General features: G+C 42.3%; 2 protein-coding genes across 4 annotated transcripts in view; both read left to right on the top strand.

The window, feature by feature from the left end:
* Window positions 1-33,679: 33,679 nt before the first annotated feature.
* Window positions 33,680-69,862, top strand: phb2a (prohibitin 2a). 2 transcript variants are annotated; one of them, XM_020467144.2, is made up of 11 exons: window positions 33,682-33,775; window positions 34,828-34,957; window positions 46,509-46,593; window positions 46,894-46,973; window positions 47,802-47,986; window positions 48,330-48,459; window positions 62,756-62,859; window positions 64,137-64,214; window positions 66,869-66,954; window positions 67,751-68,082; window positions 68,289-69,862. In XM_020467144.2, exons 1-10 carry the CDS (start codon window positions 33,755-33,757, stop codon window positions 68,073-68,075), a joined length of 1,224 nt encoding a protein of 407 aa, XP_020322733.1. In that variant the 5' UTR covers window positions 33,682-33,754; the 3' UTR covers window positions 68,076-68,082; window positions 68,289-69,862. The 2 variants fall into 2 exon arrangements, with proteins under 2 accessions (XP_020322734.1, XP_020322733.1); XM_020467145.2 differs by lacking the exon at window positions 67,751-68,082 and having other exon boundaries at window positions 33,680-33,775; window positions 68,289-69,362.
* Window positions 69,863-71,612: 1,750 nt separating this feature from the next.
* ttc19 (tetratricopeptide repeat domain 19) overlaps window positions 71,613-72,089 on the top strand; it is a 25,375-nt gene continuing 24,898 nt past the window's right edge. For both annotated transcript variants that reach the window (XM_031809718.1, XM_020467476.2), the window contains exon 1: window positions 71,613-71,714. The gene's annotated coding sequence lies outside the window, so the exon portion shown is untranslated. The remainder of the gene's footprint in view (window positions 71,715-72,089) is intronic.

Below are 72,089 nucleotides of genomic sequence, written 5' to 3'. Positions count from 1 at the left end.
CTAACTGTCCGGCCCCCCCTAACTGTCCAGGGGGGACTCAGTACGTGCCGAGGGGGGTCCGGGATAAGCTGATCCGGTGGGCTCATACTCTCCCCTCCTCGGGTCATCCTGGCATCGAGAGGACAGTGCGGAGTCTTAGAGGGAGATACTGGTGGCCCACGCTGGCTAAGGACGTGAGATTTTATGTCTCCTCCTGCTCAGTGTGCGCTCAGAGCAAGGCTCCTCGGCACCTGCCTAGAGGGAAGTTACAACCCCTCCCCGTTCCACAACAGCCCGTGGACACACTTATCGGTGGACTCTCTTACTGACCTTCCCCCGTCCCAGGGAAGTACTACGATCCTGGTCGTTGTGGATCGGTTTTCTAAGTCCTGTCGTCTCATCCCCTGCAGACTGCGGAGGCCTTGTTTACCCATGTCTTCCGGCACTATGGGGTGCCTGAGAACATTGTTTCTGATCGGGGTCCCCAATTCACGTCCAGAGTGTGGAGGGCGTTTATGGAGAGACTGGGGGTCTCGGTCAGCTTAACCTCAGGTTTTCACCCCGAGAGTAATGGGCAGGTGGAGCGCGTAAACCAGGATGTGGGCAGGTTTCTGCGGTCCTATTGCCGGGACCGGCCTGGTGAGTAGGCACGGTATGTTCCTTGGGCTGAACTCGCTCAGAACTCCCTACGCCACTCCTCAACTAACTTGTCCCCTTTTGAGTGTGTGTTAGGTTACCAGCCGGTCCTGGCCCCATGGCATCAGAGCCAGACCGAGGTTCCTGCGGTTGAGGAATGGGTACAGCACTCCAAGGACACCTGGAAAGCCGTCCAGGACTCGCTAAAGTTAGCGGGAGAACGGCAGAAGAGGAGCGCTGACCAGCACCGCAGTGAGGCCCCCGTGTTTGCACCGGGGGACAGGTTCCTGTCAGAAGAACCCAGCTTCCAACAGGGAAGCCCCTGTGGGGCCGTTCAAAGTCCTGAGGAGAATAAACGAGGTGTGTTAAACGAGGTGTGTTACAGGTTATAACTTCCTAGGTATTACCGTATTAACCCCTCGTTTCATGTGTCTCTCCTCAGGCCGGTTGTGGCTGGTCCCCTGCAAGAAGGTGAGGTACCTGAGGTCCCTCCGCCCCCTCTGGACATCGAGGGTTCCCCGGCGTACACGGTTCGTGGCATTCTGGATTCGAGACGCCGGGTGGGGGGCCTACAGTACCTCGTGGACTGGGAGGGGTATGGTCCGGAGGAGAGATGCTGGGTTCCGGGGGGGGGGACATTTTGGACCCTTCTCTCCTGAGAGATTTCCACCGCCTCCACCCGAATCGCCCGGCGCCTCGTCCTCTGGGTCGTCCTCGAGGCCGGTGGCGGCGCGCTGCGGGAGCCGCGCGTCGGGGGGGTACTGTCACGATTTCCGCCGAAGTTGGCTCCCCTGCCTGTTCGGGCGGTGCTCGGCAGTCGTCGTCACCGTCCTACTATCCGCTACCGATCCCTTTTTCGTTTGTCTGTTTGTTTTGTCTTATTAGTGTCTCCTGTGTCAGTGTCTGTACCACACAGGACTGGTTTCGGATTTTCACATTTGTTTTTGTAGTTTGTTCATGTATAGTTTTCCTTATTAAAAAAACATTAACTTTAACCACGCTGCGTATTGGTCCGCCTCTCCTTCGACGGAAGAATCCCGTGACAACATATCTTTAAGATATTTTCTCATTTCTCTACCTCATGAATAGGGAGGGAGGATAATGAAAGTTCAAGAAGTAAAAAGGTCAAGTTAGACCTATCAATTATTAATAGTGTTTTTACTGATGTGAATTGTGTTTATGAATTATTAAGTGATTAAAACTCAGAATTCCTCGACCAAATCGGTAATGGAATTTCCCAAAAATTGGTAACAGAAGTTCTGCAATTGAATTGTCTACAATGGGAAATCATAGTAGTCACAAACCACAGTTGGATTCACAAGTTTAGACAGCAGAGTACAGCACAGCACAGTACAGTAAAGAAAAGTAGAGTATAGTTCAGTACAAAAGTAGAGTATAGTTCAGTAGAGCGCACTAGATTTTGAGTACCCTATAATCTACTGTACTGAACTATACTCTACTTTACTCAACTGTACTCTACTGTACTTTACTGAACTCTATTGTGCTGTACTTTTATGTCCAAACTTGTGAAACATACAGTAGATGTCTATGATTAGTTTAGATTTGGTGAGATCCGGACCAACCAAATTTGGTCTTGTTTGGGGGCAGAGCTCATTAAAATAATAGCCATTGTGTACAATAATACCCAAATTTGCATAGGATATTGCATATTTACACATTTGTGTACCTATTTAAGATACATCACCATGAAGAGAATGACAATCATATCCATAAGTATGCATTTCTGTGTAGTACAGATCAGGGACACATGATGAAATTCTGTTAAAGCTATGTCGTTCAATAACCAAAATAAATAGAGTTATTGAAAGTCAATGTGTCATGTCATTGCGGACACTCCATTCTTTCTGCAGTTACCAAACTTTGCATCTGCATAGTTCTCCCAGAAATGTATTTATTTATGTTGTTTACATTGTGCATAGAGTTGTATGGTTAGTTCCATTTTCAAAATCTGAACAGACACAATTTATCAAAGCTACCTCTAGCGGGGTACCAAGACACAACAAAATACCGGCCAACCTTGCAGTTCCCTTTCAGTCGGTCACTCGGTATAACATACTATGGGGGAGTCAATCACATCCAGCTGAAGAAAACTGAAATCAAACCAAAATGGCCCTCGGATGCCCCCGCCTTCCTGGCAATAAATTCTTCGCTCTTCAGCTCGCAACTTACAAACTTTTGAAGCACATGAAGACTACGAGATTTGACCCCGACTTAAGTGTAGGCTAGTGAAGCGAGAGTACTCGTCCCCCTAGATGCTGCGAGTTTTGGGTCTTGGTATCGGGTTTTGTGTTTGCTAAATGCTACTTGCTGCTTTGCTTGTGTAGCCAACGCTTCCTTGCTTGAGTAAGATGGCCAGTGGTAAGAGTACGTTCAAAAAGGCTAACCAGCCATGTCAGGATTGTGGGGATGATATACTAGTCCTGGTTGGCTCTGGAGGGTTTTCAGAGTGTGAACTGGCTTTGGATTCAACAGGGGGAGTGAACCATTGGTGGTTAATGCACCTTTGATATAGTTGTGTTGTAGGGTGGCATATCACCCGGGGGTGGATTAGCCGTCTTCTCCCCCAGCTGTGAAGCATTGTTTACTCTTGTTTGTGTCTCTGGTGCATAAGGTACTTGGGCGACTGCTGGAGCATGACCTGTATTGCAAGGCGGAGAAATGTGAGTTTTTCAAACAAACATGACAGTATCCCTGTCGTGCCTAAGGGACCCGCGACTGCTGTTGCAGGGGGTTCTCATGAGCCGGGTAGTGTCCCACAAGGTGATCACAACAGACGCATTATTACTAGGAGGGGAGCGCTGTATGTGGGCTACTCGAAAAGAGGGATTTGGTCAACAGCGTAAAGGGCACTACATATCATTAATCTAGAGCTACTGATTGTTTTGCTAGAGCACTGAGGCATTTCCTTCCGATGTTGGAGAGCCAGCATGTGTTGGTAAGGTTCGACAACAGGATGGCAGTAGAGTACATCAACAGGCGGGGGGACGTGGTCTCTCTCCAAAACCTGGCCGTTATCTGCTTGTATGGAGCAGTGCACATTTTCTGTTGCTCAGGGTGACGTATCGTCCCCGATCGCTCAACGTGGGTGCGGATCTACTTTCAAGAGGGCTCATATCTCTATGGGGTGGGGTTCGGCAGATTCAACATTGATCTTTACGCATCGCGCAAAAACGCACACTGTTGTCTGTACTTCTCTGCTCCTTTGAGAAAGGATGCTTTGGAATATCTGATTCAGGCCACCGTGGAGAAGGTCCGTCAGGATGGTCTGCTGTTGAGTCTGGCGACTCTTCGTTGGTTCCTGGATATCAACCGCTTGTCAGGCGGGGATCCGTGGAGGGTTCCGTGTCTTCTGGATCTATTGTCCCAGGCGCACAGGAGAGTTTGGCACCCACGACCACAGATATGGGATCTGTGGATTCGGCCCCTGAAAAGTTGAATTTGAGGGCTAGGGGTTTACCCTCGAACGTGATTACGACTATACAGTCGGCACGTGCTCTCTCTACAAGAGAGTTGTATACATACGTAGTTGTGCTGTTGTAGCAAAGGTGAGTTGGACTCTTCCGACTTATAAATCAGAGCTGGAGACCAGGGTTCAATCCCACCTGTGACACTGTATACATGTATATACAGTGCATTTGGAAAGTATTCAGACCCCTTACCTTTTTCCACATTTGTTCGTTACAGCCTTATTCCAAAATGGATTAAATACATTTTGTTCCTCAATCTGCACACAATACCCCATAATGACAGAGGGAACGTGCTTTTAGAAATGTTTGCAAATTCATCACAAATAGAAACAGAAAACTTATTTACATACATTTTCAGACCCTTTGCTATGAGACACGAAATTGAGCTTAAGTACAGTGCCTTGCGAAAGTATTCGGCCCCCTTAAACTTTGCGACCTTTTGCCACATTTCAGGCTTCAAACATAAAGATATAAAACTGTATTTTTTTGTGAAGAATCAACAACAAGTGGGACACAATCATGAAGTGGAACGACATTTATTGGATATTTCACTTTTTTTTAACAAATCAAAAACTGAAAAATTGGGCGTGCAAAATTGTTCAGCCCCTTTACTTTCAGTGCAGCGAACTCTCTCCAGAAGTTCAGTGAGGCTCTCTGAATGATCCAATGTTGACCTAAATGACTAATGATAAATACAATCCACCTGTGTGTAATCAAGTCTCCGTATAAATGCACCTGCACTGTGATAGTCTCAGAGGTCCGTTAAAAGCGCAGAGAGCATCATGAAGAACAAGGAACACACCAGGCAGGTCCGAGATACTGTTGTGAAGAAGTTTTAAGCCGGATTTGGATACAAAAAGATTTCCCAAGCTTTAAACATCCCAAGGAGCACTGTGCAAGCGATAATATTTAAATGGGAGTATCAGACCACTGCAAATCTACCAAGACCTGGCCGTCCCTCTAAACTTTCAGCTCATACAAGGAGAAGACTGATCAGAGATGCAGCCAAGAGGCCCATGATCACTCTGGATGAACTGCAGAGATCTACAGCTGAGGTGGGAGACTGTCCATAGGACAACAATCAGTCGTATATTGCACAAATCTGGCCTTTATGGAAAAGTGGCAAGAAGAAAGCCATTTCTTAAAGATATCCATAAAAAGTGTTGTTTAAAGTTTGCCACGAGCCACCTGGGAGACACACCAAACATGTGGAAGAAGGTGCTCTGGTCAGATGAAACCAAAATGGAACTTTTTGGCAACAATGCAAAACGTTATGTTTGGCGTAAAAGCAACACAGCTCATCACCCTGACCACACCATCCCCACTGTCAAACATGGTGGTGGCAGCATCATGGTTTGGGCCTGCATATCCAGGTGTTAGAATGGCCAAGTCAAAGTCCAGACCTGAATCCAATCGAGAATCTGTGGAAAGAACTGAAAACTGCTGTTCACAAATGCTCTCCATCCAACCTCACTGAGCTCGAGCTGTTTTGCAAGGAGGAATGGGAAAAAATGTCAGTCTCTCGATGTGCAAAACTGATAGAGACATACCCCAAGCGACTTACAGCTGTAATCGCAGCAAAAGGTGGCGCTACAAAGTATTAACTTTCAGTTTTTGATTTGTTAAAAAAGTTTGAAATATCCAATAAATGTCGTTCCACTTCATGATTGTGTCCCACTTGTTGTTGATTCTTCACAAAAAAATACAGTTTTATATCTTTATGTTTGAAGCCTGAAATGTGGCAAAAGGTCGCAAAGTTCAAGGGGGCCGAATACTTTCGCAAGGCACTGTACATCCTGTTTCCATTGATCATCCTGGAGATGTTTCTACAACTTGTTTGGAGTCCACCTATGGTCCACCTGTGGTAAATTCAATTGATTGGACATGATTTGGAAAGTCACACACCTGACTATTTAAGGTCCCACAGTTGACAGTGCATGTCAATACAAAAACCAGGTCATTAGGAGGAAGGAATTGTCCATAGAGATCCGAGAAAGGATTGTGCCGAGTCACAAATCTGGGGAAGGGTACTAAAAAGCATTGAAGGTCCCCAAGAACACAGTGGCCTCCATCATTCTTAAATGGAAGGAGTTTGGAACCACCAAGACCCTTCCTAGAGCTGACCGCTATGCCAAACTGAGCAATCGATTCAGGGAACAGTAGTTATATTCATAACTGTACGTTTTCCTAGCCTATGGGAAAATACCACTTACCCATCAGATTTCATGTGAGGATTCAACTTGAGTTTACTTTCTGCATTGACATGGAACATTTCATTTCATTCCATAGAGTAATTTCACATGCTGAAAGCCAACCATGTTCAACAAGCTGGATGTGTCAATCAAAGATTAAATCGTCTGCCTAGAACTATGCCAGTTTCATAAAAGCTTGTGCCATCTGTTAACTTTATGCTATAACCATGCACTGGGCGAAATGAGTCCATATCAGGGGACAACTTTACATGACACGTTTTTGATATTCTACAGAATTACAGGCCATTACCAATGCATATTTTCTGCTTTGTGGATATGCACCATATCCTGACCATTTCTGAATACAAATGTGTCTTTTAGACATATAGGATATTGGGATTACTCCGAATACCACATATGGACATTTTCTATGGCCGGATATGGACTCATTCAATATCCTGAGATATGTGACATCATATTTTCCCTCTTCATGTTGATTAAACTGTATATATCACATATCTGTGTTTTCGCAGTACATTCAAGATATGAAACTATATTGATTCCAGATATGCTTATTTTGGCTGAGGTCCATATCCAGATTTTGAAATGCTGAAAATAAGGATGATTTCTGAGTTTTCACCACATGCTCAATCATTTCACAAACATGATATCCATATTTTTCTTTCATGCACAAATACTTTTTTGATTCCCTCTGGATTATATCTCCTGAGATGTGGACATTTATTTTCTCTATATGATGCCAAATACTGACAGTAGGGCTACATAGTATATATCCTCAGCACATACAATGCATATTCTCCTATCAGGATAGGCTAAATAAGGACCATTTCTGATGCTTATTTGAGTTTTGAAGACATTCTCAATAATTTGACAAATATTAAATCAACATAATTCTTTCAGACACTAGCTATAACGTTTATATTCCTTATGGATATAAGGTAGAGTAACTACCTTGTGGTATGGTTATTTTGATTAATGATTTATGTATTGACAGTTTGGAGTGGATCACTGACCAACACTACCACCACGTTGGGTCTGGACTGCGAGGGACCGCAACTGATGACCCAATCTGAACCCATCGCATCCATCATCCATAACAAATAGGGCAAGCAGGGAGGGGTATTGAGGCTGTGCAACTTTTATTTTCTATTAAATAAATAAAATACATTTTTAGCAATGATTGGTCTACGTTTGCATCTTTACAGAAAACATGTGTTGTGATTGGAGCTCTGGATTTGCTGTACTGCATCTTTTTTTATACAGAAATAGCAGAGAGATGCTTTGGAAATAGCAATTTGGATTATATATGCCGATTTTTGCCTTTGTCTTGTGTAGCCTACTACAGGGTATGATGCAATTGTACGCTCAGATATGTCACCATGTGAAGAAGCACAATGGTTTTTGGCCCCTGAACAGGTAAAATGATTTGGTAATTTGACCTTCCTTTCATAAATTTGATTTAGCTCATTTTCCATCAGACATATTTGTATTTGTACTTATTATGGATCTCCATAAACTGATACCAAAGCAGCAGCTACTCTTCCTGGGGTCCAGTAAAATGAAGGCTGTTTATACCATTTTAAAACATTACAATACATTCACAGATTTCACAACACACTCGGGCCCCTTCTTCACCACTACCACATGTCTACAGTACTAAATCCATGTGTATGTATAGTGCGTATGTTATCGTGTGTGTGTATGCATATGTATGTGCCAATGTTTTTGTTGCTTCACAGTCCTCGCTGTTCCATAGGTGTTTTTTTTATCTGTTTAAAAAAAAAACTAATTTTACTGCTTGCGTCAGTTACTTCATGTGGAATAGAGTTCCATGTAGTCATGGCTCTATGTTGTAGTTTAGACAGACAGCTTGGTGCATTCCAACATGTCAATACCTCTCATAAATAAAAGTATTGGGGAAGTCAATCGCTCCTCCACTTTCAGCCAGCAGAGATTGACATACATATTATTAATATTAGCTCACTGTGTACATCCAAGAGCCAGCCGTGCTGCCCTATTCTGAACCAATTGCAAATTTCATAAATCCTTTTTTGTGGCACCTGACCACACAACAGAACAGTAGTCAAGATGTGACAAAACTATGGCCTGTGGGACCTGCCTTGTTGATAGTGTTAAGGCAGAGCATCACTTTATTATAGACAGACTTCTCCCCATCTCAGCTACTACTGCATCAATATGTTTTGACCACGGCAGTTTACAATCAGTTTACAATTTCGAGTTACTCCAAGCAGTGTAGTCATCTCAACTTGCTCAATTTCCACATTATTTATTACAAGATTTAGTTGAGGTTTAGGGTATGGTGAGTGTTTTGTTCCAAATACAATGTTTTTTGAGAGCCATATTGTCTACCAGTTCCCTTCCTTGCCTTTCAATTAGTGACTAGTCTCAGCACCCAGAACCAAATCAGCTACTTGTGTAGCATTACGGCTGTCATGACTCATGCCAGAAAGTTTAGTAACTGATCAAAACTCATAGAAAACAGATGTGATAACTCTCTTTATACACCAATCAATCGATCAGGAATAGTGGTCTTTTATGAAATGTTGATCACAAAAAGGTCTGTCCACTGCTGGACAGACCTTGGAATTTAGTGGGTCAGTAGATATGTAGGAACTTCATTTGATCACTAATCAGGAAATGCAAACTTGAAGTGTATTCAAGGGTTAAAAAGGCTTCTAAATTGTGGAATTTCCACTTTAAAATGTCAGACTTGATTTGCCCTAACGAGAAATGTATCAACCCATTCAAAAAATGACCATTAATTATAATTCACAAAATTCACATTTCCTGTTGCTGCAGGATGATTTTCCTGCTGTAGCAAGCAAACTCAAATTAAGATCCTACATCTGTATAGCCATAGTTGGTAGTACCAATCACCATTCACATTTTTGATGTGAATAGTCCTATCCACCATGTGCAAAAGCATCATACCATTGTTACGTCTGCTTTTTTGGTCTTCCTGAAAACTAAAATGTCTGTGAGCCGTATTTCGAGGTAAATACTCTGAGCTGACCCTCTGAGCTGGCTCTAATCTCTTGATGCCTTCGGATTTCAGAGTAATCAAATAATATTCAATCAGCTCAGTTGGCAGCATGCTATGGCCAGAGTGGGCGGCCGGCAAAGGTCGCGGGCAACGTCTGGAATCTGGCAACCCAAGCTGGTGCTGACGTCAGGGCAGGCCTCTGGTGGATTGCCAGGTGTCTGTGGCGATGGGGAGGATTCCGGGCCAATGTAGAGGTCAGTCTGTGTTGGACATGGAGCTTGACAAATAATACTCCCCCTCCTGTTCTCCCCACCCTTCCTCCTCTTTTTTCCCTATCTCTCTCTCTACCCCCCCCCCCCCCCCCCCCCCCCCCACTCCCCACCCCACCCCACCCCCTCTCACACTCTGTCAATGGCGATCCTCCCAGGGCCATCTGTCTCTCTGCAGACCTAAGCATAAATCTCTCTCAAGGTGGTGGGTAGCAGTCCATCTCTGAGGGGTAAGTACAACAAATGAAACTGGGTGGAAAGTCCTTTCACTAGGGAATGTCTAAAGGCCAAATTCAATCTGATCATGGTTGGTTCGCTATGCACGTTTTACTGCTTTCGCGAAGACCACATTCACGGTAAACGCTGCATATGTCGGCTCAATTGGAAATGACCTATAAATGTCAATTGCATTATAACGAGGATGTACAATATTCTCTGTCGTTCCGTGCCGTTTTGGGTGCTAAATCCTTCACCTGTTCTGTGGGTGAGTACATTTGCATATTCATACAGAACCTGCACAAACTTGTTGTACGCATCAGCACATTTTCCCCCTGGCGCACCTTTGCCTTTTGTTGTTTCCTAACCAATAATACATGTATATATGTGTGCGTTCATGCAACAGTAAGCACCTTATCATAATGCATATGTCCAAAACCAAAGTTATTTCAATCCCAATACCACAGACACAGGCAGGAGGCAGACTGTCAATGTTTACGGTTCTTTAATATCTCAATTTCTTTCTTAATATTAAAAGGGTTTATAGTATGAAAGCAACACAGAACTAAACACAAGGACAGGCCCAGGCATACTCACACCACATACACTTTAGAATCCATAGTTGTTTGGCATGGAACGTTAGTTGCTTCAGCATCGGCATCATGGGGTTCCGATGCGATCGTCGCGGCATCTGCAGTCGGGTCGTAGCAGGTCATGTCTGGAGAGGGTGGAGAAAGCTTCATCAGTCACGTCATCATATTGGAAACCATTGGTACGCCCTCACACGTCATTCGGCTCTTCATCCTGAGCAGGGTCACACTCAAATAGTCACTCAAACAAGTAAAGATAAATCAACCAATACAAAGCACACAATAGGATAAATATTTAAAGCACACAAGGGAATAAAGCAAAACGAACTAAATAGAACCACAGGCACACGTGACAAATATTTCCTTGTTGTATATTTCATTAAGTTTTCTACTTTAGCACACAAGTTAAACTCGTAGCCTACGTTCGCTAATTGATTTCAGTGGTGGCCTAATGCCCAATTGCGCATATGTATAGTGAATATGTAAATCATCATTAAGTGGAGACATTGATCACAGAACCCCTCTTCCTGAGGACCAACCTGTATAGTCTACCACACCCTCTCTCATTAGCACCACCAGTTGAAGAGAGTTTTCTCTCTAATTGTCTTTCCCGTGCCCTTTATGAACTTGTCTATTATCTTTTTGTGATTATTCTGATAAAGGCCATTGAAGGCTGAAACGTTCATCTTCTAACCTTGCTTAAATAAACAATGCATTTTTAATGGTGCGCCTTTTCAACAGTATACAGGGTTTTTGTTATAACCGCGGACATGTATTTTACCGCAAGGTATTTTTCATAACCTTTATTGCATCCTATTGTGTCCATGTGCTTATGTACATCCCTCCACTGGTTCTTTGTATGCAAATATGGAGATGGAGAATTGCTGGCTCCTATTGCTAATTCCACGTTCAAGACTAATCGGAACTTGGAAAACTCAGACATTTTCGACATGGGAAACTCGTAGAAAGATGAGCTCCGAGTTTCTCACTTGGAAGATATCATAATCAACCAATAGGAAGCTCTACACCCAAAAAAGTTTTCAGATTTCAGATTTTCCGAGTTGTCTTGAAAGTACCACATGACTGCCTCCTTCCTCGTCGTTTGAAGTTGCTGTCAGCTCCACGCTGAAAGCCATTTGGCCTGTTTAGTTATAGCTCTGCCCTGCCCCCTTGTGGAGCTTTCCAGTTATGGTTTCCCTATGTGAATCATTGACTCAATTATAACTGTCATTGTTAATGTGACATATTATTGCACTCTAGCAGTTATGTTACTTCATTGTAATATTGTACTATTGGTGATAACCCGATATTTTACAAAATCATCTTAATTCTGTACGACCAGAAACCAAATATCTTTGCTCATGAACAAATAATATGTAATTAAACATCATCACTGGAACTGGAGTTGCTGACATTCTTCTTACCGAGAGTTTAGACCAAAAAAATTGTAAGACTAAAGACATTAGTGAACGTACACTCCTTTACAGCAGATCTTCTGCAGTCTGGATTGAATCTAGGCTTAGGGTCATCATATGTAGGTTTGCCAAATGAAAGTTATTTCTTGTGATTGTGTCCTTGTACAGTCTTTCAAAATCTATTTTTTGTGACCGTGTCTGGAGAGAACAAGTGCAGCTCTCGCACATGAAGTAAAAACATCCTTTATTTAGGAGAGTAAATAAATATAGACATTTCAGACACCTTGGCCTACATCTGAATGAGAACACGTAGCAGACACAGAGCAAACATGTTGTAGACAATTAAGTAAAGTTGGTATCAGGTGTGTGTGTATGACTGGAGCTGTGAATCCTGATGTTCTGTCGGGACTGATGTTTTTTGTTTTTTTTAGCTAAGCCTAACCCAGCTAAGGACAGAAATTACTTCATGTAGCAGGTTAGGAGAACTAACGCAGCAGATTAGGAGAGTTAACGCAGCAGATTAAGAGAATTCATGTAGCAGGTTACAAGAATGAGGTTAAGGTTAGGAAAAGGGTTAGGCTTGGCTAAAATGCTACAGTTGTCACAGCCGTTAAACCCCTGACGCGACAACTAGATAGAGTTGTACTCCATTTATTTAACCTTTATTTGACTAGGTAAGTCAGTTAAGGACAGATTCTTATTTACAACGATGGCCTAGGCCAATTGTGCGCCGCCCTATGGGACTCCCAATAATGGGAGGTTGTGATACAGCCTGGAATCTAACCAGGGTCTGTAGTGATGCCTCTAGCACTGAGCTGCAGTGCCTTAGACCACTGCGCCACTCGGTAACCCAAATCTAGCCATAACCTTACTAACCATCAGTATCATAACCCCGTTCAGCATGAGTCCATGCATTGACATACAGCACCACTATGCTGAAATTGTTTGAGCCCCATAGAGACTGTGCAGCACTTGAGGACAGCGACATGGTGCTGAAATGGGACCACAGAGCACTAGACTGGGTGACCATGTCTAAATAAGGTGCACTCTTACCTGTAACATTGTTTAGAACGTTTTTAAAGAAAGGAATATTGCCATAAAGGGCAGGCAAATCAAGTGTTCTGTTCAGTATAGCTATGACTTCACTGTAAGGTAGAGAATTGGACCGCAACCATTGTCTGCCTACAGTGGTGTGCTGCCATGTCCTGTAGATGAGAAGTCAATACATATTGTCATATCAACATTTTCAGGGTGTAAAATCTAAATGCAAACCCAAAATGTTGTGTACTGTCAATTGTGTTCTACTAGTCATTCGTTGGAAAGATAGGAACATCCTGCCTGCCTTTTTCACCTTGTGCATGAATCTGCCTCTTATCTCTCACATTATTTTCCAGCAGTATGTATTTATTTTGCCTTTATTCAACCAGGTAAGTCATTCTCTAGACTAGACACCACATTGCCACAGTGTAAACTGCATTACATCAGCACTTTTCCAAATATCAGCACTTTTCATATGCAAATCTACATCATCCATAATTTAGCACATGCTCAAACTGCCTAGACCTGCAGCACTATGCTCGCCAAGGTCAAAACTGAGTTGAAGCACCTTCACGGGGCCTTTTCTTACACATTCTGTAACTAAGCACTGATGACAATAACCTATTACATTAACCTATTAATTATGCCTTGTTCACACTGCAGGCCTTAACCCTCATACTATCAACATACAGTATTTCACATACATGGATTACCAACTGGGGTCATTTTGACCCCAAGAAGAAACTATTTGAGAAAACAACAATCATAGCTAAATATAAACTCAATTATTATCAAAACATCATTAGACATGTAAATTATGTTATCTAAAAAAAACAGACTTAAGTCCAGTTAATTTACATATTCTGTAAAAAAAAATGTAAAAAATGTTTCCCTTAAATAATGTGCAGCTTTTTGCCAAAGTACAATCCACATAAGTATCCACATAAAAAAAGCTAACGCTAAAAAGTGATCCTATTTCTGTGGTAAAAATGACTGCAGTACACCAGAATTTGAAATACACTTAATTTATCCATTGATTCTGAGAGTCAATGACCAAACATATGACTCCTCCTCCTCCATTTCCCCCATTATCCCTTGTGTACCTGTGTTTTCTGTTTGTCTGTTGCCAGTTCGTCTTGTCTCGTCAAGCCTACCAGCGTCTTTCCCATACTCCTGTTTTTCTAGTTTTCCCGGTTTCGACCATTCTGTTTGCCCTGACCGTGAGCTTGCCTGCCGTTCTGTACCTTGTGACACTGCCCTGGATTTACTGACCTCAGCCTGCCCTGACCCTGAGCCTGCCTGCCGTTCTGTACCTTTCGGACTCTGCTCTGGATTACTGACCTCTGCCTGCTCTTGACCTGACGTTTGCCTGCCCCCTGTTTTTGTAATAAACTTTTGTTACTTCGAACTGTCTGCATCTGGGTCTTATCCTGAGGTCTGATAGTACGAACTGGCCATGACTGACCCAGCAGACTCGGACCAGCTCCACAACGCCATCTCCTCCCAAGGAGCCACGATTGGGAGACACGAGGAGATACACTGAGGTCTTATGAATGGATTCCAGGCCTTGGCAGAATGCCATGACTGTGCCTTGAATTCATTGCTGGAGTAATTCCGCTGATTATCTGTGAGGCCGCCGGCCACGACAGTAGCCTCCCAGCCCCCCAACAACACCACTGTCAGCAGTGCATCTCTCCAGGCCACCCCGGCTTCCTGAGAACCCTGCTTACCTCCTCCGGAACGCTTCGCTGGACAGGCAGGAACCTCTCAGGCGTTTCTCTCCCAGTGTTCCCTCATCTTCAAGCTGCAGCCCTCGTCCTTCCCCTTGGACTGCTCGAAGATAGCCTATCTCATAACGCTAATGTCCGAGAGTGCTCTCGCCTGGGCTACTGCAGTGTGGGAACAACAATCTGCCGTGTGTTTCAGCCTGGAGCAGTTTGTGGCTGAGGTGATAAAGGGTTTCGATTCTCCATTGTCCGGGAGAGAGGATGCACTGAAGTTACTCCAGCGTCGCCAAGACTGCCGCAGTGTGGCGGACTATGCAGTTGATTTCCGCACGTTGGCTGCCGAGAGTGCCTGGAACCCGGAATTCCTGTTCAACACATTCCTTCATAGATTATTTGAGCAGGTTAAGGACGAGATCGCAGCCCTGGAGCTGCCTATGGATCTCAATTCTCTTATCGCCTTGACCGTCCGGCTCGATGGGCGGTTACGGGAATGTAGGAGGGAGAGGAGGTGGGATTTCGGTCCCAATCATTTGCCCAAGGATCCCACATTGCCTCCAAGGAACTCCGGAAGTCCCTGGCATCTACGTCCCCGAGAGGATCTGAGCTTACCCGAGGTCCCCCCCCCGAGAGTCTCGGAGGTCTGCCGACTCACTTTTCTCAGAGGCTCCAGCCGAACGCTTATGCAGACTTAACACCCAGAGTTGTCTGTATTGCGGAACTGCCGGTCATTATGTGTCTACCTGTCCTTTAAAGAGACCGGGCTCATCAGTAGGTACGAATACTCTGGTGGGCCATAAGGATAGTTTTTCTTCTCCCCTTACACAAACCTCTCTCCATGCCATCCTGCTGTGAGGTGACCAGTCTAAATCTCTCCGGGTTCTCATTGACTCTGGGGCTGACAAGAGTTTCATGGACGCCACACTGGTGTCTGAGCTGGGCATCCCCACTCTGCCCCTCTCCAGTCCCCTGGACGTTAGAGCACTGGATGGGCACTCTATAGGCAGGGTTACCCACAAAACTACTCGTATCCACCTGCGTGTTCCCGGGAACCACAGTGAGTCTATACAGTTTATGCTCATCAAATCTCCTCAGGTTCCTGTTGTATCGGGGTTTACTTGGCTCCAGCTCCACAATCCCCTTATCAACTGGACTGCTGGTACTATCGTGGGCTGGAGCCCGTTGCCTGAAGTCGGCGCAGCCTGCCCCGGGACGTCTTCCTGTAGGCTTCGAAGAAGCCTCGGACCTCTCTGCCGTTCCTGCGGAGTACCAGGATCTCCGGGAGGTTTTCAGCAAGGCCGGGGTCACTTCGCTTCCTCCGCATCGACCTTATCACTGAGGGATTGACCTTCTCCTGGACACTACACCACCCCGGAGACCAAGGCTATGGAGACGTACATCGAGGACTCCCTGGCTGCAAGGGGTATCCATCCTTCTGTCTCCCCCGCCGGCGCAGGGTTCTAATTTTTGAAGAAGAAGGACAAAACTCTGCGCCTGTGCATGGACTACCGGGGCCTCAATGACATCACGGTTAGGAACCGCTACCCGCTACCACTCATCGCCTTGGCTTTCGAGTGGCTCCAGGGGGCCACTATCTTCTCTAAGTCAGACCTGCCGAATGCCTACCACCTGGTACGGATATGGGAAGGTGACAAGTGGAAGACAGACTTCAACACTGCTAGTGGACGCTCTGAATACCTGGTGATGCCATTCGGTTTGACCAATGCTCCTGCTGTGTTCCAGGCCCTGGTTAATGACGTTCTCTGGGATATGCTGAACCGGTTTGTGTTCTTCTTCCTCAACAACATCCTCATCTTTTCCCACTCGTCTCAAGAACACTTCCTCCACGACCGACAAGCCCTCCAGCGACTCCTGGCCGTTGTGCTACAATGCTTTTGGTTGCCCACCATGGTTCCGGACATCTCCGCGTTCATCGCCGCCTGCACTGTCTGTGCTCAGAACAAGACTCCTCGGCAAGCTCCGGCTGGCCTCCTTCAACCTCTTTCTGTCCCTCACCATCCCTGGTCACATATATCCCTGGACTTCGTCACTGGTCTCCCTCCACCTGATGGCAACACCACTATCCTCACAGTGGTGGACAGGTTTTCCAAAACAGCCCATTTCATCCCCCTCCCCAAGCTAACTTCAGCCAAGGAGACGACCCAGCTCATGGTGTAGAACGTCTTCCGGATCCATGGACTTTCGGTGGAGAGGAGGTAAACCCAGGCCCTGCATTTCCCCAGGCACCCTCATTTGTTGACTTCTGTGATCAAAAAAGCCTTGGTTTCATGCATGTCAACATCAGAAGCCTCCTCCCTAAGTTTGTTTTACTCACTGCTTTAGCACACTCTGCCAACCCTGATGTCCTTGCCGTGTCTGAATCCTGGCTTAGGAAGGCCACCAAAAATTCTGAGATTTCAATACCCAACTATAACATTTTTCGTCAAGATAGAAGTGCCAAAGGGGGCGGAGTTGCAGTCTACTGCAGAGATAGCCTGCAAAGTAATGTCATACTTTCCAGGTCCATACCCAAACAGTTCGAACTACTAATTTAAAAAATGACTCTCTCGAGAAATAAGTCTCTCACTGTTGCCGCCTGCTACCGACCCCCCTCAGCTCCCAGCTGTGCCCTGGACACCATTTGTGAATTGATCGCCCCCCATCTAGCTTCAGAGATTGTTCTGTTAGGTGACCTAAACTGGGATATGCTTAACACCCCGGCAGTCCTACAATCTAAGCTAGATGCCCTCAATCTCACACAAATCATGAAGGAACCTACCAGGTGCAACCCTAAATTTGTAAATAAGGGCACCCTCACAGACGTTATCCTGACCAACTGGCCCGCCAAATACACCTCCGCTGTCTTCAATCAGGATCTCAGTGATCACTGCCTCATTGCTTGTATCCGCAACGGGTCCGCAGTCAAACGACCACCCCTCATCACTGTCAAACGCTCCCTAAAACACTTCTGCGAGCAGGCCTTTCTAATCGACCTGCCCCGGGTATCCTGGGAGGATATTGACCTCATCCCGTCAGTTGAGGATGCCTGGTCATTCTTTAAAAGTAACTTCCTCACCATCTTAGATAAGCATGCTCTGTTCAAAAAATGCAGAACTAAGAACAGATATAGCCTTTGGTTCACTCCAGACCTGACTGGACTAAATCCATGATAATCGAAAACTTCAACAAGCATTTCTCAACGGATGGCCATGCCTTCCTCCGGGCTACTCCAACCTCGGCCAACAGCTCCGCCCCCACCGCAGCTACTCGCCCAAGCCTCCCCAGCTTCTCCTTTACCCAAATCCAGATAGCAGATGTTCTGAAAGAGCTGCAAAACCTGGACCTGTACAAATCAGCTGGTCTTGACAATCTGGATCCTTTATTTCTAAAACTATCCGCCGCCATTGTCGCAACCCCTATTACCAGCCTGTTCAACCTCTCTTTCATATCGTCTGAGGATTGGAAAGCTGCCGCAGTCATCCCCCTCTTCAAAGGGGGAGACATCCTGGACCCAAACTGTTACAGACCTATATCCATCCTGCCCTGCCTATCTAAGGTCTTCAAAGCCTAGTCAACAAACAGATCACTGACCATCTCGAATCCCACCGTACCTTCTCCGCTGTGCAATCTGGTTTCCGAGCCGGTCACGGGTGCACCTCAGCTACGCTCAAGGTACTAAACGATATCACAACCGTCATCGATAAAAGACAGTACTGTGCAGCCGTCTTCATCGACCTGGCCAAGGCTTTCGACTCTGTCAATCACCATTTTCTTATCGCCAGACTCAGTAGCCTCGGTTTTTCTAATGACTGGCTTGCCTGATTCACCAACTACTTTGCAGACAGAGTTCAGTGTGTCAAATTGGAGGGTATATTGTCCGGTCCTCTGGCAGTCTCTATGGGGGTGCCACAGGGTTCAATTCTCGGGCCGACTCTTTTCTCTGTATATATCAATGATGTTGCTCTTGCTGCGGGCGATTCCCTGATCCACCTCTACGCAGACGACACCATTCTGTATACTTCTGGCCCTTCCTTGGACACTGTGCTATCTAACCTCCAAACGAGCTTCAATGCCATACAACACTCCTTCCGTGGCCTCCAACTGCTCTTAAACGCTAGTAAAACCAAATGCATGCTTTTCAACCGTTCGCTGCCTGCACCCGCACGCCCGACTAGCATCACCACCCTGGATGGTTCCGACCTATAATATGTGGACATCTATAAGTACCTAGGTGTCTGGCTAGACTGTAAACTCTCCTTCCAGACGCATATCAAACATCTCCAATCTAAAATCAAATCTAGAGTCGGCTTTCTATTCCGCAACAAAGCCTCTTTCACTCACGCCGCCAAACATACCCTAGTAAAACTGACTATCCTACCGATCCTCGACTTCGGCAATGTCATCTACAAAATAGCTTCCAATACTCTACTCAGCAAACTGGATGCAGTTTATCACAGTGCCATCCGTTTTGTTACTAAAGCACCTTATACCACCCACCACTGCGACCTGTATGCTCTAGTCGGCTGGTCCCCGCTACATATTCGTCGCCAGACCCAATGGCTCCAGGTCATCTACAAGTCCATGCTAGGTAAAGCTCCACCTTATCTCAGTTCACTGGTCACGATGGCAACACCCACCCGTAGCACGCGCTCCAGCAGGTGTATCTCACTGATCATCCCTAAAGCCAACACCTCATTTGGCCGCCTTTCCTTCCAGTTCTCTGCCTGTGCCTGGAACGAATTGCAAAAATCGTTGAAGTTGGAGACTTTTATCTCCCTCACCAACTTTAAACATCTGCTATCTGAGCAGCTAACCGATCGCTGCAGCTATACATAGTCCATCGGTAAATAGCCCACCCAATTTACCTACCTCATCCCCATACTGTTTTTATTTATTTACTTTTCTGCTCTTTTGCACACCAGTATCTATACCTGCACATGACCATCTGATCATTTATCACTCCAGTGTTAATCTGCTAAATTTTTATTATTCGCCTACCTCCTCATGCCTTTTGCACACAATGTATATAGACTCTTTTTTTTTTTTTTTTCTACTGTGTTATTGACTTGTTTATTGTTTACTCCATGTGCAACTCTGTGTTGTTGTCTGTTCACACTGCTATGCTTTTATCTTGGCCAGGTGGCAGTTGTAAATGAGAACTTGTTCTCAACTACCCTACCTGGTTAAATAAAGGTGAAATTTAAAAAATTTAAAAATAAAACGTGGTTTCCGACCGTGGTCCTCAGTTCTCATCCCGGTTCTGGAAAGCCTGTCCCCTGGATTTCAACCCCAATCCAATGGCCAATCAGGATCATGCCAATCAGGACCTGGAGATGACTCTTCGGTGCCTTGTCTCGGCCAACCCCACCACCTGGAGCCGGCTGTCTACTCGGGATCTGCCCCTCCAGGTAGAGTCCCGTACTCTTTCCCCCCATTTTATCTGCCCTTTCCCCATTTCCAAGATCCTTAGCTCCTCTGCTGTTTGTCTTCTGTTGCCCCGCACTCTCTGTATACATCCCACGTTTCATGGATCAATGATCTGTCTCACAGCCCTCTGTCTCCCTGAGCCTGCCTGCCATTCTTTACCTTGTGACACTGCCCTGGATTACTGACCTCTGCCTGCCCTGACCCTGCCTGCCGATCTGTACCTTTCGGACTCTGCTCTGGATTTACTGACCTCTGCCTGCCCTTGACCTATAGTTTGCCTACCCCTGTTTTTGTAATACATTTTTGTTTCCACGAACTGTCTGCTTCTGGGTCTTATCCTGAGGTCTGATACCAATAGAGCACTATGTGTACATTTAGAGGGTTGCTGATTTCTTCAGTTCTTCATACCACTGATGTAATGATTTGCGCTGAGAGTCGGGAAACATGTTCAGGGAGTGAGTGTTTAAAAATAAAAATAAACATAATACAAAACAAGAAACACAAACAAAGAACAGACGGGAATCAGCCTGGGGAAGGAACCAAAGGGAGTGACATATATAGGGCAGATGTTTATGAACTGTTTTGACTGCAACTAAGCATAAATGAAAGGCAATTTAGATGTTGTACATGGTCATACCTAGTGATAACCAGGTATAAACATAGGTGAGTACATAAGGTGCTCCATCTCTGCAGGTGATCTGTCTATTAGGTCAAGATCCCTCCAACAGGTCCCCGTCCACCCTCTAAGGATATGCTTAACTTAATATTATGTCTCCAGGAAATCTGGATTCAAATGTTTTAAATTTTTATTTGCCCTAGAATAACTACTTTCGGAGAATACACACCAATACAGCTCTCTGCCTAGATTCAGAGCATATCGGAGTTCTGTATTGCAGTTCTATTAAGTATTTATACTGTTGACAGACATTGTGTTTTCTTTTGTGAACAACTTTTTATAATTTTGTACCTTTTTTTCAAGGGGTTCAAATCACTGACAGGCAATAACTTTCAAAAAGTACTTAGGTCCCCCTCCCGGTGACCAGAGAAAAACCCCTCCCCATACCACCCTTTCGATGTGGGCCTGAAATCAGAGAGTACAAAATATGAAAATAGGTATACAGTATACCTGTATATATAATATATGTATGAGTTGGGCTTTATACATGGTTTATTTATGTGTTTAGCTGAGATAATTTTTTACAGAGTCAAGTATATTTTTCCAGGCCTCAAATGTTCCATTAATTTTTGCTGTCGATAATTCTAATGCTATAACTTCTGAAAGTAACTGTATCCACTGGCGGATTGGGAGAGAGAGTGGGGTGATTGCCATCTAAAAGCCAACATATTGTTTGCGATGGTGCTGCCTGCCAGTAGTAATCATCTCTGATTGAGACATTCAAGGAGCTAAGTAACATAGCAGAAGCAACAACATTGAATATTTATATTCATGCACTTTGAAATAACTTTGTACCAGAAGCTTTTAACTGCAGGGCACTCCCACATCATATCAAGGAATGTGCCAACCTGATTTAGGGGACACAGGGAACAGTTGGGATTTGGGGCCAATTTCATCGTAAAACTTTTCCTTGGTGTTAAATACAGTCTGTGAACAAATTTAAAATGTATACATTTATGGTTCGCATTACGAGATGCCAAGGTCATATTTTTACATTTACAAAATTAGCTCCCTGGATACAATTTCTATAGCAGCTTCCACATGGTGTCAGCAGTCTATGTTCAAGGTTTCATGCTTGTAACTTCAAAAATGAATAAGAAATAACAGTTTTAGTTGAGGGACACTGTCTTGGAAATTCGTGTTTGGTTGCACCTTGAAGACATTATGCACCTGCTAAAATTAGTTTCCTATTGAACATACTTCTTTCTGAAATAAATATTATAGTTTGATAACATTTTAGGGTGTCTGAGGAGTAAGTAGAAATGTAGTTTTTCGGATTAGTTTCTCTGCAAGTTGATCGAGTGGATAACTCAAATCGATGGTGCCAACTAAACTGACTTTTTGGGATATAAAGAAGGATTTTATCTAACAAAATGACACTACATGTTATAGCTGGGACCCCTTGGATGACAAATCAGAGGACGATTTTCAAAAAGTAATTGAATATTTTATTGTTATATGTGAATGTATGAAACTTGAGCCGGTGGAAAAATATTTTGATGCGGGGCATCGTCCTCAAACAATCGCATGGCATGTTTTCGCTGTAATAGCTCATGTAAATCGGACAGTGCATTTAGATTAACAATAATGTAAGCTTTCATCCGATATAAGACACTTATATGTACATAAATGTTTAAAATCCATAATATGTATGATTATTTATTTGAATTCCGGGCCCTCCAGTTTCACCGGAATTTGTCCTGCTAGTGAAACACTGATCCTTAAGGTTGTTCAGATTCAGTTAGATCTGTGGACCATACTTTTTAATGGCTCAGAATATGAGCTTTCCAAAAGTTGCTTATACTGTATATTAAAGAGATCAGTCCTTTCGGGAGCCAAGATAATATATTTATAAATCACATCATTAGATGGTCCGGCAGTTGGGTTTCCCAAGGGATTCCATAGACCAGCATAGCTGACCTAAGTGGGCAAATGCAGAAAAAACAGAGTTGAACGGTAATGTGTATATGTTTTTCAAATTTTGGAATGTGCTCAAACAATTACTGTCCATGTTTTCGGCAAGGGTACAGATTACACATTTGGACAATTGGGGGAATGCAAAAAAGGCTGTCGTTCAGATCGCAAGGAATTATTGAAGCATTAGCATGCCATTTTGATACCCAGTTACATTGTTTTTAAATTTTGCATAAAACCAATTGTGTGAGCAATAATAGGGCCAAAGCGTAGTTGACATTGTTTATGGAATGTATCATGTCTAAACCTTTAGGATGGGATGAAATGCTAGTACCGGGAAATACAACTTAAAAGTTTGGTACGGATAGTCCTCCTGTAGTTGGATGGAAATGATCCAACCATTATGTAGAAATGATGATGAATATAATCATAAACTACATTTATTCGATCTGACTCCATTATTATGTGAATCAATGCAACAGGCTCTGTGAGTCTCTAGAGGATCTTGTGAAGGTAGCGAGCCTTGCGTCACCACTTAGTATGACTATAATGAACATGTGTCTAACTTGCACCATTATGCAATTATTAAGAGACTAGAATCAAATAACTAATCCTGGTGACCAATAATCTAGTATTAATTTGAGACAAGCAGATCTGCACTCTTTACTACTCTGTATACAGGTCATCTCTGTATACCCATCACAAGACCCACTGGTTGATGCTTATTTATAAAAACCCCTTAGGCCTCACTCCCCCTTATCTGAGATACCTACTGCAGTCCCCATCCTCCACATACAACACCCGTTCTGCCAGTCACAATCTGTTAAAGGTTCCCAAAGCACACACATCCCTGGGTCGCCTGCAAAAAACACTCCAACTGGACCGTTTTATCTCTTCATTCAAAGACTCAATCATGGACGCTCTTACTGACAGTTGTGGCTGCTTCGCGTGATGTATTGTTGTCTCTACCTTCTTGCCCTTTGTGCTGTTGTCTGTACCCAAAAATGTTTGTATCATGTTTTGTACTGCTACCATGCTGTGCTGCAGCCATGTTATGTTTCTACCATGTTGTTGTCATGTTGTGTTGCTACCATGCTGTGTTTTCTTTTGAAGCCAGAAGGAGGCTAGTATCAGCTACATTCATGCCTATACTAGACTAGGTGGATATTTTACATATGAATGCTTCCGGTCAGTGTTTGAGATCAATTGACACCATTTACCATGGAGCATTGAGATTTATTTTAAACTGCAAAACATTTACGCACCACTGCACTTTATTATATACCAGAGTTGGCTGGCCTTCTCTAATCATTCGTACGCTCAGTTACTGGTATACTTTTATTTACAAAGCCAAATTGTATTTGGGCATTTTTATTGTTCAGAAATGTGGTGGGTACTCTCTTCGTTCGCAAGACTTTATCCTGCTAACTGTTCCAAATGTCCGAACTGAATTTGGTAAAAGGGCATTTATGTACTTTTAAACTGGACGATCTTGTCCCGATTGGTGTTTTTAAAGCATTGATGAAGGGGTTTGAGGCTGATTCCCTGACCTGTCAATGTTTTTAATTTGTTGTTTTATGGTTTTATTATACTCTTGTGAATGTTATGTTTTTTTACTAGATTACCTGTAGTTTTTCATGTTGTCTGTCTGTAATTGTGTAATGACTTTGTGCTGCCTATCTTGGCCAGGGCGCTCTTGAAAATGTTATTTCAAATCTCAATGAGCCTTTCCTGGTTAAATAAGGATTAAATAAAATAAATACAAATAAATCATGTGTTGCTGCCATGCTATGTTGTTGTCTTAGGTCTCTCTTTATGTAGTGTTGTGGTGTCTTTCTTGTCGTGATGTGTGTTTTGTCCTATATTTTTATTTAATTTTTTGCCTTTTGGTAGGCTGTCCTTTTAAATAAGAATTTGTTCTTAACTGACTTGCCTAGTTAAATAAAGGCTTGATAACAAAAATAAACAAATAACAAACCAAAAAAAGATCAGGGATGTCAAGGTGGTACACAAGCATATGCTATGTGTATATAACAACTACCAATAGACCTACTAAATTATAAGCGTATAGTCAATCAAGTAATTACTCTGTAAAACGAGGAATGCATTTACTCAATTTAAGTAATATAATTTATTCGTCACAAATAATTAACTCTCAAACAATTACAGTCTACATGAAATACATGATACATTACAGACTACTCGGAGTAAACGACTATCACCAATAGGCTAAGACTTAATGTGGTTACTGATACACACAGGAGATTGCTAACAACTTCTCATAGTATGAAGAAATTCATTGTCCTTCTAACCAAATTCAAGCAGGAACTCAGCTCCAACCTGAATTAACAATTATTTGCACTGTGCTAGTAAAAACAATAGACAGGAACAACAGACCCAGATTCTAATCTAATCGACTCAATTTAAATGATTAGGAGCGCACCCACTGTGTCACTCCACTTTGAACTATCTGACATCCGCTGAACAAAATAACAGTTTCCCTGTAACAATAAATCCATAGCACTTACAGTACAGTAAAACATAACAAAATGTGTCGCTCTTTATGAACTCTGGAAACAACCCAAACATGACAATTTAACTCACATAGTAACATTCATTTTGACGATTTCAACTCCAATGGTGTCCCAAGGTTTTGTGGGAACATCCCTCCCACGAGAAAGCCACAGATAAGGTGTGTTTGACCAGTGTGATAGCCCACAGATGGTCTGCCATCCAAACAATGTCATTAATTGTGATTGAGTCATTACGCTGGGCCTAGGCGCTTGCAAGCTGCCAGTCGCAAGTATCATATTCTATCATTTTCCCACTACACTCCTGTGTCTTTCCCTCTTTGTAAGTTTGTTAATTTTATCCGGGCTTGCTTACCTTGGCCATATCAATTTTGAGATTGGCAGACTCTGTATACCATCAGAAGATTTTTATATGCACAAAAATAAGGTGATTTTGGTTTTGTAGATGGGGAGCTACAGTATATCTCTGTATATCCTGTAAGAATTACTGATACAGGTGCCCTTCCACCCTCTGGTGGTATGAATCACGTGTTATTATGTCTCCAGAGAAATCTAGATTAAAATAAAGGCAGAGTGGGCTAATAATGCTAATATAACCATTCTCCTACTTGTTTAATTAAAATGCCATTTGTACTGCTAATTCTAATTAAATGAACACCCTCACCTCTGTGTCAGTTGTGGTTTAAATTGTTGTGTTTTTCCATGTGGCTGCACTTGTAATCCTGGGACAGTCCTGTATCTCAGCCCCTTTTCAGGTGTCCCAACTTTTCTCTCCAAAAAAGGTCATTTTGTCAGCAAGATGCATCAATTAATTCAGGCTACAAGAGTGTAGACCCATAGACAATCACCAAATGTCATTTCACTTTTTTATGTTTTGTAATGGATGTGTCTTTCCATTCATCAAATGGCGCGAGTGCACACTGCACTGTTTGGATGCTGGAATTATTTGGAGTGGACAAACATCCGCAGGAAGCCTACTTTTTGAAGTGATTTGTTGGACAATAAGATGAAAACATCATGACTGGTTATGTTCATGCCAAATTTAAAGGTAATAATATTTAAAAATACCATTCAATTACATGTTTTTACTATTATGCCCAGAAAAACGTTATAAGGAGGTCCTATTAACATTTTAACAATTCGCACTCTGAATAAAGGTCATTTTTTATAAATATACGGAATTAGGTATGCAGAATCATACCTAATCATACCTAGTTGATTGACAGTCATGAAACATTTGAAGTATTGAATTACTTCTTTACGTTCTTCGTCGGGCGAAAGAGAGGAGGACCAATACGCAGCGATCACACAGCGACCAGTGTTCATATTTTAAATATTTTAATGAACACTGAAAACAAAACAATAAACAACCAACGAACAGTCCTGTAAGGTGCAACACAACACTGTCCAGAAAAGAAACACCCACAACTCAAAAGTGAAACCAGGCTACCTAAGTATGATTCTCAATCAGGGACAACGATTGACAGCTGCCTCTGATTGAGAACCATACTAGGCCGAACACAGAAATCCCAAATTATAGAAAAACGAACATAGACAACCCACCCAACTCACGACCTGACCATACTAAAACAAAGATATAATAACAGAACTAAGGTCAGAACGTGACAGTACCCCCCCAAAAGGTGCGGACTCCGACCGCAAAACCTGCACCTATAGGGGAGGGTTCTGGGTGGGTGTCTGTCCGCGGTGGCGGCTCTGGTGCGGGACGTAAACCCCACTTCACCATAGTCCTTGTCCGCCTCTTAGCCCGCCTCCGTGGCCTCTTTAGAGCGGCGACCCTCGCCGGCGACCTCAGACTGGGGACCCTAGCCATGGGTCCCGAATGGACGGAGATTCAAACAAACAAAAGATATCTCAGTTTCAAGGTCTCAGCTTAGAGAAGAGAAGACTCATGAGGTATTGGTCTTTCACATGTTATGAAACAGTATTGGTTGGTCACATGAATGAAACAAAACGGTAATGATTAATTAATTATGCTAAATTATGCAAATATAACTTGTCTGTGTATAGCCGTATATAAGACAACTGCTGGGTCTACCAAGGAAGAGCTCCTGATTGACATGTGTACTATGGTGCATTGAGTTGGTTGGAACCTCTCCTCTCCAGCGACAATAAACAATGATTCATATAAGATTGACTTTGGGTGTCCCTGTGTAAGAATTTCCACGACAACAGTTACAGCTGATTTCAGGATTGTATATTGATTCTCTCTCCTTAAATCATCTCTGAATTGTTTAACTTTTTTGCCACCAGCTCCTGATATGAGGGCATAAAATCTACAATCTGTGTCTGGAACTACCTTGTGCGCATGTGCGTGCAGCTATACTATGTCCCGAGCTTGTTTTCACCGGGGTTTTCCTGATTAAACTAGCTGGCTAGCTGAAGCTAGTTTTTGTCTTCTTTGCCAGAATTGATAAATACTGCAACCTCAACTCCTTTTCTAGTTATACAATCATGTAACTAGGAAATTTGCTTGAAAGAAACTTGAAAATTATTTATTGTTTTGTTGAATAGTCATGACTGGTTCAAGCTATCTGTCGTAAGACAACAGTGGCGAAGGATATCATTGCTACTTAACGCGGTCCAAGTTCAGTTTTGAGATCCATCAGCGTCATTGGCGTAGGGTTAGCTGGACATTTCTGACTAGTCTTGGAACTGTGACAACGGGCAACCTCTCCCCACTTGGCTCGATGGGCTATCTAGTGATTTTGCCAAGACAGCCAGATATGTACACAGTCTTGTACCCTTAACCTTTTTTAAACTGACTATTGTATTTGTTGATTACATCTGACTTTATTAGTATAATGAATAATCCAGGCACTGTACTGGACACTCCTACAGCCCCCGCAAGACGGGAGGGACCCACAAGCTCTGGGGGCCTATGCGCCTGTCATCAATGTCAATTTCTACAAAATATAATCAATCATTTTGACAGTAACTCTCCAAAAAGTCCGTCATAAACCTTTTTAATTTCCATATGTACTAGGAAGCTGAGTGCTTTTTTTTGAGCTTTAGGAAGGTGACTGAAAAAGTGCCTCGGGCATAGAAAAATAACTCATTTAACTGATTGAAAGTTAGGGGATATCGGAAAACAAATGTTGTAGTCAAGGCTACCATGGCGCCAATGCAATATAGTGGGGTTTACGCAGGTATTCATATTACATATTATATTATTATTATTATAGCACCGAATTCATTGACCTGGCCAAGGCTTTCGACTCTGTCAATCACCACATCCTTATCGGCAGACTCAACAGCCTTGGTTTCTCAAATGATTGCCTCGCCTGGTTTACCAACTACTTCTCTGACAGAGTTCAGTGTGTCAAATCTGAAGGCCTGTTGTCCGGGCCTCTGGCAGTCTCTATGCGGGTGCCACCGGGTTCAATTCTTGGGCCGACTCTTCTTGGGCCGACTCTATATCAATGATGTCGCTCTTACTGCTGGTGAGTCTCTGATCCACCTCTACGCAGACGACACCATTCTGTATAATGCTGGCCCTTCTTTGGACACTGTGTTAACAACCCTCCAGACGAGCTTCAATGGCATTCAACTCTCCTTCTGTTGCCTCCAACTGCTCTTAAATACAACTAAATGCATGCTCTTCAACCGATCACTGCCTGCACCTGCCCGCCCGTCCAGCATCACTACTCTGGACGGTTCTGATTAAGAATATGTGGACAACAACAAATACCTAGGTGTCTGGTTAGACTGTAAACTCTCTTTCCAGACTCACATAGAACATCTCCAATCCAAAGTAAAATCTAGAATTGGCTTCCTATTTCGCAACAAAGCATCCTTCACTCAAGCTGCCAAACATACCCTCGTAAAACTGACCATCTTACCGATCCTCGACTTTGCCGATGTCATTTACAAAATAGCCTCCAACACCCTACTCAACAAATTGGATGCAGTCTATCACAGTGCCATCCGTTTTGTCACCAAAGCCCCATTTACTACCCACCACTGTGACCTGTACGCTCTCGCTTCATACTCGTCGCCAAACCCACTGGCTCCAGGTCATCTACAAGACCCTGCTAGGTAAAGTCCAGCCTTATCTCTGCTCGCTGGTCACCATAGCTGCACCCACCCGTAGCACACGTTCCAGCAGGTATATCTCACTTGTCACTCCCAAAGCCAATTCCTCTTTGGCCGCCTCTCCTTCCAGTTCTCTGCTGCCAATGACTGGAACGAACTACAAAAATCTCTGAAACTGGAAACACTTATCTCCCTCACTAGCTTTAAGCACCAGCTGTCAGAGCAACTCACAGATCACTGCACCTGTACATAGCCCATCTATAAATAGCCAAACAACTACCTCTTCCCCTACTGTATTTGTTTATTTATTTTGCTCCTTTGCACCTCAGTATTTCTACTTTGCACACTCATCTACTGTCAAATCTACCATTCTAGTGTTTTAATTGGTATATTGTATTTACTTCGCCACCATGTTATATTTATTGCCTTTACCTCCCTTATCTCACCTCATTTGCTCACATTGTATATATACTTATATTTCTACGGTATTATTGACTGTATGTTTGTTTTACTCCATGTGTAACTCTGTGTTGTTATATGTGTCGAACTGCTTTGCTTTATCTTGGCCAGGTCGCAGTTGTAAATGAGAACTTGTTCTGAACTTGCCTACCTGGTTAAATAAAGGTGAAATAAATAAATACAATTAAAAGGTGTTCAGAAGCGCATATCAGACCGAGAGCTTCTTAGGTAGTTCTTTATGAGTTTTAGTTTAGAAAACGATCTCTCTGCAGAAGCGACAGTTACGGTAAAAACAGGTTGATTGCCGTAACAACATCAGGGAAACTGGGCAGTAGGGAGTAGTGCTTCAAATATAGCAGTTCTACAATATCTTTCATTTAGCCTCTCATTCTCCTTAATTTCTCCTCATAAACAGCACCTGAATAGCAGCTAAAAACGATAGGCTATATAGCTATAGATAGTAGGCTCCACTGCATAATGAAACAATCCCTAGTAAGCTAGTGTTTTGAGGGTGGACTGACTGTATTATTTGGAATTAATAGACTGGTTTTACGCACAACAACTCTATGCCTGCCATGGAAGTCTCCCAGTTGCTTTGAATGTTCAAAATCATAGTGTAAGAGCACTTTGAAAGCCTCAAAAGATAAGATGATCCAACTTTCAAAACCTTTTTGGCTAACAACAGCAAGCAACTAGCTAGCTGTTTAGCTTGCTAGCACATTCACTGATTTGTTTGCATACAATTAACAAGCGACCACATGTTCTTGTCAAACTATCAACAGAGTAGCTAGCAAGTAACAAGATATGTCAAATAAGTCTACAAACCACTTGAGGGCAAATAAATCAGATCTGACCATTCATACACAAGTCGCATGGCAGGAATCAGATTTGTATCTGATTTCAAACCACCATGGCTAAAATGGCAGTGACAGAGAGGGCTGCCTTGCTTCTAGCTCTTAGGGCGGGACCTCAGTGGAGAAGGTGTACAAATCACTGACAAACTAAAATGGTCCATCCAAACAGATAGTGGCTGAAGGCTGAAGAAATTTGGCTTGGCACCTAAAACCCTCACAAGCTTTTACAGATGCACAATTGAGAGCATCCTGTCGGGCTGTATCACCGCTAGGTGTGGCAACACTACCGCACGCAATCACAGGGCTCTCCAGATGGTGGTTCGGTCTGCATAACGCATCACAGGGGGCAAACTACCTACCCTCCAGGACACCTACAGCACCAAAGGTCACAGGAAGGCCAAAAAGATCAAGGACAACAACCACCTGAGCCACTGCCTGTTCACCCCACTATCATCCAGAAGGCGAGGTCAGTACAGGTGCATCAAAGCTGGGACCGAGGGACTGAAAAACAGCCAAGGCCACCAGACTGTTAAATAGCCATCACTAGCACATAGAGGCTGCTGCCTATATACACTACCGGTCAAAAGTTTTAGAACACCTACTCATTCAAGGGTTTTTCTTTATTTTTACTATTTTCTACATTGTAGAATAAAAGTGAAGACATCAAAACTATTGAAATAACACATATGGAATCATGTAGTAACTGTCACGTTCTGACCTTAGTTATTTTATTATGTCTTTGTTTTAGTATGGTCAGGGCGTGAGTTGGGTGGGTTGTCTATGTTCGTTTTTCTATGATTTGCTATTTCTATGTTTGACCTGGTATGGTTCTCAATCAGAGGCAGCTGTCTATCGTTGTCCCTGATTGAGAACCATATTTAGGTAGCCGGGTTTTCTATTGTGTTTCGTGGGTGATTATTTTCTGTTGTCTGTTGTGTGTCTGCACCAGCCAGAACGGTTTTTGGTCGTTTCTCTTTGTTATTTTGGTTATTTCCGCGTTCATTCTAATAAATATGGACACACACGACGCTGCACCTTGGTCCTCACCTTCTTCCACCAACAACGGCCGTTACAGTAACCAAAAAAGTGTTAAACAAATCAAAATATATTTTATATTTGAGATTCTTCAAATAGCCAACCTTAGCATTCTCTCAACCAGCTTCACCCGGAATGCTTTTCCAACAGTCTTTAATGAATTACCACATATGCTGAGCACTTATATGCTGCTTTTCCTTCACTCTGCGTTCCAACTCACCCCACACCATCTCAATTTGGTTGAGGTCAGGAGATTGTGGAGGTCAGGTCAATTGTTATAGCACTCCATCACTCTCCTTATTGTTCAAATTTTAATTTCGCTATACCCGCAATAACATCTGCTAAACATGTGTATGTGACCAATAAAATGTTATTTATTTGACCTACGAAGGTGGTTTGAAACACCAGCACACCTTCTCCTCCATGCTTCACGGTGGGAACCACACATGCAGAGATCATCCGTTCACCTACTCTGCATCTCACAAAGAGATGGCGGTTGGAACCAAAAATCTCAAATTTGGACTCATCAGACCAAAGGACAGATTTCTACCAGTATAATGTCCAATGCTCGTGTTCTTGGCCCAAGGAAGTCTCTTCTTCTTATTGGTGTCCTTTAGTAGGGGTTTCTTTGCAGCAATTCGACCATGAAGGTTTGATTCATACAGTCTCCTCTGAACAGTTGATGTTGATGTCAAATCAAAATCCAATTGTATTGGTCACCTACACACGGTTAGCAGATATTAATGCGAGTGTAACGAAATGCTTGTGATGTGTCTGTTACTTGAACCCTGAAGCATTTATTTTTAGGCTGCAATTTCTGAGGCTGGTAACTAATGCACTTATCCTCTGCAGCAAAATTAACTCTGGGTCTTCCTTTCCTGTGGCGGTCCTCATGAGAGGCAGTTTCATCATAGTGCTTGATGGTTTTTGCGACTGCACTTTCAAAGTTCTTGACATTTTCCAGATAGACTGACCTTCATGTCTTAAAGTAACGATTGACTGTTGTTTGTCTTTGCTTATTTGAGCTGTTCTTGTCATAATATGTAGTTGGTCTTTTACCAAATAGGGCCATCTTCTGTATACCACCGTTTGAGTCCATGACAACTGATTGGCTCAAAAGCAATAAGAAGGAAAGAAATTCCACAGGCACACCTGTTAATTGAAATGCATTCCAGGTGACGACCTCATGAAGCTGTTTGAGAGAATTCCAAGAGTGTGCAAAGCTGTCAAAGGCAAAGGGTGGCTACTTTAAAGAATCGGTTTAACACTTTTTTTCAATACTACATGATTCCATATGTGCTATTTCATAGTTTTGATGTCATCACTATTATTCTACAATGTAGAAAATAGTAAAAATAAAGAAAAAAACTTGAATGAGTAGGTGTTCTAAAACCTTTGACCGGTAGTGTACATAGACTTGAAATCACTGGCCACTTTAATAAATGGAACACTAGTCACTTTAATAATGTTTTCATATCTTGCATTACTAATCTCATATGTATATACTGTATTCTATACTATTCTACTGTATCTTAGTCTATGCCGCTCTGACATTGCTAGTCCATATGTTTATATATTCTTAATTCTATTCCTTTACTTAGATTTGTGTGAATTGGGTATATGTTGTGAAATTGTTAGATATTACTGCACTGTCAGAGCAAGAAACACAATTTCGCTACACCCGTAATAACATCTGCTAAACACGTGTTTGTGAGGAATAAAATTTGATTTGACCTATGAAGGTGGATTGAAATGTATTTAGAAATATGTGATTGCATGTGCTTTTTGGCTGTTCAGACTGCAGGAAAAAGATCAGATTCAATTCAGCTATATACGGAACACTTGAGTTACTTCAAACTGCCAGTGTGAACAAGGCTTTAGAGACTCATAAGGGGCCAATAGACCATGTAGGGACTGGATACATTTGAGTCACATTTATGTGCAATGTGTAAAATGTAATTGTCTACAGTGAATTCAACTTCTGTACATTTCAGAACGAGACCATTGCTTTACCTCCGTTTTGTAATAATTGTACAATTTCAGCATACTGAATTGCATCATACTGGAATCTGTGCATTTTGAGCTTCTGTTTGCAGCAGCAGGTGTGTTTAGCTCGCTGAAATAAATAAAGCCTACATTTTTCAATTATGCTCCACCCACAGGAAGTGCTACTTTCAACACACGTGACCTTCGATTCACTTCAAGTTACGCTTTCCAACAAGAACAAAGCATGGCGAATAAAGAGCCCGGTGTAAGTTGCAACCGTCATTTTTAAGCAGCTAGCGAATACAATAGCTACATTATTTGTGTAATTAACTTGGTCTTGTGCAATAATTAATATAAACGGAACGCCGTAGAAGCAACCATGTTCGCCAGCTATGCAACCTAACATTAGCTTTTGAATGAGAATGATAGCTGACTGATAGCTGACTTAACTAGCAAGATAGACAGCGGTTTGCGAGGTAGACCATTCATATAGATAGGAACTATATTATCCTGCCTGAGACCGATGGTGCTAGTATACTGCACGCTCGAGCTTATCAGTTTGAGAATCATTGCTAGTTAACGTTACCAACGTTAGTCCACACCCACTTGTTTTGTAATTGTCCATTATGAAAGGATGAAGTTGAAGGTTGCCACGAAGATCTCATGACACTAGTCTGATTAATCAGGCTGTAAAAAATCGTTACAGCCTGAGACGCAAATATATTACACGGTTGTCAAAACGTCACCCCAGGGTAATGCTTACATGAAACACAGCCATTTCTAAAATTCCCGTATGGTGAATTTGAACCATTTTCCTGTTTGCCATCAAGGTTTTATGGGTATTATGATTCAAACTGTGGTATTCTATATGGTTTTACCAAGGTAAAATTGGTTTTATATTCTGCCCTGATTCCGGATATACCACTTTCATTGTCAATAATTGAATATCAAAGATAACTTTACGTCTGTGCCTAACTCGGGTAAAGAATAACCTCTTGTGGATATGTTGTCAAATTTCGAGTAGCAAAAGGAAAAACCCCGCTAACGTTACCGGTATCGTAAGTTTAAATGTCATTCAGCATTGTGGCTTGTAAGGAAAAGTTTGCACACAAATTATTAATCAGACCATCATAACAATATCTACAGATTTTGCTAGTAGTAGATGTTACACAATTTATTTTGAAGTCTGCTCCATTATGTGATAACCACATGCTCTTAAAGTCCAGCTAGCTACCACTGTGACTGATGTAATCTCTGTCTGACTGTCCTGTAACTGCCATTGTTTGAGCTTTCTCTTTTCTCTCCCTCATTTTACAGGGTTTGCTAGGGCAGTTGAGGCAGATGGCTAGCAGAATGGGCTCTGGTCCAAGGGGTGCAGGTCTTGGGTTCAAGCTGCTTATAGGGGCAGGAGCACTTGCCTATGGAGTCAAGGAAGCCACATACACAGGTAAAGGACAAGACATACTATTAGAGCCTGACCAATTTATCGGTTAGCCTTTCACAGATGTCTATTTGTATCGATTATTCCACCGATCGTGCCGATAGAATGAACAAATACGCCTGCAACTTAAATGTGTTAATGTTCTAAAATGTTCAATGGTTGCCTGAAGAGGGTGCGCTACGTGAGCTGCTCATTGAATATCATTCAGTCCTGTGTTATAATGGGAGAAAGTATGGTGGTTCGATGTTGAGTGGCCTGCACTGCCAGAACATTTGAAATAATCAAAAGTACATTTCACCGAGCAAGCAGGCCTGTCCTTATCACGTCCTCACTTAGCTAGTTAACATTAACTGGCTAGTTAACCCTTGTAAATCTAGCCAACTAGCTAGCAATCCTTTGCTGATATGCTAACAGCTGTTAATATATGCGCCAGCCCAGCACTAGCTAACTCGTCTTTTGACTTAATACAAAAATAACACTTACTGTCTGGGCTTGTCGGTTTAGTTAGCTTTCCGAAATATGCAATCTACAAAAAGCAAGACAGTTGGTGCAGTTCCTTTAGTCCATGTGCTTGCCTTCATGATAAGGTTGTTGTAACTAGCCAGCTACTGTTGACGAACCCCATTCCGTACAGCTTCAATGAAAACAAATGGGACTGATGCCAACAGTTGCTACAATCTGGGGTGTGAACTACGTTTCTATTCTAGCGTTGATTGACATGGTAATAGCCCGATGAGTATTGGGGGAAAGTATAAAAATACTGACCACTCTGACGCTGTACGTTAAATTGTGACGTGTCATGACGTAACGTACAGCATGCATAATGCCACTTATTCTGTTGTACAGCCTTTTTCCACCAGGTGTAGCGCTTCTCTCGCAGATTAAAAACAAGAAGGGGATAGTGATCGGGTAACGGGGGATACCTAGTCAATTGTACAACTGAATGCATTCGTTTTTTGCATCGAGACATGACTCTCAAAAGCCGCACCACACGCTGTTTACTTCTGAAGATCACTTTAGCGCCACCCTAAAAACCTTATTCAAATTCAACTCAAACCTTTAAATGGGTATGTAATGACACATATAAACTCTTTAGTGTTTTATTTACATTTTAGAGGTGATCAGATCAGGTATAAAAAGCAGTTTGCCCACACAGCTTATCTCCCCCTAACACGCTGTAGGTTACGCTTACCCACCCGCCATTTTTAAAAAGACCAGATGGAGCTCATTTTCTTCAATCATGCAAAGACGAGCAGCATGAAGGTCTCGTCATTGATTTTGCTGGAAAGGGTAGAGATTGTGGTACTCAACTGTACTACAGTTGACCTGGAAGTATTAAGTATTATGGTCAATTGTACGTTACAACGCAATGTACAAAAGGGCGTCAGCTTTTCTTTAGCTTGCTAAATTAATATGCGTGTTATTAAAACCAGTGCAAGTGTTTGCCTGCATACATTTTTTATTTATTAATCAGTGCATGGAATTTGCAGTTGAGAGAGATATATAGCCAATACTTTTTGTATTGAGTAACAGTGTAATATTCATAGGGTTTGGATAAGTAATGAACCGCTAACTTATGAGAGCTCTTGTGGCTGTGCCATCAAGTGGAAACAAAGTCAAAATTGTCTATTGTAAAGTTGGCTTCACTTAAGTTTAGGCATAAGGTTAGCACTGTGGTTAGGGTTATGTTTAAAATGAAATTTTAAGAAGAGACATATTTTTAAGTGGGCCGGGATTATGACTTTGTTTGTAACTAGTGATGACAGTGATTGTTTGCATGACCTTTGACTGTAGTAAAGCACTGTAGTGAATGTTCTCAATACAAATAGTGACGCTTAGTGCTAACATTATGAACTGCATGTTACTGCAATACATATAGGTATATGGGGAATTTCTGAACAGCATGTGTCAGCACACCCCCGCTGCTTTTTTATTTGTGCTTTTGTTGCTTCAGGATGCTCACGTCTGCATAGCCCTTACTTATTCACTGTCCTAGACAAAGCGTGAACTCGTAGCTAAGAAGGTCAAATAAATAAGTGTTCTTTTTGTATTGTTCAATTAAAGAAAGAAATGCATAAACTACAATCAAAATGTAAAATAAAAACAAATGATAACCCTTAACAATAACATAGTGATACGAACAAGACTTGACAGACACCGGTTGGCTTGTGTATTTTGAAGGAATCAGTTTATACAGTGCATTCTGAAAGTATTCAGACCCCTTCCACATTTTGTAATGTTACATCCTTATTCTAAAATTGATTACATTTTGTTTTTTTCCATCAGTATGCACACTACCATAATGGCAAAGCGAAAACTGTAAAAAAAAAAAAAATGTTTTCAAATGTATTAAAGGTAAAAACGGATACCATTTACATAAATATTCAGACCCTTTGCTATGAGACTGGAAATTGAGATTAGGTGCATCCTGTTTCCATTGATCATCCTTGAGATATTTTTACATGATTGGAGTCCACCTGTGTTAAATTGAATTAATTGGACCTCATTTCAAAATGCACACAACTGTCTATGTAAGGTCCCACAGTTGACAGTGCATGTCAGAGCAAGAACCAAGCCGTGAGGTCGCAGGAATTGTTCGTAGAGCTCCGAGACAGGAATGTTGTCGAGGCACAGATCTGGGGAAGGACACAAAAAATGTCTGCAGCTTTGAAGGTCCCCAAGAACACAGTGGCTTCCATCATTCTTAAATGGAATAAGTTTGGAACCACCAAGACCTTTCCTAGAGCTGGCCGCCCGGCCAAACTGAGCAATCGGGGGAGAAGGTCCTTGGCCACGGAGGTGACCAAGAACCCAATGGTCACTCTGAAAGAGCTCCAGAGTTCCTCTTTAGAGATGGTCTCCCATCTCTGCAGCATTTCACCAATCAGGCCTTTATGGTAGTGGCCAGGTGGAAGTCACTCCTCAGTAAAAGGAAAGATGAACAGAGCAAAGTACAGCAAGATCCTTCATTTAAAATAAAATAAAAAGACCTGCTCCAAAGCGCTCAGGACCTCAGACTGGGGCGAAGGTTCACCTTCTAGCAGGACTACGATCCAAAGCACACAGCCAAGACAACGCAGGAGTGACTTCGGGACAAGTCTCTGAATGTCCTTGAGCGGCCCAGCCAGAGCCCGGGCTTGTACCTGATCGAACATCCAAACCGACAGAGCAGGAGAGAATCTGCAGAGAAGAATGGGAGAAACTCCTCATATACAGGTGTGTGAAGCTTATAGCGTCATACCCAAGACGATTTGAGGCTGTAATCACTGCCAAATGTGCTTCAACAAGGTACTGAGCAAAGGGTCTGAATACTTAGGTAAATGTGACATTAGACAATTTTATGTTCTTCCCAGACAGCTACCCGAGGTCCTTCGTCTGCTGAGCAATATCTTTCTAGCATTGTATTTTTTTGTGTGTGTTTAGAGTACCATTCAAAAGTTTGGATGAACCTACTCATTCAAGTGGTTTTCTATATTTTTACCATTTTCTACATGGTAGATTAATGGTGAAGACATCACAACTATGAAATAACACATGTAATCATGTAGTAACCAAAAAAGTGTTAAACAAATCAAAATATATTTTAGATTTGTCCAAGTAGCCACCCTTTGACAGCTTTGCACAGTCTTGGGATCCTCTCAACCAGCTTCACCTGGAATACTTTTCCAACAGTCTTGAAGGAGTTCCCACATGCTGGGCACTTGTTGGCTGCTTTTCCTTCACTCTGCTGTCCAACTCATCCCAAACCATCTCAATTTGGTTGGCGTCGGGGGATTGTGGAGACCAGGTCATCTGATGTAGTACTTCATCACTTTCCTTCTTGATCAAATAGCCCTTACACTGCCTGGGGGGGTGTTTGGTCATTGTCCTGTTGAAAAACAAATTTATAGTCCCACTAAGCGCAAACCAAATGCAGCCTTCAGAATGCTGTGGTAGGCATGCTGGTTAAGTGTGCCTTGAATTTTTAATAAATCACAGACCGTGTCACCAGCGACGCACCATCACAGCTCCTCCATGCTTCATGGTGGGAACCACACAGTCGGAGGTCACCCGTTCACCTACTCTGCAGCTCTCAAAGACATGGCAGTTGGAACCAAAAATCTCAAATTTGGACTCATCTGACCCAAGACATTTCCATTGCTTGTTTCTTCACCCAAGCAAGTCTCTTCTTATTATTGGTCTCCTTTAGTGGTTTCTTTGCAGCAATTCGACCATGACTGTTTCACGCAGTCTCCTCTGAACAGTTGGCATTAAGATGTCTTATTTGAACTCTGTAGCAATTTTTGACAGTAATCTGAGGCTGGTAACTCTAATGAACTTATCCTCTGCAGCAAAGGTAACTCTGGGTCTTCCTTTACTGTGGGGGTCCTCGTGAGGTCCAGTTTCATCATTGCGCTTGGTTTTTGCAAATGCACTTGACGAAACGTTATGTCTTGACATGTTCTGGATTGACTGACCTTTCTTAAAGTAATGGACTGTCATTTATCTTTGATTTTTTTGAGCTGTTCTTGCCATAATATGGACTTTGCCCTATTTGGTAAAAGACCGTCTTCTATATACCACCTTACCTTGTCACAACACAACTGATTGGCTCAAACGCATTAAGAAGGAAATAAATTCCACAAATTATCTTTTTAAAAGGCACACCTGTTAATTGAAATACATTCCAGTTGACTACCTCATGAAGCTGGTTGAGAGAAAGCGTAAAGCTGTCAAGGCAAAGGGTGGCTACTTTTTTTTTGTTTTAATTAGGGCCGATTTTCAAGTTTTCATAACCATCGGTAATCAGCCTTTATGGACGCCGATTTACATTACGAGGAGACCTGCTTGGCAGGCTGACAACCTGTTGTGGGTGCAGCATCAAAAGGACCTTCTGGCTGCAAGGAGCCAAAGTAAGTTTAATGGTAACTTATCTTAAACAATCTTCACATAACTAGTGGTTAACTACACGTGGTTGATATTACTAGGTTAACTAGCTTGTCCTGCATTGCATATAATCAATGCGGTGCCTACATCAACTTGATGATTTAACAAAAGCGCATTCTTTAAAAAAGCACCATCGTTGCAATGTACCTAACCATAAACATCAATGCGTTACCTAAAATCAATACAAGTTAATTTTTTAAAACCAGCATAAAAATGTCACTACACCAGCAATAATAGGTGCCGCACACTTGAGTAAATATGGATCCAGATTGTCAGCGCCTAATTTCTTATCTATTGCAGATAAGACATCTTCTGACTTTGTGAAAATGTAAAAAACGGCTTACTGCTTTCCACATCAGCTAAAGGCCGAGGGGCTAAAACAATATACCAGTCAGGATCATGTTGGTAATTTTTTCTTTCAAAAAGTTAACTGGCAGAAATAAAAATGCTCTTTAAAAACATCACAAATTTCAGCTCGGTCACTGAGCCCAGATTCCGATGTATTTTACTTCGGCAGGGAAGTCAGTTTCCTCGTTTTAAGTGAGTTGACAGTTTTCCAGAATTTATCGGGTTCACCAGCAGACTGTTATAGCATCAAGGAAATACCTAGATTTTGCCTTTTTTATTCCCCCGGTCCATTTATTTCTCAATTGCCAAAAAAGCAGCCAATCACCAGTTTTCCTCGCCAAGGCCCATGCTTGATTATTTGGCAGAAAAATGATTTTCAAATCACAGCTAAAACTGGGTCCATTATGCAGTTTACGGATAAAAGCTCTTGAGTAATAAAGGTCATGGATAAAGGCTTGCTCTGAGAAGTGTTTATAGTTTCTCTTAAGAATTATACGTGGGTCATTTTTTTTTTTTTTTTTTTTGCCTAGTATCTCTGATATATGCAATAGGGCAGTGGTCACTGATGTCATTAGCAAATAACCCACTAGCTATATATTTGTGCGGTGTATTTGTTAAGATAAGGTCTATTAATGTACATTTTTGGGGGTCTTTTGGATTAGGACTGGTAGGTATAGTTGAGTAAGATTTATTTAGTTACAAATGTCTTAATTTAAACGATGCTGGCATGAGCCAATCCAGATTGAGATCTCTTATAATCAATAATTCAGAGTTTACATAAGACATTAACTCAAACAATTTGCTTAGTGCAGATACCAGAGCTGAGGGTGGGCGATAAGCTCCCACTAGCGTTAATAGTGCATTATGACCAAGGACCACATTTAGAACTAAGCATTCATACTGTTTCAGAACAGAAGTTGAAATGGACTCCGGGACATCTAGATTGCATTTAACATATATGGAAATACCACCTCTACCCACTCTGTCTGCTCTGTAGATATTGTAACCATCTAACAGAACATCTGAGTCTAGAACAGACACAGAGCCAGGATTCAGATCTAATCATGTCAGCATGTGATTGTGAGACCAGTATTTCAATCAAATCTAGCTTTTGGATCAAGCTTCTAGCATTCAAATGAAAAAAATCAGAGGCCACTATTTCAAGAGCTCATATTAGATGAGCGACACTTCCTTGTGTAACTACTGACAGGCCTGAGTTGGATGGAAATAAGATTACTTCTAACAATACCCCTCTGCCTGTGTTAACCTGCACGCCACACACTAGTAGACAACAACAACCCTGTTGACAATACCCATTCCTTCCTACTCATTTTTAATATTGGGATTTAGTTTAATGTAAAAGGATGACCAATTATTTTAGGATCTTATAGGCCTACTCCAATAGAGAATCTAGGCACATTTTATTTAGCTCTATAATTCTTTATCCTAGCCCTACAATAGATCTCTACCTATAAAGTTTTCTTAAAGCTAATCGTCTCATTCACATCCGTGAACAAGTGCCGCACTACATAACAGCTTTTAAGTCATTAATATACCTGATCTCTACATTTAGCCATATGTCAAACAAAAAACTACCGTGGTATTGCTAATGTACTACCTGTGCAATCCTCTTCAAATTTAATAAACAGCCAAAGGATGAAGGTCAGCCGGCTGACGACACCGCTCGCGTGTCTGAGCATTGCAAAATAAATATAGAAATCTGTTATTCAATTCATGCTCTCGCATGCAAACGAGTGTGTTGCCAAGGGCTAAAATAGAAGTCAGTTCTATTTCTGACGCAGATCTCGCTGCAAGTCCTGCCTCTCCCATCTCATTGGTTTATAGAAGCAGGTACCCACGTGCCATCTCCTCATTGGTTATACCCACGTGGGTGACAAAGACGACCGATGTTAGTGGCGGTAATGCAACTAATTTATGAAAGTTGCCAATCGCATTATAAAGTCAGGAAGGAGGAGAGATGACTAGAAACAACTCGGTTGACCGTTTTATGTGTGGATTAATTGTCGTATTAGAGGACCTTGTGCATTTCAGGTAAAATAACTCCATGTTTATCCCAGGACAAATTTGCTAGCAACAGCAAGCTAGCTAAATGGGACAAATAAGCTACCAAGTGCAAGTTAAATTGCCATACATGCTTAATGCTTTTCAACCTGTCCCCAAATTAATATAACTGGTTCAGATTATGTTTTGATATTTTAACCTGCGTGTCGTGATCGCATTTGGTGTGGGGGGAACAAAATACATTTATGCACTCGCGCAGCCGGTTTGGGTTCCGTGTTACGGTCGCACATTTTGGGGATATTCAGAGGTGGAAACTTTCCATGGGAATTAACGGGAGTATTTGCAAATTAATACCATTTTAATGCTTGGATGTGCACTTTGCCAGACTGCCAAGAACCTTGCCGTGAGACGCGGTAGTGATGACACCATATGCCTTGTTGATCTCTGCACCAGACAGGATGCGCTTTCCAGTGTACTTGGGGTCCACAATGTATGCTGAGGCATGTATGGGCTTCAGGCAGAAGTCTTCATGCTTTTGATGCATTTCAGAACTGCCATTTCCTCTGCTTGGGGCAACAGTGAAGTGGGCAGGGCAGTACGGATTTCTTCTCTTACATCTGCAAGCAGAGTCTGAACATCAGATAGGATGGCATTCATTCCCTCAATCTCTGCAATGGCTACTGCTGTAGGTTTCAGGCTGCTTACCACACTCTCCTTAAATACATCATCCAGGAAGATCCTCTTGATGGGGCTGTCCATATCGGCAGACTGTGATATGGCCATTTCTTGGAGAGACTCCTTCCCCTCCAGGAGACTGTCAAACATGACAACACCACCCCAACAGGTGTTGCTGGGCAGCTTCAATGTAGTGCTCTTATTCTTCTCACTTTGCTTGGTGAGGTAGATTGCTGCTATAACTTGATGACCCTTCACATACCTAACCATTTCCTTGGCTCTCTTGTAGAGTGTATCCATTGTTTTACTCATGCAATAGCACCACAGCCAATGGGTGTGATGTGAGGGTTGTCCTCCAATTTAGACCAATCAGCCTTCATGTTCTCAGCATTTTCTGTCACCAGTGCAAATACCTTCTATGGTCAGCTCATCTGCAAAGTAGAGACCGGTGTGTCTTCTTCCTTGTGTCTGTGCTCTTGTAGAATACTGGTTGAGGGGTGGAGAGGTAGTGTAATTATTCCTTGCCCACAAACAAGCATTTGACCACCCATCAAAGATGATTACAATTCAGTCTGACCTTCAAGTGAAGGTCAAGCAACTCGGCATCCAGCAAATTAGTAGATAAAGCATATCTGGTTTGAGGTGTGTATGCTGGGCAAAGAACATTGAGTAATCTCTTCCAATACACATTGCCTGTGAGCATCAGGCGAACCAGTTGCATACACAGCTCGAGCAAGACATTCATCAGCATTTCTCTGACTACGTTCCTCCATTGTGTCAAACGTCTGATTCCAGGAGGACCATGAGCTGTTGCTATCGATAAGGTGTCTTCATAACTTTCACCTCAAGTAGAAGTAGAGGGACTTTTGTCAGAGGCTGCTTGTTGTGAGCGTTAAAAGACAGTCAATCAACGAAACAGCGGGCAAATCATTGGTACACAATGTCATGACTTGTTGTCTTCAAATCGGTTTCTTTCAGTCAATACGTCCTGCGAAATGGCCCATCAGGTTTGATTGTGTTAAAAACAAACCAGTTGATTGCAGTGAAACCAAAACATGACTGGAAAAGTCACGTTCTGTGTGGGTTATTTACCTGGAATGTGTTGTCAAATGGAATGTGACGGAATTCTCGACACAAGCAGTTCACAAAATGTTTTGTGTTGGGCTATAAAAACGGATTTGATCAAACAAAAGATCATTCATTGTGCAACAATGAGCATTGGAATTACAAACAGACGAAGATCGTCAAAGGTAACCAATTTATTTTAATGCAGTTTGATTATGTTACGCCTATGCTGGTTAAAATAGTTTTTTTATGGGGCCCTATGCTCAGATAATCGCATCGTATTCTTTCGCATTAAATCCTTTTTTAAATCTGACAACGCAGTTGGATTAGCAAGATTCTATGCTTTCGATACATGTGAGACACTTGCATGAAAATACATGTTTAATATGACTATTTATGTAGCGATCACCGTATGTTGTGGAATTTCAGCCCGCTAGCGGAGAGGTGCGCAGAGTTTAAGGGAACTTTATGCACTTGGCCAGATGATTCTGCATCTTTGTTGCATTCTTCACATATGATTTAGCACAGTATTTTTGCAAATGTACATAGCTTTTCCTTCTACATGCCACAGTACCCATGGCATTTTCCTATATATATATATTTTTTTTTAAGTACAATTCCATGTACAGATAAATATGTAAAATCTCTGACTGAGGCCGCTATGTAAGCTTATTAAGGCTGCAGGGGCAGTATTGCTGCCCCTGCCTGCTCAGTCCCAGTTGCTAATATATGCATATTAGTATTGGATAAAAAACACTGAAGTTTCTAAAACTATTTGAATTATGTCTGAGTATAACATAACTCATGGCAGGCAAAAACCTGAGAAGAAATCCAAACAGGAAGTGGGAAATCTGAGGATGGTTGATTTTCCACTCAACCAATATCCCACTGTGTATTCAATAGGGGTTATGTTACACTTCCTAAGGCTTCCACTAGATGTCAACTGTCTTTAGAAACTTGTTTGAGGATTCTACTGTGAAGGGGGAGAGAATGAGAGAAGATTGAGTCACAGGTCTGCCAGCAGTCATGCGCATTTCACATGAGAGCTAGCTGCGTTCCTTTGCTTTTCTGAAGACAAAGAAATTCTCAGGTTGGAATATTATTGAAGTTATGTTATAAACATCCTAAAGATTGATTCCATACATCGTTTTATCATACCGTAGTGTCTTTTAAGGGAGTCCACTGTAGTTTTCAAGCTTATTTTCCGCTCGTATTTCTTTCATTTTATTACTGTAATCCATTCCTGTTTAAGGCCTCAACCTCCCTCAGTAGCCAGGCATTAGATTCAGCTTTTTTTAACTGCTCACTTATGCTTGTAAGCAATGATTTATCTTCTGGGGACGCGGTTATGAAGACAGCGGCTTCCTTTCAGTTTCACTCGCAGAGCTCGAGGAAAGGTCTTGTTCTCTTCGATGTATCTGATTCTTTTTGAGCATATCAAAATGGTGATCAATAAATAAAGGTTCTCTATATTATCCAGAATGTTTGTTTCAGTTATCATCAAATCCTCAATTTTTATGATAATTCATGGAACAATCTGTGCCTGCCACGTCATCAACCCTCAATCGTCTTGAGACTTCTCCTTAGCAGCAGATTCATTTAAATAGTTGTAAAACGAGTTCTCTAAACTCAAATATTTGGTCACATGATTAATTTTGTGTATGGTTTCCTAGAAAAAAGGGTTGGCTCAACTTACCATACTCTCCCCAAATCAAAGTTATGTGACAATAGTTAAAACGTGATAGCTGCAAGACCAAGTTTAGCCTCTCACTTCAATGCTTGAAGTTGTTGCGTAAATCAACCGTATATTGCGTTTTTATTTAACTAGGCATGTCAGTTAAACACATTCTTATTTACAATGACTGCCTACACCGGCCAAACCTGGACGAAGCTGGGCCAATTGTGTGCTACCCTATGGGACTCGCGATCACAGCCGGTTGTGATACAGCCTGGAATCGAACCAAGGTGTCTGTAGTGATGCCTCAAGCACTGCGCTGCAGTGCCTTAAACTGCTGCGCCACTCGGGAGCCCGTGCTGACAATTTTTTTTAATGGTTAATGGACTACCTTTTAGCTGGGATAGCTTTGTAAATTAAAGGAGAATTGGGGGAGGTTGACCTTACTGCTTGACAGACTAGAGCCAACACTGCGCTACAAGGACCCAAGGGCTCTTTCTCAATTAGTCTCAACTCGATTCCTATCTCCTTTACTCACCCACCTCATACATTGGGGGGAAAGGTTCAAAAGTAGTTATTGGATGTTCTCACGTGCGACTTAGAAGTGATCGGACGAGAGTAGAGGAAAGCGCAGTGTTGTCTGTTTGTCAAACAGTACGGCCCCCTCCCCCTAATCAACCTTAATTCACACGGCTATCCCGGGGGGTTGTCAGACATTTTCTATTAACGCTATTGTATCGGTGGTCCTCATTACCATGGGATGCAAATGACCCCTGGATCATGTTTTGACGCGTCATTGCTAAACTGTACTGCAACTGGTTTTAAATGAGTTCCTTTTCTCCTCAGTGGAAGGTGGTCAGAGGGCCATCATCTTCAACAGGATTGGTGGGATGCAGATGGACACGGTACTCGCTGAGGGGCTCCATATTAGGTAGATGTCCTTCGTTATCACTCACCTTTTTGACCTTGACTGGCAGGGCAGTGCGTTGTCGTGTTCATTAGGCTCATAATGGAGGAAAACTGCAATAGGTAGGGACTACCTGCACATGTCCAATAAGAAACTCATGTTCGTTTTCCTTTTGCGAAATGTTTTGTTTTCGGTTGTGTGCCCTAATGAACACGAACGACCCTGAACTGTTTTCACAGCGGGGGATGAGGGTGATCCATGTCTTTGGTGGACTGTTTAAACAAGGCTATATTCATTGTCCTCACCCTACATTCTTGTTGACAGGATACCATGGTTCCAGTACCCTGTCATCTATGACATAAGGGCGAGACCAAGAAAGATATCGTCCCTAACCGGAAGCAAAGGTGATTGATTGGACACGTGTTTCTGAACATTTAATCCTGATCAAAATTATCCTTTGTCTTGGGATAAAATAAAACCTCTTGTTGCATATGAGATGCTTTTTAGTTTATGGAACACATCTAGGAACAAACTGTACTTTATTTTTGAAAAAATTAAATAAAATTGTGATTTGATTGACTCCACAACAGCACTTCAGTCAGTGGCCTGGGCCATTCTAAACTGTTGTATATTTGTGGAGAATGACATTCACCAAAACTAGATTCACATTTACTGAATTGTAACAAGGTCCATTATTCCTGCTGTTGCTATTGCAACACATTGATTCCATGGCAGGATGGATTTAATGGACTGATTTTTTTTTTTTATTATTGCTGTTCGTACAGAATGTATTCATAACATTATCCTGCCTCCTGGCTGCAGTGAGACGAGTGGAAAATATTGGATAAAGAACATTTTCATAGAGAAGGAAAGAAAGACTGGCAAACAGTGAATGGAGGCTATGTTAAAGGACCACTGATATTTACAGCCATTTTAGCCTAGTGGTTAAGAGCGTTTAACCAATTACCAAAAGGTTGATGGTTTGAATCCCTGAGCCGGCACGATGGACAATCTGCTGTTCTGCCTTAGAGCAATGCAGTTAACCCCCAAAAACAACTGCACCCCGGGTGCGGATGACATGGACGTTGATTAAGGCCATGCCTCTCTGATTCAGAGGGGTGGAGTTAAATGCAGACGACACATTTCGGTTTAATCCTTTCTCCTATTGAGTCTTGAATATCACCTAAAATGGCTCCGACTCTCTCTTCCTTATTGTCTCTGTCCCGGTACAGACCTGCAGATGGTGAACATCGCCCTGCGTGTGCTGTCCCGTCCTGTGGCCTCCAACCTGCCTGCCATGTACCAGCAGCTTGGCAAGGATTACGATGAGAAGGTGCTGCCATCCATCGTCAATGAGGTGTTGAAGAGTGTGGTGGCCAAGTTCAACGCCTCGCAGCTCATCACACAGAGAGCTCAGGTATACAGGAAGGGGTGCTTTTGGGAATGCTGTTTCTCTTAAAGTGCTATGGTAAAGTTGTAGTTGCTACATTAGACTTTTGTGTTATTGGTATGCACTTTATCACCTTTCATTTTGTTAAATCATTTTTTTTGTTAGATTTGAGTCAAGAACTTTTCTGCGTTATACAAACATTTACACTACATTTGTCCTGGCTCCATGCACCTGCAGCTTACTGAATGTACTTTAATGAATTGAGCTCAGTAATGGCCTTCTCAATTGGAACAGGTTTTTATAGTTTTCCAATCTAAATGCATTTTAGAATGATGGACCAATGGCAATAAAATGGTTCTTCTGTCGTTAGGTGTCCCTGATGATTCGGCGGGAGCTCTTTGAACGGGCCAAGGACTTCAACATCATCCTGGACGATGTGGCCATCACCGAGCTGAGCTTCAGCAGGGAGTACACTGCCGCGGTGGAAGCAAAGCAAGTCGGTGAGGAGGCTCATACCCTTGCTATTGCATATATAGTACACTACCTTTTTACCAGAACTCTATGGGATTTTTCAAATACTAAAAACTACATTCTGGTATTTGAAAAACTGAATTGGGCCCCCACTGTTTTTGTATACAGCCTATGAATGGGACTGGGGAAATGTAACCACTCAAATTCATAGACTGCACTCTAGAGTGGTGAAAAAAACATATCCGGAACAAAGAATAACTAAAAAATATTAACTTGCCGTTTCAAAGCTTATCTAATGCAATTCTGCCATGGAGTTGAAAGAAAATGTTGCAGTTTCAAGCCAGTTTCCTGAAATTCTATACATTCAAGCTACACGGCAAAAATGTATTTTTCAGGAAAGCTAATTTCCTACAATTGTAGGAAATGACCAAGAAGTTACTGGTTGGTACGAATTCTCCGCTGCGCTCTATCAGCACCATGGACAGCGCCCAACATACAAAAGCAAGATTTTGACCAACCAGCTAGATTGTTTCTTACCTTTTCAGAAGAGAACCATTTACGTGTCCTTTAAAAATAGCCTAGAACTAATTACTGAAACACTTCCTTGTTTGGATCTGTAGCGTATGCAAAACTTCAGCCTATTTTATTGGTTTTTACTTTCCTAAAACAATTCATTACAGGAATCATAAGGATAATGTACTTTACTGTTGAACCCCTCTGGGATATGTGGGACCCTAGAGTCCCACCTGGCCAAAAGCCAGGGAAAATGCAGAGCGCCAAATTCAAATAAATTACAAAAAAATATAACTTTCATTAAATCACACATGCAAGATAGCAAATTAAAGCTACACTTGTTGTGAATCCAGCCAACATGTCAGATTTCAAAAGGGCTTTTCGGCGAAAGCCAACAATGCTATTATCTGAGGATAGCACCTCTGTAAACAAAGAGAAACCATATTTCAAACCTGCAGGCGCGACACAAAACTGCGAGAAAAAAATATACTTCATGCCTTACCTTTGACAAGCTTATTTTGTTGGCACTCCAATATGTCCCATAAACATCACAAATGGTCCTTTTTGTTTGATTAATTCCGTCAAAATATATATCCAAAATGTCAATTTATTTGGCGAGTTTGATCCAGAAAAACACTGGTTCCAACTTGCTCAATGTGACCACAAAATATCTCAAAAGTTACCTATAAACTTTGCCAAAACATTTCAAACTACTTTTGTAATACAACTTTAGGTATTTGTAACGTAAATAATCTGTAAAATTGAAGATGGGATCTGTGTTCAATACAGGAAGAAAACAAACTCAAATCAAATTTTATTTGTCACATACACATGGTTAACAGATGTTAATGCGAGTGTAGCGAAATGCTTGTGCTTCTAGTTCCGACAATGCAGTAATAACCAACAAGTAATCTAACTAACAATTTCAAAACTACTGTCTTATACACAGTGTAAGGGGATAAAGAATATGTACATAAAGATATATGAATGAGTGATGGTACAGAGCAGCATAGGCAAGATACAGTAGATGGTATCGAGTACAGTATATACATATGAGATGAGTATGTAAACAAAGTGGCATAGTTAAAGTGGCTAGTGATACATGTATTACATAAGGATGCAGTAGATGATATAGAGTACAGTATATACGTATGCATATGAGATGAATAATGTAGGGTATGTAACATTATATTAGGTAGCATTGTTTAAAGTGGCTAGTGATATATTTTACATTTCCCATCAATTCCCATTATTAAAGTGGCTGGAGTTGAGTCAGTGTCAGTGTGTTGGCAGCAGCCACTCAATGTTAGTGGTGGCTGTTTAACAGTCTGATGGCCTTGAGATAGAAGCTGTTTTTCAGTCTCTCGGTCCCAGCTTTGATGCACCTGTACTGACCTCGCCTTCTGGATGATAGCGGGGTGAACAGGCAGTGGCTCGGGTGGTTGTTGTCCTTGATGATCTTTATGGCCTTCCTGTAACATGGGGTGGTGTAGGTGTCCTGGAGGGCAGGTAGTTTGCCCCCGGTGATGCGTTGTGCAGACCTCACTACCCTCTGGAGAGCCTTACGGTTGTGGGCGGAGCAGTTACCGTACCAGGCGGTGATGCAGCCCGCCAGGATTCTCTCGATTGTGCATCTGTAGAAGTTTGAGTGCTTTTGGTGACAAGCCAAATTTCTTCAGCCTCCTGAGGTTGAAGAGTCGCTGCTGCGCCTTCTTCACGATGCTGTCTGTGTGAGTGGACCAATTCAGTTTGTCTGTGATGTGTATGCCGAGGAACTTAACTTGCTACCCTCTCCACTACTGTTCCATCGATGTGGATAGGGGGGTGTTCCCTCTGCTGTTTCCTGAAGTCCACAATCATCTCCTTAGTTTTGTTGACGTTGAGTGTGAGGTTATTTTCCTGACACCACGCTCCGAGGGCCCTCACCTCCTACCTGTAGGCCGTCTCGTCGTTGTTGGTAATCAAGCCTACCACTGTTGTGTCGTCCGCAAACTTGATGATTGAGTTGGAGGCGTGCGTGGCCACGCAGTCGTGGGTGAACAGGGAGTACAGGAGAGGGCTCAGAACTCACCCTTGTGGGGCCCCAGTGTTGAGGATCAGCGGGGTGGAGATGTTGCCTACCCTCACCACCTGGGGGCGGCCCGTCAGGAAGTCCAGTACCCAGTTGCACAGGGCGGGGTCAAGACCCAGGGTCTCGAGCTTGATGACGAGGTTGGAGGGTACTATGGTGTTGAATGCCGAGCTGTAGTCGATGAACAGCATTCTCACATAGGTATTCCTCTTGTCCAGATGGGTTAGGGCAGTGTGGTTGAGATTGCATCGTCTGTGGACCTATTTGGGCGGTAAGCAAATTGGAGTGGGTCTAGGGTGTCAGGTAGGGTGGAGGTGATATGGTCCTTGACTAGTCTCTCAAAGCACTTCATGATGACGGAAGTGAGTGCTACGGGGCGGTAGTCGTTTAGCTCAGTTACCTTAGCTTTCTTGGGAACAGGAACAATGGTGGCCCTCTTGAAGCATGTGGGAACAGCAGACTGGTATAGGGATTGATTATGTCCGTAAACACACCGGCCAGCTGGTCTGCGCATGCTCTGAGGGCGCGGCTGGGGATGCCGTCTGGGCCTGCAGCCTTGCGAGGGTTAACACGTTTAAATGTCTTACTCACCTCGGCTGCAGTGAAGGAGAGTCCGCATGTTTTTGTTGCAGGCCGTGTCAGTGGCACTGTATTGTCCTCAAAGCGGGCAAAAAGTTATTTTGTCTGCCTGGGAGCAAGACATCCTGGTCCGTGATTGACTGTAGACCCTGCCACATACCTCTTGTGTCTGAGCCGTTGAATTGAGATTCTACTTTGTCTCTGTACTGGCGCTTAGCTTGTTTGATAGCCTTGCGGAGGGAATAGCTGCACTGTTTGTATTCGGTCATGTTACCAGTCACCTTGCCCTGATTTAAAAGCAGTGGTTCGCGTTTTCAGTTTCACACGAATGCTGCCATCAATCCACGGTTTCTGGTTAGGGAATGTTTTAATCGTTGCTATGGGAACGACATCTTCAACGCATGTTCTAATGAACTCGCGCACCGAATCAGCGTATTCGTCAATGTTGTTATCTGACGCAAAACGAAACATCTCCCAGTCCATGTGATGGAAGCAGTCTTGGAGTGTGGAGTCAGCTTGGTCAGACCAGCGTTGAACAGACCTCAGCGTGGGAGCTTCTTTTTTTAGTTTCTGTCTGTAGGCAGGGATCAACAAAATGGAGTCATGGTCAGCTTTTCCGAAAGGAGGGCGGGGCAGGGCCTTAAATTCGTCGCGGAAGTTAGAGTAACACTGATCCAAGGTTTTTCCAGCCCTGGTTGCGCAATCGATATGCTGCTGATAAAATTTAGGGAGTCTTGTTTTCAGATTAGCCTTGTTAAAATCCCCAGCTACAATGAATGCAGCCTCCGGATAAATGGATTCCAGTTTGCAAAGAGTCAAATAAAGTTTGTTCAGAGCCATGGATGTGTCTGCTTGGGGGGGATATATATGGCCGTGATTATAATCGAAGAGAATTCTCTTGGTAGATAATGTGGTCGACATTTGATTGTGAGGAATTCTAAATCAGGTGAACAGAAGGATTTGAGTTCCTGTATGTTTCTTTCATCACACCATGTCTCGTTAGCCATAAGGCATACGCCCCCGCCCCTCTTCTTACCAGAAAGATGTTTGTTTCTGTCGGCGCGATGCGTGGAGAAACTCGCTGGCTGCACTGCCTCCGATAGCGTCTCTCCAGTGATCCATGTTTCCGTGAAGCAGAGAACGTTAGTCTCTGATGTCCCTCTGGAATGCTACCCTTGCTCGGATTTCATCAACCTTGTTGTCAAGAGACTGGACATTGGCGAGAAGAATGCTAGGGAGTGGTGCACGATGTGCCCGTCTCCGGAGTCTGACCAGAAGACCGCCTCGTTTCCCTCTTTTACGGAGTAGTTTTTTTGGGTCGCCGCATAGGATCCATTCCGTTGTCCTGGTTGAAAGGCAGAACACAGGATCCGCTTCGTGAAAATCATATTCTTGGTCGTACTGATTGTGAGTTGACGCTGATCTTATATTCAGTAGTTCTTCTCGACTGTATGTAATGAAACCTAAGATGACCTGGGGTACTAATGTAAGAAATAACACATAAAAAAACTAAAAACTGCATAGTTTCCTAGGAACGCGAAGCGAGGCGGCCATCTCTGTCATGCTTTCTGGTCACGCGCCTCTATCTAACAGTACACTTCAAGTGACCCTCGTTCAAGATAGGCCATACTTCACTACACAAAGGAATAACCTCAACCAATTTCTAAAGACTGACATCCAGTGGAAGCGATAGGAACTGCAAGAAGGTCCCTTAGAAATCTGGATTCCCATTGAAAAGAGTGACCTCCAAAAGAAAAAAGAAAAACTCAATGGTTTGTCCTCGGGGTTTCGCCTGCTAAATAAGTTCTGTTATACTCACAGACATGATTCAAACCGTTTTAGAAACTTCAGTGTTTTCCATCCAAATCTACTAATAATATACATGTCTTATCTTCTGGGGATGAGTAGCAGGCAGGCGAATTTGGGCATGCATTTCATCAGGATGTGAAAATACTGCCCCTTGTCACCAAGAAGTTAACCAAATGGTTTTAGCCTCTTTTAGCCTCTCTTTTCTTTTTTGTGAGGTGAATGAATTTCCATCCTGCACCAATGCAACCAATAAAAGATCTACTCCCACAGCCATGTGTCAAAGGGTCGCAAAAATGCCTTATAGGCTTTTCACTATAGGCTTACACTAACTTTTTGTTTTACTTCAATGAAAAAGGCCTCCATATTCGCAAACAGTAGTAGCCTAGGCCAAGGCTCCTCTCGTTTTCGCTCTTCAGCAGCAGGGCTCCCTCAACTGAGGGGGCTAAGCCCCATTTTGCCCCCTCGTTGAACCGGGTATGAGGTTCTCCATAATTTCTATTTGGTTTAAATAGTTAAGTTTACACTGAAAGCCTTTTTTTATATATCTCTCCATCCAGAAAATGTATTCTCCCCCCCCCCCCCCCCCCAATGTCATTCCGCGACGTCCCGACCAACCGTTTGGGAACCACTGCTCTAGATGCAACGGATGACAGTCAATGATATCCAGTGGTGTAAAGTACTTAAGTAAATATATATATATATATATATATATACACACAACTTTTACTCTACTAAATTGCTAAAGAAAATACTTTTTACTCCATACATGTTCCCTGACACCCAAAAGTATTTGTTACATTTTGAATGCTTAGCGAGACATGAAAATGGTCCAATTTACGCACTTATCAAGAGGTCATCCCTATTGCCTCTGATCTGGTGGACTCACTAAACACAAATGCTTTGTTTGTAAATGATGTCTTAGCCAAGGGCACACTCCAACACTATCTGTAAATTAAACAAAAAAAGAGCATTGTGCCTTCATGTTAGATTAATATAAGAAATTAAATGATTAACTTCTCATACTTAAGTATATTAGCAATTTCTTGATAAATTATTTTCACTTTTACTTGAGTAATTGTCTACGGTGTCTTTACTTTTACTCAAGTATGATTATTGGCTACTTTTTTTCATCTCTGATATCCACAAGAAAGTTAACCATTTGGCGCAATGCACTGGTTCTTTACTTGTTTTCTATAAACAATTGAGTAATAAACCCTTGTTTTTTTGGTTATGATAAAGACTTGTGTTAAGCTCATGAGGCATTTATAGACCTATGTTCTTCAAGAATCAAAGTAAATATTAAAATAAAAAAATGTATAATGACCATTGAACTGTTTCCCAAACTTTAGACCGTAGCTTTCGACCAGGGCTGCCCAACCCTCTTCCTGGAGATCTACTGTCCTGTGTGTTTTCAGTCCAACCCTAATTTAACACATTCTACTAATTAGCTGCTCAACAAGACCTTAACTTCTTTGGGACTGGGGGCAGCAGTATTGAGTAGCTTGGATGATTAAGGTGCCCAGAGTAAACTGCCTGCTACTCAGGCCCAAAAGCTAGAATATGCATATAATTAGTAGATTTGGATAGAAAACACTCAAACTTCTAACTGTTTGAATTATGTCTTGAGTATATCAGAACTCATATGGCAGGCAAAAACCTGAGATGAAAATCCAGCCAGGAAGTGGGTAATCTGAGGTTTGTAGTTTAAGTCATTGCCTATCAAATAGTGTCTATGGGGTCATATTGCACTTCCCAAGGCTTCCACTAGATGTCAACAGTCTTTAGAACCTTGTTTCAGGCTTCTACTGTGAAGGAGGAGAGAATGAGAGCTGTTTCACCCAGAGGTCTGGCAGAGTGCCATGAGCTGATCATGCGCGCCCCTGTGAGTTAGCTGCTATCTGTCCCAGGATCCTGCCAGATTCCATTTAGGGGGAGAGACTGGAAAGCCCAGCTAGCCTAGCTGGCTCGGCGGTCTCAAATGGAGGTTGAGACCAGTGTTGCAGGAGCTGCGTTTACTTTACGTTGCTTTGTTCTGGGACAATATGGACCGTGCTGACTTTCAATATAGCAGCTGCTTCCTTGCGGAGGACTACAGGAGCGAAGTAGCTATTCTTAGCCAGCAAGTAGCAAACTTACATAAGCTACTGGGGTCCCCACTCCCATCTTCCACCCCAGTAGCCGGACGCCACTCTGGTGGAAGTTACGCCGCCGTGTCGGGCTCTCCACAGCCGACTGGCCAGTGCTAGGCAGGGTTCTATCTCAGGGAGCTGATCTCGACCCAACCAGCCATGGAGGTATGTCACTCGCTGTGGAAGTCGAAGAAGGCATCCTCTGTCAAGGGTCTCCATGAACTGACACCGACCAGAAACTGCTTTGTCGCCCTGAGTCCAGAGGTTCCGGTGCCGCCTTCCTTGGTGGCTTCCCAATCAAGATCGGATCCGGAGCTACCTGCGTCTTGGTCCTTGGTTCTTTCTCTCAGGTGGCTTCTACCTCGGCTTCAGATCCTTGGAGCTCCCAGCCTCACCAGACCATGAGGCTGCCTGCGAGACCGGCCCATTCAACATCACCAGCTGTCATCATAGGCAGCTCTATGGTGAGAAACCTCTTGTTCCCCAAGGCAAAAACCCTGTGCTACCGAGGAGCACGAGTACAGGACATAAGGCTGCTTCCGACTGTTCTACCACAGATGCTGGGAACTGACACTGTCGAAGTCCATGTGGGGTCAAACGACATCAGGAGGGCTAGCTCGGAACATTTGAAAATGTATTTTAAAGAACTGATTTTAGCATTAAGACGCCAATAAACAGCCAAACATTTCAGGTCCAGTACCATCGTTGGGCCGCGGGTGTGAAAGATTCAGCAGACTACTGGCATTACACATCTGGCTAAAAGACTACTGTAGCTCTGTTAGGGTCACTTTTATTGATCACTTTGACACCTGGAAACGGAAGATACTCTACAGGGATGACGGAGTCCATCCAAATCATCTTGTCTCCTGGACTCTGTCAACACATTTCAAGGCTGCATTGAAACGATGACTGGTAAATGATCCAAGACCAGCTCAGTGCTGCATCAAATGTACATGATCTTAGGGGCATTGGCAAATGCAATGTAATATAATTTATGTATCCCCAAATTGCACCGACTACATCTGTATATCCTACAGCTATTGTAATCATGAGCCTATAAACCAAAGTTACACTGTTAGCACTGAGGCAGTGTGCAATAGTAGGAAGACTACTTTATCCAGCTCACCCTACCTCCTGAACTTTCCAAAAAGCATTAAAAACAGTCAAGCAACCCAGAAAAGTTCTAAAAATAGCTCATATTAACATATGTACAGTTGATGTTGGAACCTTAGCCAAAAGCATTTAAATTCGGTTTGTCACAATTCCTGACATTTAATCCTAGTCAAAATCCCTGTCTTAGGTCAGTTAGGTTCAACACCTTATTTTAAGAATGTGAAATGTCAGAATAATATTTTTTTTATTTCTTTCATCACAGTCCCAGTGGGTCAGAAGTTTACATACTCTCAATTTCGTAGCATTTCTTTTAAATTGTTTGACTTGGGTCAAACGTTTCGGGTAGCCTTCCACAAGCTTACCACAAGTTGGGTGAATTCCGGCCCATTCCTCCTGACAGAGCTGGTGCAACAGTCGGGTTTGCAGGCTTCCTTGCTCGCACACTTTTTCAGTTCTGCCCACAGATTTTCTATAGGAATGAGGTCAGGGCTTTGATGGCCACTCCAATACCTTGACTTTTGTCTTTAAACCATTTTGCCACAACTTTGGAAGTATGCTTGGGGACATTATCCATTTGGAATACCCATTTGCGACCAAGCTTTAACTTCCTGACTGATGTCTTGAGATGTTGCTTCAATATATCCACATAATTTCCCTCCCTCATGATGCCATCTATTTTGTGAAGCGCACCACTCCCTCCTGCAGCAAAGCACCCCCACAACATGACGCTGCCACCCCCGTGCTTCTCGGTTGGGATGGTGTTCTTCAGCCTGCAAGCCACTCCCTTTTTCCTCCAAACATGACTATGGTTATTATGGCCAAACCGTTCTATTTTTGTTTCATCAGACCAGAGGACATTTCTACAAGAAGTACGAACTTTGTCCCGATGTGTAGTTGCAAACCCGTCGTCTGGCTTTGTTTATGGCAGTTTTGGAGCAGTGGCTTCTTCCTTGGTGAGCGGCCTTTCAGGTTATGTCAATATAGGACTCGTTTTACTGTGGATATAGATACTTTTGTACCCGTTTCCTCCAGCATTATCACAAGGTTCTTTGCTGTTCTGGGATTGATATGCACTTGTTGGTCCCATGGTGATTATACTTGCGTACTATCGTTTGTACAGATGAACGTGTTACCTTCAGGCATTTGGAAATTGCTCCCAAGGATGAACCAGACTTGTGGAGGTCTACAATTTCTTTTCTGATGTCTTTGTGCTGATTTGTTTATATTTTCCCATGATGTCAAGCAAAGAAGCACTGAGTTTGAAGGTAGGCCTTGAAATACACTGCTCAAAAAAATAAAGGGAACACTTAAACAACACAATGTAACTCTAAGTCAATCTCACTTGGAACACTACACTTAGGAAGCAACACTGATTGACAAATTTCACATGCTGTTGTGCAAATGGAATAGACAACAGGTGAAAATTATAGGCAATTAGCAAGACACCCCCAATAAAGGAGTGGTTCTGCAGGTGGGGACCACAGACTACTTCTCAGTTCCTATGCTTCCTGGCTGAAGTTTTGGTCACTTGAATGCTGGCGGTGCTTTCACTCTAGTGGTAGCATGAGACGGAGTCTACAACCCACAAAAGTGGCTCAGGTAGTGCAGCTCATCCAGAATGGCACATCAATGCGAGCTGTGGTAAGGTTTGCTGTGTCTGTCAAGCGTAGTGTCCAGAGCATGGAGGCGCTACCAGGAGACAGGCAAGTACATCAGGAGTCGTGGAGGAGGCCGTAGGAGGGCAACAACCCAGCAGCAGGACCGCTACCTCTGCCTTTGTGCAAGGAGGAGCAGGAGGAGCACTGCCAGAGCCCTGCAAAATGACCTCCAGCAGGCCACAAATGTGCATGTCTGCTCAAACGGTCAGAAACAGACTCCATGAGGGTAGTATGAGGGCTGACGTCCACAGGTGGGGGTTGTGCTTACAGCCCAACATCGTGCAGGAAGTTTGGCATTTGCCAGAGAACACCAAGATTGACAAATTCGCCACTGGCGCCCTGTGCTCTTCACAGATGAAAGCAGGTTCACACTGAGCACGTGACAGAGTCTGGAGACGCCGTGGAGAACGTTCTGCTGCCTGCAACATCCTCCAGCATGACTGGTTTGGCGGTGGGTCAGTCATGGTGTGGGGTGGCATTTCTTTGGGGTGCTGCACAGCCCTCCATGTGCTTGCCAGAGGTAGCCTGACTGCCATAAGGTACCGAGATGAGATCCTCAGACCCCTTGTGAGACCATATGCTGGTGCGGTTGGCCCTGGGTTCCTCCTAATGCAAGACTATGCTAGACCTCGTGTGGCTGGAGTGTCAGCAGTTCCTGCAAGAGGAAGGCATTGATGCTATGGACTGGCTCGCCCATTCCCCAGACTTGAATCGAATTGAGCACATCTGGGACATCATGTCTTGCTCTTGGATGCTTTAGTCCAGGTCTGGGAGGAGATCCCTCAGGAGACCATCCGCCACCTCATCAGGAGCATGCCCAGGCGTTGTAGGGAGGTCATACAGGCACGTGGAGGCCACACACACTACTGAGCCTCATTTTGACTTGTTTTAAGGACATTACATTAAAGTTGGATCAGCCTGTAGTGTGGTTTTCCACTTTAACTTTGAGTGTGACTTCAAATCCAGACCTCCATGGGTTGATAAATTTGATTTCCATTGATCAGTTTTGTGTGATTTTGTTGTCAGCACATTCAACTATGTAAAGTATTTAATAAGAATATTTCATTCAGATCTAGGATGTGTTATTTTAGTGTTCCCTTTATTTTTTGGAGCAGTGTACATCCACAGGTACACCTACAATTGACTCAAATGATGTCATGGCTTCCGATGGGATAATTGACATTGTTTTCTGGAAGTTTCCAAGCTGTTTAAAGGCACAGTCAACTTAGTGTATGTGAACTTCTGACCCACTGGAATTGTGATTTAAGTTAAATAATCTGTCTCTAAACAAGTGTTGGAAAAATGTGATGTCCTAACCGACTTGCCGAAACAACTATTTTGTAGTGTTTGGAAAATGAGTTTTAATGTTTCCAACCTAAGTGTAGGTAAACATCTGACTTCAACTGTAGCCTTAGGAACAAGGTCCATGAAGTAAATAACTTGCTTGTAACAGATGCCATTCATATTCTCTCTGACACTCACTTAGATAATACCTTTTTGATACAGTGGTAGCAGTACATTGTTATAATATCTACCGAAAGGACAAATGCCAACGGAGACAGTGTTGCGGTCTATATTCAGAAACACATTCCTGTAAAGCTTGGAGACTATCTAATGTAAAATACTGTTGATGTAATATGGCTACAGGTTCATCTGCCTCACCTAAAGCCCATTATTGTGGGAAGCTGCTGTAGACCACCAAGTGCTAACAGTCAGTATCTGGATAATGTGTGAAATGCTTGATAATGTATGTCAACAAGCTATCATCAAGCTGCCCACTCAGGAAAAAAAACTTCAAACTGTAACCAGTCCCTGCAACCTGGATCAGGTTGTCAGTCAACCTACCAGGGTAGTTACAAACATCACAGGAATTAAATCTTCAACATGTATTGATCACATCTTTACTTATGCTGCAGATATTTGCTTTAAATCGGTATCCAAATCCATAGGATGTAGTAGTCATATCTAGGAAAGTTCCAAGCACTGTGCCTAATAAAGTGTATAGGAGGACATACAATAGTTTTTTGGAGTCATTCATTGATGATGTAAAGAATATTTGCTGGTGTGTAATGAGGAGCAACCAGACACTGCACTCAACACATTTATGAAACCACTACTTATTCCAGTTACTAATAAGCACGCACCCATTAAGAAAATGACTGTAAAAAGGTTAAATCTCCTTGGATTGATGAGGAATTGAGAAGGATGAGGGAAAAGGTATGGCAATTAACTCTGGCAGCCCAACTGATTAGAAAACGTACTGCAAATTTAAGAAATCATGTGACTAGACTAGAAATCTGACTAGAAATCATGTGACTAATAAAAAGAAACTACACAATGAAATAAAGAATGATAGTAAAAAGCTTTTGGGGCACCTTAAATTATATTTTTTGGGGGGAAAAGCGAACTCTGCTCCATTCATTGAATCGGATGGCTCATTCGTCACAAAGCCCACTGATATTGCAAACTACTTTAATGACTATTTCATTGGCAAAATAAGCAAACATAGGAATGACATGCTAGCAACAAACGCTGATGCTACACATCCAAGTATATCAGACCAATTTATGAAAGACAATTGTACTTTTGAATTCCGTAAAGTTAGTGTAGAAGAGGTGAGAATTGTCGATCAACAATGACAAGCCACCTGGGTCTGACAATCTGGATGGAAAATTATAGGATAATAGCACAAGATATTGCCTCTTCAATTTAAGCCTACTAGAGAGCGTGTGCCCTCAGACCTAGATGGAAGCTAAAGTCATTCCTCTACCCAAGAACAGTAAAGCCCCCTTTACCGGCTCAAATTGCTGACCAATCTGCCCGTTACCAACCCGTAGTAAAGTTTTTTTTCTTCTTTTTTTTTCTCCTCTCTCTCCTCCCCTCATATACAAAGCTATTTCACAGTAAACAAATTGACAACAGAATTTCAGCATGCTTATAGGGAAGGACACTCAACAAGCACAGCACTTACACAAATGACTGACTGGCTGAGAGAAATTGATTAATGATTGTGGGGGCTGTCTTGTTAGACTTCAGTGCAGCTTTTGACATTTTATTGATCGTAGTCTGCTGCTGGAAAAACATATGTGTTATGGCTTTACACCCCCTGCTATAATGTGGATAAAGAGTTACTTGTCTAACAGAACAGAGGGTGTTCTTTAATGGAGGCCTCAAATATAATCCAGTTAGAATCAGGAATTCCCCAGGGTAGCTGTTTAGGCCCCTTGCTTTAAAATGTTTTTTTTTTTATTATTATAATTTATTTTTTTATTAGCTACATGCCACTGAGTAAAGCCAGAGTGTATATATGCGGATGACTCAACACTATACATGTCAGATACTACAGCAACTGAAATGACAGCAACACTCCGAGCTGCAGTTAGTTTCAGAGTGGGTGGCAAGGAATAAGTTGGCCCTAAATATTTGTAAAACTAAAAGCATTGTATTTGGAACAAAACACTCACTAAACCTCAACTAAATCTTGTAATAAATGTGGAAATTGAGTAAGTTGAGATTCCTAAACTGCATGGAGTAACACTAGATTGAAAACTGTCATTGTCAAACCATATTGATGCAGTAGTAGCTAAGATGGGGAGAAGTCTGTCTATAATAAAGAAATGCTCTGCCTTAACAATGCTATCAACAAGGCAGGCCTTAGTTTTGTCGCACCTGGACTACTGTTCAGTCATGTGGGCAGGTGCCACAAAGGACTTAGGAAAATTGCAAATGGCACAGAACAGGGCAGCACGGCTGGCCCTTGGATGTACACAGAGAGCTAATATTAATCATATGCATGTCAATCTCTCCTGGCTGAAAGTGGAGGAGAGATTGACTTCATCACTATTTTGATTCATGAGAGAGCTCGGTGCAGTAAACATGTCTGTCTAAACTACTGGCACACAGCTCGGACATCCATGCATACCTCACAAGACATGCCACAAGGTTTCTTCACAGCCCCCAAGTCCAGAACAGACTGGGAGGCGCACAGCACTACATAGAGCCATGACTATATGGAACTCTGTTCCACATCAAGTAACTGACAGGAGCAATAAACTTAGACTTAAAGAACAGCATGGACTGTGAAGCAACACCCATATTGGTGCATATACACACACATACGCACTATACATGAATTTAGTACTGTAGATATGTGGTGGAGTAGGGGGCCTGAGGCACAGAGTGTGTTGTGAAATCTGTGAATGTATTGTAATGTTTTTTTAAATTGTATAAACTGCCTTAATTTTGCTGGACCCCAGCTTCGGCAGCAGCTAATCGGGATCCATAATAAATATGCTAAATTAGGGTTGGACTGAAACTACAGGACAGTAGAGCTCCAAGAGGGTTGTGCAGCCCTGCTTTATGCTATGCTTCATTGAGCTTATCTAATGTAGTAAAAGTTCTGCAATCAATTCTCTTGTCATGGTAATGTGACCACCTTGCTCTGTATTTTCAGCCCAACAGGAGGCACAGAGGGCCTTCTTCTATGTGGAGAAAGCCTTGCAGGACCAGAGGCAGAAGATCATCCAGGCTGAAGGAGAGGCAGAGGCTGCTAAAATGGTGAACTCTGAAGAGGAGACTCTTCTGAACACGCACAGCTAAAACCAGTCCCAAATCTCTTCCTAACCCTTCAATGTTATATATATAAAGGGTCTGGTTAGGTTTAGTGGAAGAACCTCTACAATATTGCTTCCACCTTTTACAGATCTGCAAATATTGAAGGATTTAGGCAAAATTGAGGTTTTAGGGAGTGATTTGGACCAGCTGTTACACATTCCCTTCCCTTGCACTCATGTTGGTCGACCATACAGCTGAGTACACACACTGCTGTATCCATAGACATGGATGTATTATTTTATCTATTTCTATGGCAGCACATCATACTCTTGTGGTTTTTAGGTTAAACACTAGTGTGCTTTTGCTCTTAATTTTAATCTCACAGATGTGTCCAGTCTCCAGTGGTGTATAGATAAGATTTGTGTTACGAAATTCTGGTCGTTTTCCAGAAATCCCATTTGGAAGATTCCCGGAATCAGAATGGAAAAAGCAGGATTTCTGGAAAAAAAGGGAATTCTGGGAAAGTTGCCAGAATTTTGCAACCCTAGATAAGATGGTAATGCTGGATAAAAAGGCATTGCAGGTATGAGACTGTTCATTGATTTGTTGGCAGGGAGTAATGCATCTCCATATTTTGTAAAAGCAATGCTTCATTTGACTTCTCCATATGGATGTTCAGTTGTAGTTCCATCTCAAACAAGATGCCAGAGATCTTTAGTCTCAAAAGTGATGAGCTCCTGTCTACCTTGGGAACTCTACATTATTGTCGCTTTAAGCTCTCTGACCGCTCTGAAGTGTTTGACGAGATCAAATGGATACGACATTTTGCTCACTGACGCTTATTTACGTTTTTAGACGTTTTCAAATACAGCTGATGTCTGTCAGGCTTTATTTTTTTCTCAAATGTTAGGCTAAAATAGAATACACTAAAGGTACCTTCCGTTCACCTTCTTTAAAAATATATATTTTTTAAAACATGAACCATATTGGGTCTATACATCATTGACTAAAGAGAACAAGTGAACTGGGTTTATCCTAATTTCATTCACCCTTTGAAATACCTTTCTGGTGCTTTTAGGACATGTGCGTGCCACATTTAACTGACCCAACTTAATGAGTTGACTAGTGTGATTTGGGATCATGGCTGGATCATAGGCAAAGCCAGAGTCAGACCAGTAAAACCTGCTGGATGTGGACTAGGCTATGCCCTCCGGGGTATATTGAGGTGCCAAGATGGCATACATTAACCCATTTGCATTTTCTTATTTGTGTAACTATAGTTGGGTGAGGCGGTGACAAAGAACCCTGGCTACCTGAAACTCCGGAAGATCCGAGCAGCTCAGAACATTGCCAAGACGGTACGGAAATCCAGCTTTTTGTTAATCGTTCGTAGGCCCTGTTTTTAAATACTTTAAGATTGCATTCTTCGTTCCTCCCTTACCTAATCTGACATGGTGGGATTGGTGAAAGCTATGTGATGAAACCAGTGTTACATCTATCAATTTGTGTGAGATCAGTGAACAAGGTAGGAAGGAAGGGTTGTCAAAAGGGCCATAGTGATTTTTCCTTAGCCCACTAGATGGTGCAAAATGACCACTTTCTAAAGCAGGATGCATCTGGATTTTTATAGTCCTGTAGGCTACATTTGAGTGTAATGAGAAACCATTAGGTCTATTTTTTATTTTTTTTAATTATTTTTTTTACAATGTCTTAGGGCTATCTAAAGGTTTCTGGCAAGGACCTTAACTTGCTTGTGAAAGTTGATGGCTGTTTGTAGTCTGTCCATCCTTTGCCCTGAATCTTTTTGCATATTCTGCAAGTGACTTTGGTCAGGTCTGCTGGCTCACCTTTTTCATTTGGCCTGAAACCTAAAGAACGGCAGAACTTGATGTGCTTTTCTTTCCCACCAAGTCAGCTGTCGTTTTTTCTGATTTAGCGTAAGGCAGGCTGTACTATATTTACTAAGTGAAATCCCGTCACTTCCTCTTTTGTTTTAGTTTTTTACTGTCGGAAAGCAACCTAATTTGAAGAAAAAATATTGCAAATGCGCTTACCCAGATGAGCAAGATGAAATAACAATAGCCTACACTTGATACGTCTATAATATTTGTTTTCAAAAGGTAGGCTAATATCTGAGTATTTTTATGGACAAGAGAAACAGCCCTTCCAATTTGAAAATCATTCTGCAGCCTGGACTAGATTAAAACACAACTTTACCTAACACTGTTTTGAACAATTATTTAATTAGATTGTTTGTGTATTGTAACCATTTGAATAAGAATGACATTACAGTGGGGCAAAAAAGTATTTAGTCAGCCACCAATTGTGCAAGTTCTCCCACTTAAAAAGCGGAGGCCTGTAATTTTCATCATAGGTACACTTCAACTATGACAGACAAAATGAAAAAAATCAGAATCACATTGTAGGATTTTTAATTAATTGATTTGCAAATTATGGTGGAAAATAAGTATTTGGTCACCTACAAACAAGCAAGATTTCTGGCTTTCACAGACCTGTAACAACTTCTATAAGAGGCTCCTCTGTCCTCCACTTGTTATCAGTATAAAAGACACCTGTCCACAACCTCAAACAGTCACACTCCAAACTCTACTATGGCCAAGACCAAAGAGCTGTCAAAGGACACCAGAAACAAAATTGTAGACCTGCACCAGGCTGGGAAGACTGAATCTGCAATAGGTAAGCAGTTTGGTTTGAAGAAGTCAACTGTGGGAGCAATTATTAGGAAATGGAAGATATACAAGACCACTGATAATCTCCCTCGATCTGGGGCTCCACGCAATATCTCACACCGTGGGGTCAAAATGATCACAAGAACGGTGAGCAAAAATCCCAGAACCACACGGGGGGACTTAGTGAATGACCTGCAGAGAGCTGGGACCAAAGTAACAAAGCCTACCATCAGTAACACGCCACCAGGGACTCAAATCCTGCAGTGCCAGACGTGTCCCCCTGCTTAAGCCAGTACATGTCCAGGCCATTCTGAAGTTTGCTAGAGAGCATTTTGATGATCCAGAAGAAGATTGGGAGAATGTAATATGGTCAGATGCAACCAAAATATAACTTTTTGGTAAAAACTCAACTCGTTGTGTTTGGAGGACAAAGAGTGCTGAGTTGCATCCAAAGAACACCATACCTACTGTGAAGCATGGGGGTGGAAACATCATGCTTTGGGTCTGTTTTTCTGCAAAGGGACCAGGACGACTGATCCGTGTAAAGGAAAGAATGATTGGGTTCATGTATCGTGAGATTGAGTGAAAACCTCCTTCCATCAGCAAGGGCATTGAAGATGAAACGTGGCTGGGTCTTTCAGCATGACAATGATCCCAAACACACCGCTTGGGCAACGAAGGAGTGGCTTCGTAAGAAGCATTTCAAGGTCCTGGAGTGGCCTAGCCAGTCTCCAGATCTCAACCCCATAGAAAATCTTTGGAGGGAGTTGAAGGTCCGTGTTGCCCAGCAACAGCCCCAAAACATCACTGCTCTAGAGATCTGCATGGAGGAATGGGCCAAAATACCAGCAACAGTGTGTGAAAACCTTGTGAAGACTTACAGAAAACGTTTGACCTCTGTCATTGCCAACTAAGGGTATATAAAGTATTGAGAAACTTTTGTTATTGACCAAATACTTATTTTCCACCATAATTTGCAAATAAATTCATTAAAAATCCTACATTTTTTCTCATTTTGTCTGTCATAGTTGAAGTGTACCTATGAAAATTACAGGCCTATCATCTTTTTAAATGGGAGAACTTGCACAATTGGTGGCTGACTAAATACTTTTTTGCCCCACTTTATGCACCAAATAACAGTTCTGATATAACCAATGAGTCCTTTTAAATTGTGTTCTTCCTGCAAATTATCCCCTCTGTGTGCAACAAATAATGTTTTTTTTTTTTACGATACAATCGTAGATCCACGCTGTTTGGACAGGACGTTGGGACAATGTCATTCCAGACATTGCCCAATCCTACTGACTGTGTCTGATCTCCAGGTGGCGACATCGCAGAATAAGGTGTACCTGAGTGCAGATAACCTAGTGTTGAACCTCCAGGACAACACAAGCAACAGCTTCAGCAAGTAGGTTCCCTTCTGTTCCCCTAATACTGTTTCCTATTTACCTGGGTCGTGTTCATTAGGCACCAAATAGAAGACAACAGGGTGGAATTACTTAGACTTGTCCAATAAGAAACGCTCCTTGTTTTTCGTGTTGTAAAACTTTTTCCATTGTGTGCCCTAATTTATTTATTTTATTTGTATAATAGCACTTTGGTTTAGTTTTAGTCTCAAAGTGCATTAAATTATAAAGCATATTAAAAATGAAAATATAACAAAACAAGAAATATGACAATATAAGACTGATGTACACAGTTGACAAAAGGGGAAAGGTGGGCCAGGGGTAAGCCTTAAAGGTTCAGTGTAGTCAAATGTGATTTCCCTGTGTTTTTAAATATATTTACACTGAGGTTGGAATAATTCTGTGATATTGTGAAAGTTATGATGATGCCCTTTTAGTATAAGAGCTTTTTGAAAAGACACTGAAATATCAGCCTGTTTTGGTGGGATGGTGTTTTGACCTGCCTGGTGACATAACCAGGTGGTAAAGTAGTTAATAAACCAATAACAAAGTCCGTTAAGTCTCTGCTAATAACAGCTATTTTTCGGTTTTCCCTTTCCCTACTCAGACCACTCCCAGAGAGTCCTAGCAAAATTCTTGCTTGAGAAATTTCTCTTTGCTAAGAAGCTATTTCTATTTTTTATTTAAATAATTTAAATTGAAAGCAATCATTGGCATGGTACTTAATTGTTACCCATAAATGATTCGATTTTTGAGATGAAAACGGCTGCATTGGACCTACTTTAAATGCCCCAACAGTTTGAGCAGGTTGGGAGAAATAGGCTGGACGAGCCCTGAGATTATCAGCAAGGCTGTTCAAGAGACGCTTCCAGAGATTGAGGGAGAATTGAAGACCCCTGAGACAGCCAGTGTTCCTGTGATGCTTCCAGGGATTGAGGAACAACACTTCTCGAAGAGCCCTGATATTGTCAGCATGGCTGTTCCAAAGATTGAGGAGGAACATGAATTGAAGTTCCATGAGATGGTCGTTGTTCCAGAGACATGGAGTGAGGCGGGAGAATACCTGGTCCCCCATATTGCGGCGGCGGGTCCTGGGGACGTGGCGCAAAATGGCGAGGCTTGAATGTAGGGTGCGTGGATGGGGAGGGGTTAAGACAATTTCTTACCCAATGGTGAAGAGAGAGTACTGGTAAAATGCATGGGAAAGAATAATTATTTGATCAACTAAAATATATACAAAGAATATCATCAAACTGTCTGATTGCTTGTGAACGGCCTTGTCTTAAAATGTAGGTTTCCTCTTTTTATTGATATGCTTTTTCTCATTTTTTTCCAGTTTATCGTTGCCAAGGTAAAGGGAAAGCGTCCCTGAAGAGTGTGCATTCCGTATCTTCAATTTGAGCCATCTCTACACATTATACCTCTTCGCCACACAGTGGTTTTCAACACTGGTCCTGGAAGACCCGTATGCGTACAGGTTTTTCTGTCTAGTCATTCACTTGAATTATGTTATGTTCAATTTCTCTTTGAAATGGCTTTCCACATATGGTATCATGTTACAGTTGCCTGGCTTTACCTCGTATTTAAATGTAATGATGTACAGATGAATAGAAACCGGATTGTGCCGGGGTACTCACAGACCAGCACAAAGGAGCACTTATTTGTTTCTACAAAGTGTATCTCCTTGTCACAGTGCCTAGCTCTTGGCCTGTATTCACAGAGCCTCAGAGTTGGTGTGCTGATACACAGTAGCATTAGTTTTAGATTATATAGAAAGAGAGCGCTGATCTAAGATCAGGTCCTCTTCTCCAATATGCTTTTTGGATGTGGGCCCTGGTTTGAGTTAACAACTCCATAGTGGCACGAAATCAACTAACTACACAGCAGGTGCAACCCAGTGGTTCTTACACTCCAAGTGTCATCACCACCCTGCCTTTATATTATTTAGTTCAATTTAGATGTGACAACATCATGCATCGGAGAACCATCCATAGAGTCCTACTCTGACATTGCTAGGAGACGGGCTCCTCCGTACTTTTACTATATTTGAGTTCTGTAACACTCAACATAAGCAGTTTTTGTCCTGGATATACCTGTTGAAAGTGTCATGCCGGATCTTCACGAAGTGTCGTGAATAAATACCAATGAATCTTAATGTCCTGTGTCACGAAAAACAATGTTACACCAGTGTAATACATCTAATTGTAATGCAAATATTTATTTTCTTTGGTTCATGTTCCACCCCCCCCCCCCCCCCCCTCTCATTTACATTTTTTTTTCTTCACTGCATTTCAAACTATTTGTTCATCTTTGCTCGAGGAAAAAGGTCTTCATTACTGTGTTCGTAATCCTAACTAGAGGCCGAAGCACTCTCATTGGGTTTGAATAAATACATGTTTTTGGATCACAACAGCGTCTACGTGATCTCTAACGTCAGACTTGATACAAAACTGTTTAATCCCATATGCACAATAATATCAGACTGTCATGATACCATGCAACATTTGCAGCAGTGTGTTCCATAACCCTTATACTGGCTGCTTTAACACATTTGGGCGTAGCAGATGCTAGGTTTGGGCGATATATCAGGTATTTTGAAATACTGATGGTATAAATTTCAATATCGTTTAAGCTGTTAGAGGAGTTGATCCTGGTTCGATAACACTGTCTTCCTTGAGCTCGTTAATAGTAGAATGTTAATATCTGAAGATGGCAGAAAGGCTTGTCTCTTTTTGGCAATGACAGAGTGGAATGTTAGTTAAAAAGACTGGTACCCAGACAAGACATTCAATCCACTCCTGGATCAAGATCCCTGTTGCCTAAAATTGTGTGCACTTCCAGTAATACCGTTTACCCCAGTATTGTACAGAAATGCTACGACTATTAAATTCTGGATACTGCCCAACCCTATCAGATGCCATAATGTGATTTATTTTTTAAATTAATTTTTAAAAAATTTGTAGAGCAAAACATTTGAGTGGGCATGCCCCCTTGTAGAAGATGGTGATCTGTGAAACTCACTCTTAGCCTGAAGTGTCGCCCATTGCGCCGTTGAAAAGACCGTTTTTAATAGCGCGGTGGGTTGGAACACTTCAGGAGGGTGGTCTAGTGTTTGGGAGACAGAGGTCCTGAGTTGGTGTCTCTGTATGAGCTGAATCAAGGGGACGCTGCAGCGTGAAGTCCTTTACACAGGCTGCTTTTATTACACTGGCTACTATTTAATCGATTTCAGATCTAATTGTCACTATTGACCCTGTGATATTTTAGTAGTACTTTTCACACCCTTAAAGGGTGACACTTCCTGATTTGGCTTTGTTTTTAGATTGGGTTCATTAAGAAATACTAGCAGCCATGACAAAATACAAAAGTGAGTTTTCGGGGTGTGGTTTGATGTGTTCGGCAGGTGGGAAGAGTTAGCCAAATTATTTCGGCAATTCGCTTCATCTGGCTGGTGTGCGACCATGGCAAAGTTGGTTTCACTTAGGCTATCCAAAGTGAAATCAATCTCCATGGCTAGTTAAGAACCGTCAATAAATTACACCATGTAAATGAGACTTATGTTGCACACCTTTTTAGTTCTCATTAAGTTCTTTCAATATTTGTATATATTATATTTCTACAATTTAGTTGGTTTGATTTTTAAATCATTGGAATTTTTGAATATTGTTCCATGTACATTGTGTAATTTACCTTAACTTAGCACGTTGGTGATATCCAAATGTACCACAGGCATTACGATTGGGTCACATGCAGCTACGAGTTGATGATTACTTGTGGGCAGGTTTGACGCAAACCCAACCTTCATTTACAGTCATGACCACAAGTCTCTCAACTCAGTTTAGCATGAGACTGACTTCATGATCAAAATATTCCTATTTACATTTTGTAGCAAAATTTGACAGTTGAATAAATGTTCCTTGTGCATATTGATGCCACAGTCTTTTCTACATGAGAAGTTGGTTTTTATGGGCAGTTGCTCTATAAAGGCATAGTTCATTGATTGTCTGGTTAGAAAATGCTTACATTAGCTGTTTGGGGCTAGTTCAACAAAAACCAGAGTGGGTTGCAGTCTCTCCTTGTCCTTAGACTGCTTTCAATATAAGGAAATAAATGTAGACATTTGGCTGAACTATCCCTAAAGCCATTGTTTCCTCAACTCGGTCCAAGGGGTTCATGCTTTTGTCCTAGCACTACACAGCTGATTCTCAAATAATCAATGCTTGATGATTAGTTGGTTATTTGATACAGCTGTGTAGTGCTAGGGCCAAAATGTGCACCCCTTGCGGTCCCGAGGACCGAGTTTGGGAAACACTGCCTTAAGGCATACTATACTGAACTAAAAATGAGGGGGGAAAACGATGTAATGTATTTTAGAATAAGGCTGTAACGTAACAAAATATGGATAAAGTCCAGGGGTCTGAATACTTTCTGAATGCACTGTAGGTGGTGGGCTGTAGCAAGCTATCTGCTATAGTTTTTCAGATTGATCTCGGTCAAGGGAGGAGCTTGTTTTTACATATAGTGTATTTATTTATTCTGAACACACTTCTGTTTGTTGGCAATGTTGATTCTTGCAAATCTTTTCAAAATACTTACTTTTATGGCAAACGCCGCCGAGTAATCAACTGTAAACCAATGAAATCTTGTGTACTATCATGGTACTCTCTCTGCTGATCACGTCTGATCACGTTATCCGTATCTAAGGTAGTAGACAGCTGGTGACATCTCGAGAGGGATCTCCGTCCAACAAAATACTATCAAGGTAAGAGATTTATCACTAGCTCCTATATCATTCCGGGAAAAGAAGCATGTTAGCTTTGTTTATTCCAAGAAATAATTTAAGACCACAAAAATGTATAGGACAAGTAGTGTAAATCTGATACAGTCATCAAGGCAGGACCCAAACATTTCAGTTCCTACTGACAAATGAGAAATGCCACAAAACAGCTGTTTTTCTGAGCATTCTTTCAAATGATTAGGACATGTAAACAGCTTAATCGACATTTCAGGGGTGTATTTGATCTGTGCATTTGCTAGCACCGGTTGCACAAGCCTCCATCTCTTTGTTGTGAGTTCTGAAAAACTGAAAGTATGCATCTTAGAAAGTTTTCACATACAAACTTTATATGTTCGATCT

The sequence above is a fragment of the Oncorhynchus kisutch genome, linkage group LG30 (assembly GCF_002021735.2).
Source record: "Oncorhynchus kisutch isolate 150728-3 linkage group LG30, Okis_V2, whole genome shotgun sequence".
Taxonomy (NCBI): Eukaryota; Metazoa; Chordata; class Actinopteri; order Salmoniformes; family Salmonidae; genus Oncorhynchus; species Oncorhynchus kisutch.
This window is presented reverse-complemented; position numbering and strand designations above follow the sequence as displayed.

Excerpts from the sequence above, each read along its gene's own strand:
- phb2a (XM_020467144.2), top strand. The coding sequence starts at position 33,755 with ATGGCGAATAAAGAGCCCGGT. Across the intron at positions 34,958-46,508 it reads CAAGGAAGCCACATACACAG|TGGAAGGTGGTCAGAGGGCC; the intron begins GTAAAGGACAAG and ends TTTTCTCCTCAG. Across the intron at positions 62,860-64,136 it reads AGGCAGAGGCTGCTAAAATG|TTGGGTGAGGCGGTGACAAA; the intron begins GTGAACTCTGAA and ends GTGTAACTATAG.